Source organism: Megalops cyprinoides, chromosome 6, assembly GCF_013368585.1.
Source record: "Megalops cyprinoides isolate fMegCyp1 chromosome 6, fMegCyp1.pri, whole genome shotgun sequence".
Lineage (NCBI taxonomy): Eukaryota > Metazoa > Chordata > Actinopteri > Elopiformes > Megalopidae > Megalops > Megalops cyprinoides.
The window spans coordinates 8,555,646-8,627,734 of NC_050588.1; the positions used below are offsets into that span (position 1 = coordinate 8,555,646).

The 72,089-nt window shown below is 43.4% G+C and overlaps 2 protein-coding genes across 3 annotated transcripts in view; one reads left to right on the top strand and one right to left on the bottom strand.

Annotated features, from left to right (window-relative positions):
* Positions 1-4,876: 4,876 nt before the first annotated feature.
* On the top strand, positions 4,877-52,517 carry LOC118779665 (tyrosine-protein phosphatase non-receptor type 11-like). Of its 2 annotated transcripts, XM_036531845.1 has the most exons (17): positions 4,877-5,025; positions 13,263-13,289; positions 27,488-27,610; positions 40,547-40,741; positions 43,100-43,292; positions 43,906-44,022; positions 44,575-44,688; positions 47,237-47,333; positions 47,798-47,877; positions 48,067-48,222; positions 48,422-48,553; positions 49,016-49,170; positions 49,576-49,643; positions 50,311-50,462; positions 50,866-50,963; positions 51,696-51,814; positions 52,211-52,517. In XM_036531845.1, the coding sequence occupies exons 1-16, from the start codon at positions 5,012-5,014 to the stop codon at positions 51,778-51,780; spliced, it is 1,806 nt and encodes a 601-aa protein (XP_036387738.1). In that variant the 5' UTR covers positions 4,877-5,011; the 3' UTR covers positions 51,781-51,814; positions 52,211-52,517. The 2 variants fall into 2 exon arrangements, with proteins under 2 accessions (XP_036387738.1, XP_036387739.1); XM_036531846.1 differs by lacking the exon at positions 13,263-13,289.
* Positions 52,518-66,586: 14,069 nt separating this feature from the next.
* The window catches only part of LOC118778923 (RING finger protein 223-like), a 6,165-nt gene continuing 662 nt past the window's right edge, over positions 66,587-72,089 (bottom strand). The window contains exon 2 of the mRNA XM_036530723.1: positions 66,587-67,339. Within this exon, the coding sequence (XP_036386616.1) occupies positions 66,587-67,279 (693 nt within the window). The 5' untranslated portion in view covers positions 67,280-67,339. The remainder of the gene's footprint in view (positions 67,340-72,089) is intronic.

Consider the following 72,089-nt stretch of genomic DNA (forward strand, 5'->3'; position numbering starts at 1 on the left):
TGAGAGACACTTTTTGCAGTTTGATTTTTTTCTAGTTCTGTTTTGGTATATGATTTTCAAATTGTTCCAAAAGAAAAAAAGTGACCTGTGATATATGACACCACAAGGAGGCGCTGTAGTATAGGATAAGAAGAAGGGCATGCGATAAATGGAGAAGGGGGCAGAGCGACTGAGCAGAGGACTAGGGGTCCGTTCCCTCAGCTGCAAGCAGAGAATACCCCCGAATACTCAAGGAAATGACTGCATTTTTCTGTATGAAAACGGTGTGGTCGTGCTTAAAAGTAAGGAAGTCAAGTGGAAACGTGTCACAGCTCACACCCACAGACCTTAAGAACAGCAGTAAATCGTTTAAAACTAACGATGATGATGAAAACAGTGGCGCATGTGTTGTGGAGGTCGCCGGGGCAAGGACAGGCAACGATTCACGCAGCTTAAGAGTTCATGTTTCTACTGAAACTTTCCTCACAACAAATCAGTTGTGAGGAAAGGGCTGTGAATCAACCAGTGGGATAAAGCAACCACTCATGAGCTCAACAGGATATTACCAGCCCTGCAAACTGACATCATATCACACTATCAAGCGTGTGTTCTCATTGTAAACTTTCCCCTTGAAGAAGACATGCGAGGGAGCATTTTTGTACAGCTCTGCGAACTGAGGTGCAGATATGAACAGTGTGTTACTGTGGAGGTCTTTTTTTGTGTTATATACACTGGAATTGAACATGTTCTTAAGAATACACTAAACTTTCTTCAATGTTCCTATGTCTGTGTGAGGGGTGATTGGGGGGTTTTAAACAACATATTTATGTATCTATATTTTGAGGGGTCATTGAGAGGGGGGAGGGGTGGGGGAGTTTTGGCTTTTGCCAGACTAAAGTAGATGGGGAGACTCTCATTTTTATATCAGCTATGGGCAGCAGTTATCCCAGCACTGTGCTATATATATTGTATGCTGTTGAAATTAATATTGCAGGCAAACAAAAGCAGCAACTTAATTTAAGGAGGTTTTGTTTATATATATTCCCATTGTTGTTCTTTTTAAATGTATCTTATATAGCTGTGGATACTATGAAATTCCTGTGTGCTCAGAGTATTCTCAGAAAACAATCCCTGGGGTTCAAGAAATTTAGATAATGTCACAGAGGGATGAAAACTGTCTCAGAAATGCCTTAAAATCAACAGACCACCCCACCCGGTGACACAAGTTATGTGTCTGTATATTGCTGTGCTCTTATCAGTATACTAGTCTCATAATAGTAGCTAATAATGATCGATATTTTTTAATGAATGACTATATTTAAGGGACCGAAAGAGAACACCCTTCTTGGTTCCTTATTCATGTCTTGCGGATTTCCAGTCTGGCCTTTGTAAAGCTACTGTTTGAATTATTGACATATACCTGAAGGAATACCTGCACAGAACAAGAGTGGCATGACAATACCATTACTAACTTTATTACTTGTGTCTCGTGTTCCTACCACCACAAAATAAAGTGTAAAACAATCTGTATAAAGACTCCTGTGTTGTTTAATGTCTGTGGTGCTGCTTCTCACAACTTAACCAGCCAGAGCTACCAAAAAGACATACAAGTATACAGTTGATGGTGTTAGCTTTTGTGTCTTCCAGGGCCCCCATTAAATTTGTCATGTGAACACTGCAGAGATACAGCTTGGTGACATGTTAAAATGATTTTTATGTCCTAATATATGATTTTAAATTGTTGCTGCTGTGGCAAAAAAAAAAATTGTATCATGAACCATGAAGTTAAAGCGTTCAAGTGTTCAGTTAAAGTAGTCTGGATGTGGCAGCATGTGTAGCTATTACTATTATAAAAGCCTGGATATGTCTCATACCTAAACAGGGGAGAGGTGCTCTGACATCGAGGCTCTCTGCTGGCCATTCTGCGTTTGACAGACACATGACAAATATGAATGGGAATCTAAGGAAAGCCAATGGTGAGATGTTGTGAGGGCTGACAAATTTCAAGCTTGTTGTGGCCACCTGTTTTGCATGTCCAACTATGTGCAACTGTTTTCTGTTACTTAGTAGTTCTAATGGAACTTAAAAATCACAGAATCATCTCAAGAGCTTATTGCTGCGTGATTCTAAAGTTGAAAGATGAATAATAGTAAGAAGTAAGCTATTGTTTTTTCCCCTATAAAAGTAATGCTTTTGGTGAAAGAGGTGAGACACCATATGCCATTTCTGTCTTTGACACTTATGACACCAATCTAAGTGACAGATGAACAAATTTATTGAGTGGGGGCGAACAATCAAAGGGTCTTTTCGCCTGTGCAAAACAATCCTTATATGTTTGAGAATTCTCCCACTTGCTTTGGGCAAGCCAGGTCAACTCGTCGTGTAGAAGGCGGTTATCACACTTATTGCGTTCATCTTTTTTTTTTTTTTTTTTCAAGATTTGTCTCCCCCCCCCAAAAGAAAATGCCGGGGAACTGCGCTGGAAAGGGGTGAATGTGGCTGAACTATATAACGACCTCTCTGTGCCTACAAATCAAATGCCACCAGTGATCTCACACCGCGTGATGCCTGAAGCTGGGGGCAGAGAAGACCTCACTTCAAAACTCGGCGAGTTTTTTCATTGCCCCGACAGAAAAATCGTCTGGACAGAAAATAGGAACGGCATTATCTAAGCAGCTATATTTAACCCGCCCCTCTCCCGGGTCCCTGGTCCCATCCCTCTCCCCTGCTTTTTTCTCGCCTTGTTCTCTCCCACCACTTTAATAAATGGACTCTTTCTTAATTAAAACAAGGGCTCAGCTGTCCGGCTGACAGAGGCTTTGCGGTTCCTCTCCTTCCAAAGGGGTTTGGTGTTTGGACCTTGGGGCTTGTGAGGCCCTTGGTGATGAGGTCATCGGGCCGTCCTCAGCCACTGCCAGCTCAGGGTCAGAACTGAGCAAGGAGCTCATCATGTAGTTGCCATGGGGGCAGGAGTGCAGTGCTGGCTGCCAGTGGCCACTGCCCCTCCCCTCAATGCAGGGGAGCGTAACTTGTAACAGTGTCACAGCTGGCCAACCACCTTCTTACATTATAATCTGCCTACATTGGCATAAATATTTCATGGGTAGGGCACACTGGTATATCACACCACTTCAAAAAGGATCATGGTGAACAGGTGTCTGTGGGTTTAACAGCACTTTAAATACATACTGTATCAAAGATCATGAGTGTAAGAAATTATGTTGTTTGACTGAGTGGTTGACTAGAACGACACAGTCGTAGCAGTCATACACAGCTTTCATTCGAAATGAGGAGGAGAACTTAAATAATGACAGAGTGGACTCCGGCCACGAGCAGAGGTTAGTTCTATAGCTGAAGATGTCAGCTGTGCCACGCAGGGAAATAATCACACGGCTGAAAACCCATCGTTTCAGTCCTCGGCAGAACCTTGCCCCTCAGCCCCGAGCCCGCAGACAGATTAACCGACGATTACCAGAGGCCAGTGACGTCAATGCCGCTATGAAATTGTAGCGCTGACGTTCTGAGTTGAGCTTTCTGCTCGCATCAGCTGGGCAGATGCCGCTGCACCATGTCTTTTGTTTTGCTCAGTCCTGAGATTAAAGAAAATGTAAAGACCATTTGCAGTATTCGTCGAATAACGATCCAATAGCAAGACCCCTTTCACCACACCTCTGGGGTAAAGAAAAAAAAAAGTTAAATCACTACCGTATAAGACAACCTCAATGAACAATGGTGCATTTAATCCATCAGACGGCTCACTTTGATCAGTCCATATTTGTAATCCCCCCAAAACGGAAATGTACCGGATTGCAAATGCACACGTTCTGCTTTTTATATAAACTAAAAAGACCATTAAGATATCGTCCGTTTGACTCGTCCTGCACACTGTCGCTGGAACATGACTCACAACAGCACACTAAAATGGCAAAGGAAAATTACATTGTGAAGCTCCGGAAACGACAGAGGGACGGTTAAGATGTTATCATTGTAATTGTGGAAAAAAAACTATTAGTGTCTTGAAAACCACGTTTATTAATTAAGCAGTTAATGTCAGACATTGGGGACACAACTGCTCCTTGTTAAAATTGCGGCATTATGTTTTGTGTCCCTGAATCACTCGCAAGCGCTCTTCGGATGATCATAAACATTGTGCTGTTCTCAGTCAAGTCAAATAATTTTTTATTATAATTTCATTGATTCGGACCATGGAGTTAGATGGAGCTAAAAGGTGACACAAGGAAACCTAATACGTTCAGGAAAATGGAATATACCAGTACAGTTATGCTTTGGCCTGTGATACTTTACCCATTCAACTAGCCATTCTTAAATGACAGAGCGTGCTTTCACGCCGTAAATTGTAATGCAGGCTGGGGCGTGCCCATTGCATTAAATATACATTGTGTCACATTGTTAAGAGCTCTTTTAAAACTTGGCACCACACCTGACTTTAACTGCTCTCAAAAAAGTTTAGCTCCAGCGTAACTACTGATGAAAGCCTAAAATAACAGACCCGAAGGAAACAAATTTAGATCTGCAGAACAACAAATGAGTCATGTTATCAGCGTCAGATTTAGCGGTGTTGGTTTAAAATGCGTTGCTTTATTTTCATTTTTATAACGTGACACATTTGGTCATAGTCGCTATTTACGAGTGGTGTTACTGTCAGTGTATATGTATGAAATGACCTCATGCTATTGACTGTGTCCTGCATCGCTAAGAAAGCACAAGAAACAATTATGCAAATATAGGTATGTAAATGCAATATAACAATAGTACACGAGCACGATAAACTCACACCAGCATGTACTCTGACTTGAGGAGGCTCCATTTGTGTCTGTTGTAGAATTGAGTTATGTGCGGTTGATGTAAGAGGCGGGGTCTGCGATTGCGATAGGTTCTTGGAGTTGAACATTATTTAACAGAGAGAGAGAGCGACGGACGAGGTACAGAAACGGGGAAGGACTTGTCTTATTTCCCCTCGTTGTCCCCCAATAACATTTTCTCCGGAACCCGACAGCTTTTGGAGATTGCTATGACGTCTCGCAGGTAAGCCAAAGGTGATAACGAACGTTACGGTGAACTTGAGGGTCTTTTTGGACTCCTATGTGGCGATCTAATGCCGCGTTAACCGCAGATTCCCGGGATTTGTAGAGCATAAGGGTCGAACTTGATTTCATATCCGACTTGCGGCTGCCTGAACACGGGTTCCTTCGCTACTCCAGACGCCTGTTTCCCCTCTGGCCCTAGCGTTAAAAAAGTAATTTCTGTAACAATTGCCATCAGAATAATTCAGCCCTTCGGTATTTCTTTCTGCTCAGATCTTTAAGTTGAAACGTACGGGTATTGCAAAATATCACGGCATGATTTCGTTAGGGACCTGATCATACCAACTAGTCCAATATTACCACTAATCTCTTGGGTATTTACTGTGCCTATCGTTTCAAGAACTTAAGTGAAGCTGTGGCTGCATTTTGCATGCCAAATCAGCTAGTACTTTGTGGTGTCCGTTGACCCTAGCAATTTACAATCATGTTGCATTTGCATGTATTTATGTGAGCTAGCCTACAGTATTGTTTTTTTTTTTAACACAGTGACCGCAAAGTAACTGTCAGGTTGATTTGACACATCATTGTGCAGCAATGCTCATTGATGAAAAGACTTTAAAACACGCGTGCCTGGCCCTAGCTTACACCCTGAATGAAGATAATTCTTTCACTGTTATCTGTAGTGCAAACCTCACCGCTTTAACGTCATGTTACCCCGTTCTGCAGTTAGGTCAGACTTTTACGATTGTATTGAAGATGTGACATTGTAGCGACCGATGACAGAACTTGAACCCAGGTCACCATCGCGTAAGGATACGCACCGTACACATACAAGTAGGCGAACAACTTGGCCGTAACTAAGTGTGAAATTTATGTTGTTGCAGACTTCAGTTTCAGTTAGTTGTGGCTTAGTGCTATATAACGGATGTGCCTCGGATCACCTGTGCAGCGCAGCTGGATTGAGTTATTATTCTACCTGGGTTAGGCACCGTTAGTTGATATGTTATAAATTTTTGATGCCCTACTGGCAAAATGCCTCTTGCTGCAAGTATATGGTCAAAATGTGTTATCGCGAACATGTTTCCGACTTTCAAAAGATAACCTATATCACATTTTATGCATGCATGAAACAGAGCTCACTGTCTCTTGGATGAGTGAAATGGGTTACGTTGGTTTATTAAAAAAATAAAGAAAGAAAGTGATTAAGGGCTTGTGCGGCCAGAGCGATCAGACTAATGAGACTCAAACGCAGATGCGGTATTCTGCTTGCAAGGGTTCAAACAGCACGTCAATTGTTGGGCTTTGTAAGGCTACATTCATTGAGTGGATATGAAACGATTATGTTGGAGATTAGAAAAGTATTAACCTCCAATTGAGACTTGGTGTTCCTTCCTCTCATCTTTGAAGTGTTTTTAAGGTTGGCGTCATTATTTTACCTGATAGCCAGTACTCCCTAAAATGTTAAACTGCCACTGCAGCCTTGTATATACATGATACTCATTTTGTGTCTGTGTGTGTGTATGTATGTGTATGTATGTGTGTGTGCGCGTGTTTGTGTGTGTGTGTGTGTTGGGGGGTATTTTAGTTTTTGTTGGAAACATTTAAGTAGACTTGCTGCATGGCAGTGGTCCACCTCCACTAATCTTGGTCATCAAAATACTTAATGCAGTATTCAACATTCATTGCCCGTTTTATTTAGAGTGACACTGTAATTGAAATTAAGATTAAAAACTACTGGCTACAGAACAGTATATTAAAAACACTGAATTACAGACTCTGGAAGATGCTACAGTAGGTATTGTAACTACATTGCAGTTTGAATTGAACATAACGCTGTATGCGTGAGTTACGGGGAGGGTAAGTTGTAACATTGTACAGTAAAATGCATCCCCTGCAAGGGGATCTTCTGAGCATAATTTTAAATGTAACACGGAGAGGGTGAACCATCTTGGGTTGTGTAAAATATCTTTGTCGGTAGCATTACACAAAGGAATTCACTCACAGTCAACATTTCCCCCCATAATGAAATGGCCCCAGTTGGCCTTTGTTGGGGGGAAAAATATCATTGTTGCTGAATATTAACTGAATGTGAATATTTCTTTTGGATTGTTTAGTGGTCACTTAGCCTTCACAATCATCTTGATCTCACCCCCCTTATGCAGGTGGAAATCCCCCATTGTTTTGCGAAACACATGTGCTGTGCTGACCTTGAGCCTTTACTTAAGTTGTCTTCAGGATAAAAGATGACAGCTGTTGAAGAATTGCTGTCAGCCCATTGTGTTGTATGATTGCAGCTCTAAGTCCTTTTTAAGTTAAAAAAAAAAACTCAAAACCCCATTGGAGGTTTACTCTGTCTTCTTGGAAAGAAAAGTTTCTGCTAATTGTGCAGTCTTATGCTTCCCACACATAATTTCCATCTGTTGTAGGTTCCAGGAGTATATGCTGTAAGTATATAGATACAGAGTTTGGTTAGATAACTTATTTGCTGTGACAACAGTGTGTTTGGGGTTAAATGCAGGAGGTAATGTTCTCTGATGATAATCATTATGGGATTTTCAACATTGCCGTCGATGACAGGGTACCAAAAAAAGAAAGTTGATTATGTTTATTAGTGTATGGTTGCGCAGTATCCATGTGGCTTTAACAAGCTGTCCTTCTCTCTCTCTTTCTCATGTGGATGCACACACTTGCACGCACACGCTAACACACACACACACACACACATACACATGCGCAGAAAATATGGCTGCTATTTCAGGTATGGAACACAGCAACAGAAAAGTGCTGATGATTCTACTGGCCCTCACAGTGATAAATCAAGCGCTGACCTACATGTTTTTAATGGACCTCCTGTCTCCTCGGACTAATTTTACAGGAACCCGAGGCACCGGCTCTCGTTCCTTAGTTACTAATAACAGGGGAAGAGGAGAGACAGAAGTGGAGGGAGGAGGGAGGGAGGTAACCCCTTCAAAAAGTCGATTTTAGTCTCAAAAGTATTCCTTGTGAAGCCTTTTTTTTTTTTTTGTTTAAAAGCAGGGAGCTGTGACTCATTGTTGAAAACACTAGGCTGATAAGCAGGCAGGAAATCAGCGGCCAAGGTGGAGAAATGAGATAGCGTTCCCAAAATTTCCAGGAATTCAGTGGGTCCAAGTTGTAACCCAAAGCCTGGTGGGATGTTGGGGTCTAAAAAACAGGCCCAAAAACTCCATAGCACTCAGCACAAGCGCCTAAAAATGCTTATTCCCAAGTACCCCCTCGCCACATGTGAATACGTTAATATGGTTTGGAGTGTTTGGAAAACCTAGTGGAATGTATTTAGATAATCAATTTACAACGCTACCCAGTCAAATATTTACATTCAGTTCAGGTTCTGTTGGTCTGGGGAAAAATAGGTCCCTTCCTGATTAAAAACAACTTGGGTTTTGTTTGGTTTTATTTATAAACCGAGTGACTGGACTTGCGCTTTCCCAGTGTTGTAGCGTCCTGTGTTTAGTTCAGTGCGCTGCTCTGGCATTTATGAACGCAAAAATGTCGTCAGAATTGCGCCATACTGTATCAGTAACTTGTTAGGGGACCGGAAGGAAGTTTGACTGTCCTCCCACCATGTAAAGAAGCGTGGCCATCGCTCTCTATGGGTCTCCATGTTGTTCCTGTCCCTGCATTTCCTCACTCGGACAGACAGCAAGGACAATGGATCTCTGGGTCATTCCCGCTGAGGGGGCAACTGTGAGTAAGAGGAAGTGATTGTTTTTATTCCCAAGAACACAGATGAAACCATGTCATCAGAGTCGTAAAGGTGTGTCATTTGTATTCAAAATGAATTGGAAAAGTTACATAACTCTGTAACTATTGGAAACAGCAGTTTTTTCCTCTATGGTGCAATGGCACAGTTTGTAAGTCCTGTATATATATAATATTATATTATAGACTAATAATGCCATGTTATCATGCTATACACACACAGAAACACATGTATGTGTGTCTATATACATATTTATGAGTGATCTTCAGTTGTGTGTCCCCTTGGTCTTTCAGATGACTCATCAGCCAGCCAGATATAGTCTAAATATAGTGTAGTCTAAACACGACACAGCCGACATGAGGTGTTGGCACTCCGCAGCCAGAGGCGCGCAGACACATATACCTGCATGACGGCCTGCTTAAATTATACTGGAGGGGTAATTACTCGTCAGCAGAATCCCCTGACCTCTGCATGTCTAGCAGAGTTCTCCTCTTTGGTTACCTAAGGTTAACTGCTCCGCTTTCGGATGAAAGAACAGGACAAGCTGAGGATGAGTAATGTGCTACTTGCATATTGGGTTTGACTGAATGGGAAGCTAACCAATTCTTGCAATGTAGTATATTCTGGGGAAAAATGCAATGACCCATAATAATGATAGAAAGAAGCCAACCGGTTCCTTAAGAATGCCTTGCTGCATTATAGGGTAATGATTGGCTCACTTAACTTGCTATGCATTCAAAAGCTAATAAAGTAGTGTCAGTGGCTATGTGGGACTTAAGCATCAATTCCTAATGCACCATTTGGCCCATTGACATGGAAATTATCGTGGATGTTCCCAGAGTGACCCTCTGTGGACATTGTTTGGAAATATTTGAATACATGACGCGGTAGTTGTATTGGAGTTTGTGCAAACCACATAATCACATTTGCAGCTGCATCAGTTTAGCAGTTTTGGCAAGTGGTATTCTACTCCCACACATTACTACGGCTTTGGCCACATGTTAGTCAGCCTTATTGGATTTTTTAAAGCTCTCTTGTGAAAAAGTGATCAATGTTACAGATGTACGAATAGCATGTCTCATTTATATTGCCCTTTCCAAACAGTTCTGTCAATGACACTGTTGCCTAAGCTTACAGAATTTGTATGATGTGGGGGCCATTTTGGATTTTCTGTTAAACGCATAAATGGTAATAGCACTTGAGATGTAAGGCCAAAGTACATGTTTTTTTTCCACATTTCTAATATCTAAACTGATATCTGCACAAAATGCTGTAGCACAAAGCAATACGACTGCCACAAGTCAGTGAAGTTAGGGAATTTGCCGATATGCATACAGCTGCTACTACGACTAGCATTTGTCAGCCTCAAAGATTAATGAACTCTACGTGACTAACCAGGAGTAGGTAATGATACAGGTTTTTATTTAAAAGACGAGCAAAGACTTCCTTAGCAAGGTCAAACCGATGTGACTGTTTCACTCATGGACACAGGAGCGTGGACCTATTATGTTTAATTTCTTTCCACAATCCAAAGGTCTTTGGTAAACAGGTGAGGCTCATGTGCTGAGGTCCCTTTTTTCCTGCCTTGGCCTGTGCTCTACTTGGACAGCCTTGTGTTGATTCAGATGGAGCAGGCAGAACGCCACATCTGTCTGCTCATCTTGGTTCTCTTAACTGCAGATTTAAAAAAAAGGTTGTTGTTCTGAAAAATAGTGTTGCATATTAGTAGAGACCATAAGACCTTGTAAGCCATTTAAATGTTTTATTTCTTTACAAAATGGACATTGGAAATAAAATGCTGATTGTATACATTTTTGCAGTTACAGATAGTATTGATTTAAATTGGAAGTACACAGCAGATCTTTACATGTATATTGTAATATAGTCAAAAGATCTTTTACTGACTGTTAAAGATATTTTTTTTTAACCATTCCTGGTACTACTGCTAATAGTTCCAAGTAGTTTTTGTTGTTGAACAGATGGCTTCTAATTTGTTCAATATTACAAATGTGTAAAAATCAACTCAAGTCTGGGAAAGTGGATGCAGTTTCAAGGTGCATGTTTGAAGTGGAATTTTGAATGCAATGACTGTAAATAGTTTAGCTTAAAAAAAGATGGGGAGTAACAGTTGCCAGAAAAAAATCAGGCACACAAAAGGTAAGTAAGCTGAGACCATCAACTGAGATGTGATTGAAGACAAATAACCCCATAATATGGCTAGACTGCTAAGAGGTTTTTCAGGAAATGAGCGATAATTGAGCTAATTGGGGATCCTGTTGCTCTAGCATTGATGAAGATCTCATTCCACCTCTGGGAGAATGGAGAAATATTTAGCTTTAGCAGTGGAATATCCTAAAAGAAGAGTTAGCAAGTAGACAGTGTTCACAATAGATGGCAGAGGATATAGAAAGGAATGACAATTGATGATGAAGGGAAGCAGAAGAGATAATAGTGTTAAGCAATAATAATTGAGTGAAAATAAATATGTCAACCTGTTTTTTAAGTGTGAACTCTTTAAAGCAGTTCATTTTACTACAGAGCATTGGCGATTTTAGACTCTTTTCAGGTGTGATCAAGCACACCAAAATTTCATCTCAGCATCCCTAAATATTATTATTATTATTATTATTATTATTATTATTATTATTTTCTGAAATCATTTTTAGCCCTCTTACATTAGGTTTTGCAAACTTGTCTGTTAGAGACGGGACAAACAAGTACAGGTTCTAATGGCTTTATTTAAACAAGTTTAATGTCCAGTATTCTTTATAAAGTCATAATGTTACACACTCCGGTATAGTGGGTGGCGGCATGCTCCTTTAACGTTGGTAGTACGTCACGCCAGTGAAAGGAGAAGGAGAGGAAGAAGTAGGTTAGTGATTTTAATGGCGCAGATTGAAAACACAAGTAAGTTGTAATGCTACCAAATAAAATTGCTGAATGTTCTGAGAATGTTGGGTCAAATTGGTCGTTATTACTGTGACTTACAAGGTGTCTGGTTATAGTTCCATGGTGTGAATAGTATCAAAGAACATTAGCTGACGTAGTTTGCTAGAGATTATCGGCTAATGTTTCTGTACCTTTCTGAGTTAGTCTGTTTGCACAGTTGGTAGCTAACTGATGCACTTTATTATTGTAGTTAAAGTAGTCACAATGTTTCTTATTCTGATAGAACTGGGCTTTATGGTATATTTACGGTACATTTATGGACAGTAAATTGAAGCATTGGAACAAACCCTGACTCATTGGAAATGTCAGTTTTTCCATAGATGGATATACAGTTTTTTTTAAAGAAAACAGCCAGGTTCAGGTGAGAGAGTAAGGTCAAAATGACATTACCTCACTGCATTGCCCACAGCAACCATTAGAATAATGTTATAAATTGATATGGATTATACTTTTTATTAGATTACACAATCTCTGTCAGGTCTAAAATGGTCAGCAGAGTGTAGCTGAACAAAGTGACAACTCTTAATTACAGTAACACACACAGTTGTGTGCACATTGGCAAATCAGTTTGAGCTCTATCAAGTTGCATGGACTTCACTTGTAGATAGCATTTTCCAAGTCTCAGCACAGACTCTTCATAACATTCTAAACATGGCTTGAGCTGGATCACTGCCACTCCAAGATTGAAGTGACAGACTATAAATCTATATCTATAAAATGTAATTTTTTCTGACCAAGGTACCTTGGGCCATTTGCCACTCGGATCTTTGAGTTTTCCCTCCATTTTTCTTAGAAAAAGTAATGGTTTCGTTCTTGCCATCATGACATATAGGCCATACTTGTACAGCATTCAGAAGATGTGACTCATGCACTCTTTCTCTTATTGCAGCCGCTGAACATTTTCAAAGTTGTTTTTGGTCTCAGATTGTTATCTCTTACCAGTCTGCTTCTTGCCCAGGTGCACAGATTGGATTTGAAAATGTCTGTATTGTATGATGCTTTTTTCATTGCTTGATGATATGGTGGACTGTCCCCATGTGGTTCAGAGACTGAAACAATGTTTTGTACATTTCTCCTCATATCTGCTTTGATATAACTTGATCTTTTACTTACTTTGGAAAGTTCTGGTCATTATGATTGAGTCTTTGCCTCAGGTTTCATTAACTAAGTGAGGGTCCTCTCTAAAACTTGTGATGTAAAACTCATGTTACTTACTAGTAATTCATTAAAAGTATTATTGTTGCAAATTAAAATATCACATATAGAAAAATATTAATGCATTAACTGTTATCCAGTGAAATGAGTGATTTAATTTTGGAGTGCAGGCATTCATGTGTAATGGGAAACTTGTTTCTTGAAAATTTATAACCATTGTTTTACTGAACAAAATCCAGTCACATTAAGATGACTCTTCTCAAATTGTTGACAGTTAGAGGTAGACTACAGTAGTGTAACTCTAACAAATGAACATCGGTGTAACAACTGTAAGATTAGTATGTTTCTAAATGTTGTGTCTTCATTTTTTTTCTATCCAACCACATTTTCAGAAACTCTCAGGTGCTTGTGCAAGTCAGGTAAGACAAATTAATACACCATGAATCATACCTCTCACTCCCCATCGTTAGTATGTTCTGAGATCAGAGATGACATCAGCGCATTGAGAGCGAAGGTCAATCCCTTCTCAGAACAAAATGGCCAGACTCAACATCCCATGTAGTGCCAACGTAACTGATTGCTTGGTGGCGTATATTCCTAGTCTCTGTAGTGGAAGTACCATAAACTGAATTCCTCATTAAGCCCAATGCATCCCAGCACAGTTCCTAGGATGCACTGGCTGTGTCTATGATTTCACTTGCCAGGATAACATTGTTTCCCCTTTCATTTTTCATGATGCATTTTCCATTGTTATCTGTGTTATTTTTCTGTGGATCATCAAATAGCCAGGTCCCAGCATACAGGCATCTTAATGGAAAAAAGGAGACCGTTTCATTTATTTTTATTAAACGAGTGAATGGTAATTTGCTAAATGACTTGCATTGACAGAATGGAAGATTATCATCCAAAGAAAGGGACACTCATAAGAATAATTTCTGTTCTTATAGCTTTCATTTCTGTTGAAGACTTGCATTACAAAAGGAAAAGAATCCATCCTCTACATCACATGCCTCCATAACTCACTTTTTTGGACATTGACAAAGAGTGACAAACAGCAGTACTTATGTACCAGCTTGTTGTCTTTTGTTTAAACCCTCCCAAGATACGCCCCAGCTGTAGACTGCAACACTTGTCCTTGAATTTGTATGAGCTCAGTTTCAAATTAGTTTGGTTGTCAAGCTGTTCATAAATGTTTCTTTGAGCAAACCTAGCAGTGCACAATATGCATTGCCACCCCAGTTAGACTTTTTCGATGTTGTTAGCTATATGGCAGCCGCCCACTAGCCAACTAAACACCTGCAAGAAAGAGTTACTGCGTGCACACTTCATACCTGTACAAAACCAGTGAACTAAACGGTATCAATGACGGTGGTGTTATTACATATATTGCAGCATTAAAAATAAAAAAAACTAATTACACAAAAACTAAAAAAATAAGCTTGGATTTAGTAATTGTAATAAGTGTAAATGAAAGTGCTGTTTACTTAAACATCTGTTCTCGTGATTTTTGAGGGCAGTGACAGCTTGTGTTGCCATAACGATTTGAGGTGAGAAATCCACAAAAGCCGGCTTGATGTTCAAAGGTTAAGTGCCGTTAATTGATGTCCCGTGACTGCTTTACAAGCTTGCTGAAATGCACACACTGGTTGTATAATCGGGGCAGCATCAATTGTGTTGGTAATTGTGGTCAGCAATTATAGTTACTTATTTTAGTATACATCAGATTGCAAGGTGATCACCGGGTTTTAGGGCTAATTTCATGATGATCACTCCATCTATATGTACGTTTTCATCAATGGGATTTTTTTATTACCGAGTTACCGATGAAAGGCATACCTGCTAATGGGCTATGTAGCCTGCATACTGTATGTTCTGTGGGTTTTAGAGACAATTGTTACCTCTCACTCAGTTTTTCTGAGGCTAAACCTCTAAAATGAAACCTTGCCAAATTACTGCCATGACTTGCTGGCTAGCATATGCTGTTTATAAATTGGGATTAGTTTTTTTGAAATCCAAATGTCTGGCACTTTATGAACTTGTGATAAAGTCAGCTCATATTACAGAAAACAATGCAATACACGGCTACCTCAACCTCTGGCATATTTTTACAGATGTATTAGTTATATTCAATTAGAGGGACAGCGCGAAATAGGAGTTTGACAGGTACTTGATTTGAAATGTCATTAGCAGTTACCATCACATTAGCCTTTTCTCACAGATGCCAAAGTTTCTGAAAATTTGGACGCAGACATTTTTGCTCATGCTATTCGTGTACAAAGCAGATGTAACTGCGTTCATCTTTTGGAAAGACTGTTTGCCTTGTACATCATGTTCTCCTTACAAAAAAAAATATTAAATTAATTTATAAACCTTCCAGTTCCCTAAAGTATGAACTGATGGCCTTTAAAGAGGAACCTAGTTTGCTCTGTATCTTCTAAACACGGCCAATTGGCATTGTTCACTGTATGAAGTATAGTTATCATAATCACACTTTTACAGTTATCACAGTCACACCTCCTTCCCTGAGAATCTTCCTTTACACACACCACACTTCCTTAAATGATTTCTGAAGTGATTATCTTTGATGCAAATTTAGAACTGTTCTCAAAAGTAAAATGCACAGTGGAGCCCAGTTGTGATGGTATGGTATTTCAGTTTGTCTGAGATGCTGCAAAAGAAGTGATTGGTTTTTTTGTTCAGATTAGCCCTAGATTCAGTTTGTGTGCTGTCCTTATTTTTGAATAACAACTCTAAACGTGTTTTTTTCAGGATTCTAAGGCATTTGCCTGTCACTTTAACCAAAGGAAAGTGTTGTGTAATCAGTTAAAAGGTACAGTATGTATAAATTTCATAAACAAAGACAGTGCTATAAGGTTAAATCCAAGCCTTTAATTTTTGTCTGGGGTTGAAAAGAAACCCCTCTGATTGGGTTTCACAGATGGTTTTTGCAAGTGTCAATGACAAAATATCAAAGACATTTGGTCTTACCAATTTCAGTGAAGATCATACAGACAGCTCATTTTGTCTGAGGTGGGAACCTCTTAGTTGCTGGGATGTTTAAATGTGCTTTGCATAAGCAGTACTTCTGCAGTAATACAGAATTGTTACCTGTGGTGTGGGATTTTTGATTCAGCACACGGTCAACTTCCCGTTCCAGAGTTGTTACATTTTCGTTTAGAAATGGAAGGGGGCTTGTGAGATGTACTTTATGATAGACACAGTAGCCACTTCACCACAGATTGAGAATGGTAAAAGGGTCATCGTTGGCTAGGCCTCTGGTCAGTAGTCTTTGTTTTTGCATGGATATGCTAAGCAAAGATTGGTTGGCATAAAATTTGGATGCCTAAAACATTAACAGTTGGACATTACTGTAAAATGTTGCCTCATTCTTGTCAGATGTTCAGAAACATAATCCATTTAACTTATCAATCACAACTGTAAGTTATGATGAGTATGGTTTAATAAGGTTTGTTCATATCTGCTATACCTTAAGTTACAATTATGTATAGCTATGCATTAACCTCCATCAAAATAAATGTATTAGTCTGTCAGTATGGTTGTCTTTCGATGGTTATTCTGAGACCGCTGCTCTTAGATTGGTTAGCTTTCAGCGAATTTGTATTTAAGTTGTATAAAATAAGTGTTCATTGTTTAATGTACTGTGAACCATACACTCACCGTGACCCCTGCTCTAATCTGTGTAAGTATAGGAGTCCACTTTGAGGACCATGTAGTATATTGACTAGCCTTTTATCATTTGAAAGCTTACAGCCCAAGTTCTACAGTTGCATAAATTACTTTTGGTTATTTTGACCAGCCAAGAATAAAGTATCACAAACTTGTGTCTTTGGTGCTCTGTTGCTAAGATAAATATATAACATGTGTAGCTGTGGACAAGTGAATGCTGTTACCAATGTTGATTTCGAAGTCAAAATGCACATTCAAAAATTAGGATCTAGCTTATGGAAAACCATGGATCCTTACCATGTAAACAAGGTCACATAAACCCCATTTTGAGAAGTATTTTTCAAAACATCCACATTTAAATAATCATTTTTCATGCAAATGCACGTCATAAATACAGTGTTAGGCCACAGGCAAGCCGTCTGTGTTCTGTGACAAGGGTGTTTCAACAGGCAAAAGGGGCTCTTATCCAATAACTGATGAGCTCTGCTATTCATTGAATCCCCCCAGTGTCCTTCTGGCAATATCCAGCTGCAAAAAATGTTCCAGTCAAGTTGTTACAGGCATCCCAGGGACAGTGTAACACAATGCCTTTCTTTATGAGCAGTGGTTTGTGCACAATAAATGGAATAGTTTGGGTGGAATTATATACACACACACACACATAGGCGCTGATTATTATCTACTGCATAATGCACAGTAGGCCAAAATAGGCCTGTATTAGGCCAAAGTTTGACTGATCCCGATTATTTAGCCACCAGTGAATTCTTTCATTTGATACCAGAATCATTTGCATTTGCAGTCCATTCTTTTGCAGTGACTGGATGGTACTTGGAGGAAGGGCAATTGGTGAAATTATTGAAAAAGCAATATGTTAATAAAAATGTAAAAACAATGGTATCAGCCTGGGAAAACCCATTTGGGTCCATGTACAGCCATGTATGCCCTCCAAATTAAAAGCGGCCTCATGGTGGAAGCACAGAGTGTGCATGTTTTTTTTTTTTTTATTGGACTTTGTTCTCTTCTCCGCCAGCTCGTTGAGCTCTGTGTCTCTCGGCCGCAAACTCAGTTACCCAGTAACAAAAACAAAGTGGTTACTAAGAAACCCCCTGTTCTGTGTTGCCAGGTCAGCGGCAGTCACCTTAAATACGTAGCCCAGGGCACCAGGAGATAAATCATTTGACAGGCAGTGTTAAGCTGCATCTGTGAGATACCAGCTTTTACCCACCGCAAAGGGAAGTGTAGCCCACAAAGGAGCTTATAAGTCACTGGATGGGGTGACACACAAGCCAAATGGTGGAAACTTTGTGATGTATCGAATGTTAATATTTAGGCCTGTTTCCATTTATGAATCTTTTTTTTTTTTATTTAGCACTTCTGCTTCCATTTAGGTGTGTGTAAGACAGAAAAAGTAAATGGCAAAATGAGTCATTCGCAGTTCTGAGAATCTTATCATATTAGTGAATGGACGGAACTTGGCATTTGAATGGGAAGGGGGAGGTCTTGACATTCAACACCTGACCCCCCCCCCCCCCACCACCACCACCACCACCCCCATCCAGGAAGGTAATAACTTCTATGGATGGCAGATCTACGTGCAGCTATGTAATGCCAAGGTCCACGCTGTGCAATTGAGTGAAAATTGAATGAAATGCTGAAGTTTGTCATTTCTGGGAACCTTTCTGCTCAAGGTGAATGACTTCACAATGCCGCTGTCATGTTTAAATTTCCCTTTTTCACTGGAAGCCCATTAAATTTACAGTAATATTAACCTGACATCCATTGACATCCAGTTTCTCTAGTGTCTGTGTTTGTATGCTGTCTTTCTGCAAAAATGTCTGAAGAAAGGACTTCTGCTGCTGGCTGTGACCTGGTGTAATTAACCCCTGCTGCATTAATCAGTCGACTGTAGGGAGATTTTAATAAGCTGTCCAGCTGAAAGCACAGAGCATGGAATTTGATTACTCAAAATGGAAAATAAGAAACACCTTAGTATTATCCTTAGATTAGGTAAATAGATTAAAAAAAAAACATCTCTGTTACTTTTTGACAGACAGGTTCTTAATCAGACTGGTGATGAGAGTTGTTGCTGAATTTACATGAGAAACGCATAGAATAGGGAAGCTTTTTGTCCCTGTTCCTGTAATTACCCATCAAGCTTTGAAGTCATCTACACATCCCTGGGATTTTGGGTGACTTTAATAGAACATAGATATTTAGTAAAGTCAAGTATTTATAAGCCATTTATAAATAGGTATTTATGAACCCTTTATAAATAGGTATTGATAAAGAGTTTCCCTCTCAGTCAACCCATGTGAGTCTGCATTGCTGGAACCCAACCCACAGAATACCCAAAGCCATCACTCTCCAAGCTGGTTGGTTATTTCCACCTTTCTCTTTAACAGTGAGCGAAACCGTGAGGAAGGACAGAGACAGTGAAGACAGCTAGTTGTGATCCTATCAGTTTCAAGAGGGTGGGTGGTCTGTGTCAGGATTTAGAACTGAGGGGTCTGGGGGGAGGGGGGGTGAGGCTGAGATCGTTCTCCTTATCCTAAAAATATCGGTAGCATCTCCAAAATCCACACGCAGTGGCTTGTCCGTGACCGTTATAGACCTGGCAGGGCTTCAGAGCCGAGGAGCTGGTACTAAGTTTATCGTCCCTTTGTCACTGGTCCCAGGTCTTTAAATAGCTGCTGCCATTGAACCCGGGGCATTACGTAAGAGGGCAGAGATGGCATACCATGTGAGTGTGCTAGGCCCTCTGTGTTTTGCCTGGCACAGTGCTAGTGGGTTTACCTGGTGACCATACCCATTGTGCCAGTGGCCAGGCCAAGGCCAGCACCTAGTTGGCTACTGGGGGAGCGTGAGTCTACCACAAAAACAATTTTCCTGTAATATGTATTAGTTAGTCTATTATTCATTGTAATAACATTGACCTGTTTTGGATGGGTTGCCTCTGTCTTCACTTTAAAATTTTGTTTCGTATGTACAGAGGCATCTTCTCTTGTTAAGAATTTCACACTTTACAGACAAATTGACAATTGAAAATTGACAAATTTTCCCCTTTGTCTAATAGAGAAAAATCATTAAGTAAGAAAACACGGGGGGGGGGAGTAAATGAAGAGTTTTTGCTGTGTGTTCTCCAGCAGGCATAGGTACTGTAGAGAAAAAAAGAGGACAATTGCCAAAAATTAAACAAAAGTAGCACTCAGGAGTTGTTTTCTGTCAGGCTGAGTGTTATTTGCTTTGCCATGCTTATGATTTTACCCTTTTAACTCATGTACTCAGCTTATGCAGCTTAATTTCACTAGAGCACTTGAAGGAGAGCCACTCACACCACGGGCATTCTTACATGACAGGATATTCAGCTCCTGTGTCCCTTCCACCCTCTGCCTAGGAGGTCGCAGTTGGTAACAGGAGGTTCCAGTGCTGTCTGGGCTCCTATGCTGAATACGGATGTTCGATGCATGTCCCTACTTGTCCCGCTATGAGAATGATCCAGCAAATCAGAACGCTTGTAGCCCCAGTAATGGCAGAGGCAGAATGTTCAATGTGGACTGCGCCAAGATGATTGTCTGGTCCGTATAGAGAAAATCTGCGCTTGCACAGGGAAAGGACAACAATGCAGAAGTTTGGAGGGCTTAATTTCTCAAAACAAATGAGCAGTATAAACAGAAGCATTATAAAAGGAAAATACTATGTTGTTAAAAAAAGTCTTCTAATTTATTAATGTTGATAAATGTGTTGTAGCGATGCTCGATCCCCTGATTAATTATCTGTAATTGTCCATTAAAATCTTCGGCTGAGCTAAACTGCGAGTTTAATTACCTTTGAGGCAATTTGGAACCGAGAGTCCGTGCCTGAGTCCAGACGCCAGGCGAGGTCAGCTCATCTTTTTTTCCAGGTTTAATGGAGCCACAGGCCTTTTTCAGAATATGTGCATTTTCATTTTTCTGCCTGGAAGGGCAAGGTAAACTTTGACACGTGCTGGTTGATGATTACACCGCACGGGCCAAAGCGCCTCAAGCTGTTCCCGGAATCAGCATGCATTCGCCGCATCGTGCTAAACTGCAGATTCGTATATGCGACCCGCGTGCGCAAAAATAGACTAAGTGGTCTGAAAAAAAAAATGTCCTCATTTTAATGAAAATGCATCGTTCCAGAGCTGGGGGCCGTGAGGTCAAAGAAAGTTATTCTGCATTGGCGTCTCCGTGGTGAGTCGGAGCATGTCTGGGACATTGGTAGGGCGTGCTTGTGAACATGTGAGTCACATGGGTACACGCCAAGTCACCCCCTAGGTTACAGATGGGGGGGGTCTTCTCATAAGGCAGCATGAACGGCTAAGGCGTCGGGTTCTCATCCAAGACGGCGTAAAGGAACGAATGACACCGGCCGCCGACTGGTGTATTTTCGGCCAACGCCCCGCGCCGTTTCCTGCGTAGCGAAAACAAAAACAAGCCACACTCGGTTCGAAATCCTCATTTTTTTATTCCGAGCGACACTGAAAGGCAAAAGGTGGTGACACATGACGCGTTTCCATCCCTTAAAAAGTTACCGGCAAGAGAGAATTATTCCCAGAAACGGTGATTCAGTCTTTCTTGTCTACCTACGGACACCTATGAGTCACTGCGACTTGCGTTTTTGAAATTGTTGGTGTCTTCTACTTTTTTGTCCCCTGAAGTTTAGGGGATTTTTATTTTTATTGTACCAAGCTCTTCACTGGACTTCAATGTCCAGCATGATTATGTAGGGACAAATAAGCATAGTTACACATGTGTATATATGTGTGTTATGTGTATAAGAACAAAATTATAGACACTCTTAAAAGGAAATCCTGTTAGATTCTATGAACTTCTCGATAGACAGGACCTGGGGCCCCGACTTCCTGTTTAGGCAGCCCTGGAGAGGGGTTTTTTCTCTGAAACCCCAGACAGCTGTCACTCCTCCTTTGAAGAACAGGAAGACGGAGAGCAGAGAGGCAGGGCGGCAGACGGGCGGTGGCTCGCTGTCACACGTTCGCCTCGAGACGGCCCAGTCGCTCGGGGGGCTGATTGCACTCGCTGGCACTACGATCAGGGCAGCTCACACTCATCCAAATCCCAGATTAACCACCCTTCCCTTCCACCCCCCACCCCACCCTTGCCCAGGCTCTTCCTAACTCTGTGGATTACTCAGATCGTTAGATGCCTGGAGTCCCGCTTCCAAAAGAATGGTGAGGTATGAAGAGTTTTTTTTTTTTTTCCAGAAATTTTACATATATGAAGAAAAAGCTTTTGTGGGTGTAACTGATAACTAAAACAACTGTGATAGAGACAAACTATGCCAAGAGCTGTCCTTGCTGTCAGGATTTTGCAGATCGCCACCCCTCCAGTATAACAGTGCTTGTATCATTGGATGACTTGGTGATGGTTGTGAGGGATTAATGCAGCTGGTGTTTGTAAAAGAGGGAGTGGCCTCTCTGCGGGCCCTGCATCTTTACCCCCTCCAGAAACTTGCCCGGGCAGCAGAGCACCGCACAGAAAGCTGTAAAGCTGCACTTCACAACTTTGTCCATGTTTTGTTCTGGTACAGGACTGGACAGTTAAAGAAACCAAGCATACTGCGTCATGTTAGATCTGTGTCACACATGTATGTAGGTATGTTTGTAATTATATATCTTCTATCAGATATAAACAGTAATCATATCATCTATCGAGAGAATATTGTAAATAAAGTTTTTAAAAATAAAATGAAGTATTTAAAAACAAACATTGTACTCCAGGTTCGCTGCAATTCTTAGACAAAAAAGAACAGAGGTGAACAGCACATGAAAGGAACAGTAGCAAAATGGTATTTTGTGTTTCTTCTTGATTACTAGATAAATACAGTTAGGTTTGTTTTCATCCCTCGACATTATAATACTGCTGAACCCTTGAGTGGAAACTCTGCAACTATTTCTGAGCAGACAGTTTCAAAGGTGCGACTCGTTCTGCTACAGTGATGGGCGGAAAAACAAGTTCCACTCTCACCATTGTTGGAGACTTCACAGTGACGGCTGTCGGGGGATCGGTGTCTCATGGTTTTATTTTTTTTAAATGCATGCTTTTCCACCACAGTTCTACATCGTTGATGAGTACAAATATCAAGCGAATACATAATCCGGGCATGAGGGTGGAACAAATGAAGCCTATGGTTTACACAACCCGTAAAACAGTAACATGAATAGCTCCTTTTCATGAATGGTGTGCTTCACCTCACTTAATGCGTTACTCTCGGTTTACCTCTTCGTTCGCGTTCTCGTCTAAACTGGGGGAAAATGAATGAAAAATGACTCCAGTCGATAGGGTCACCGGACGAAAAGGAGAGACCCCTCCTTAAAATCACACAGGAAGGCGACGGTCGGCCGCAGCTATTTTGATTTTCATGTTTCGCGGAGTTAACGCCGAGTGGTCTGCGACTTTTAAAAGGACGCGCCTGAGGACGACCGTCAGGGGGTTTAGCAGAGCAAGACCAGCGTCGGCCCGGTGAACTGCGTGCGTTAAAGAAACATACCACCCTCCGTCTCATCTTGGGTGGGAGCAGGGGTTAGAACATGCAAATGTGAGTGATTTGACGGTCATGGTTCAATGAAGACTACTAAAATTTTCCTTGTACCTATATTTAACATGTACCTTCACGTTAAAAAGGATCATGAGTTCAGATTGGTGGCAATTAAAAAAAACGTACATTTTATTTTATTTTTTGAGTAGTATTATTATTACTTTATATCTGCCGATGAAGTGGGCGCTCAGATGAGTCTTTCAAGTTCGCCTGGTAAAGAGAGATGCAGACGATATTGAAGGATGGGACACTTTCACTCTGAGTCAAGAGACCACTTAAATACAATCTGAGATCTAACCTGCTAACATTATGCCGCTACCAATACGAAGTAAAGATGGTCGACAGCGGGGGATGGGTTAGTGAAAGTAAAAAAAGCAGTAGCTCTTCATTCAACCATTGTAGATGAGTCATATTTTTTTAAAAAAGAGCTACCCTCAGGTTTTAGCCACCAGTTTTTATTAATGAAAACTGCCGAGATTGATCGTGTCCGGTTTTGCGCATGTATATTATAACACATTAGCGTTGGTATTTAATTCTGCTCAACTAACATATGGAAATGTTTTCTAAAGCTATATTTTATATGCCATTCTATTTAACAAATGTAATGTATTGCATGTATGTATTGTAATGTATTTGATGCAATGTATTTAACAAGTAGTATCGCAAGTACAGTTCACTCAGACTAGACTTTAGCATTAATTGCTAGCATACTGCTAGTCAGTTCTTTGAATATATGAATATTCACAGATCACTTAACCACACATTTTTTCATGAGTTATATTCGCCCCGTCAACTTTGTTTCCGTCGCCAGCGTCTGCGATATCGCCTCTTTGATCAGTGAGGCTTTCACCACCTCGCATGTTTCGCAGCCCAATCCCAGCAACTGTAATCGGCTTCCATTCACTGCGTTTGAAACAATACCCACTAATCTCTAAATTCGGATGAGGAAAACTAGTGCACGTGATGGGGGGTCAGGGGTTTTCGTCTGGGCCAGGGGTTGTGCCCAGATGCAGCTCAAAGAGGCCCGCGAGGAGCGCCCATCTGTTCCTAGGTAACGTACTCACACGAGGCAGATTTATGAATGGCAGTCTTCGAGATGGAAGGGTTGCGATCCTCAGCATGGATGATGTTTTTTTCGTTTGTTTTGGGTGTTTGTGGATCTTAACCGTCTGATCACAGGCAGCATGCTTGGTTTATTTTCATGGCACCTCGACGTATCTGCATCCAGACGACTAGAAGAGCCAGCACTGTCAGTTGCACGAACGGCCACTTTCTCGCCTTCATTTAAAGTGGCGTTACCAGCGTTACGCAAAATACCAGTGTCACAAAGAGCTCCTTCAGACCTCCCACCTTTAGAGACAGGACACGATGACTTTAGATGATAGATGATGAAAAAAAGTTGTGGTGTGTGAATGCTTACCTCAGTGGAAAAAACAACTGCTGGCCATGCAGAAGAAGATAAAATCAGCACATGGCACAAAAGAAGCTGAAGCCACAAGCCTCAGATTGACATCTAACACCAGAACCGACGGCACAGGCATTCTTGCCTACACCCGCTGCGCTTTTTTATGCTTCCTTCAAGTCATTATGATTTGATCTCATTAAAAAAATGTTGACATACCTGCTACAGCAAGTATTATAAGTAAGATCCAACCCTGAGGAAAATTAGGATTTTCTGCTATATTTGCATGGGATTGTTTTACATTTTCATTTGTGCCTATGAAATAGGCCTGTGCGGATTCGTTCATCTTGTCGCCGTTCCCCAGACGTTGTTGTTGCTTTTATTCATCAGAATATGAACCGGGCAGTATTATAAAGCATTGTGAGCATTTTATTTTCACTTGGCCCTTCATCAGAGAGCATGCATCCGTTTGTTTAGTTGCATTGTTAGGGTGCCAGTGCACTGGGTAAACTTCTCTATTTCACTACACGTTGTTAAAGCAATTGAGTCTTTACAGGCTTTTAATGTCCACGTGACTCGGCTCCCGCCCTTTAGGTGATTCGTTAGTGTCAGTGTGTATGAGTCACGTGTAGTCATACCTGTATACATATATGTTTAATGTGTTTATGTGTGTCTACTGTATATACCGGGTATGACCTAGTTTCAGGCTTGTACCATTAATCAACTCTTGCAGACCGCGAAACGAAATTTATATGATGTCAGTGCTCATCATTGTGTTATAGAGCATTTCAGGCAAAAAACCATACAGCGTTCTAAATAAAGCGAAAGTTACCTCGTTAAAGTTTTAAAAATACATTTTTAAATTTAAAAGCCGAAAATTTGTATTGACGTGTTGCATGTCAAAAATGATGTGGCCTTTTCAAACTAGCTGCAGTAGCAGTTTAGGTTTGCAGGCAGCTCGTTTGGTCGCAAGTCTCTGCGGAAACTTTGGCATGTGTCTTGCTGATGGAGGCTGAGCGAAGCACCGGCGTAGTATGCCTTTCACTTTCCAGTAAAACTTCACACTCATTCAGCTATGTCACGTTAACCACCCGTCTTTTTTTCGAGTATCCTTCAATTGAGACTTGATCTGGGAATTGGCCATTCGTCTTTCCCGACGCCGAGCTAGTTGACAGACGTTTTGTTACCGTGAAGATGATCAAATGAGGTTGCTTTTGTTGATAAAAAATAGTCATGCGTTCAGAAAAGGGACAGAGGTCTCCCTGTCCGTTAGAACTTCTAGAGATGATTTTACAGTAAGCGCCATAAATCCTCTGCGCTGTAGAGATCCACTGGAAAATGTTCACATCGTGCAGTCCCTGGCTGATCTATTTTTATACAGGCGATTTCTCTAGGGGGATGGAAAATAAATAAATCTATTAGAATTTATGATGCACCCACTCAGCACTTGATATAGAAAAAACTCTGGATTTATATTACACTAAATTCACCCCTTGGTTACAGTATACTGCAGTCGGAATAGGAGTCAGTCTAGTAATATATTTTTATTTTGCAGAAGCTCATATACAGAGCGGTCAGCAAAACCGTTATGTCAAGATACTTAAAATGTATTGAAATAGCTAGAACAAGGGGATAGATACAAAATAATAAGTAGCATTTCAATGATAAATCATCAAGCAAAATCCTATACGGAGATGTGTATGCAAGCAATCCAAGTGCTTAAAAGGATAACAAAACCGTTTCATCTTTAAATCTTATTTTATAGAAATACCTTACTTTTTTCACTTTGGATTGAACAGTATCATTAGGTGTAATTGCTAGTGAAATTTAAGTATAACACTCAACTAGTCAAAGAAAAATACTGAAGGAACCGAAGGGATCACCCCCATCGGTTGTCTGAGACTAAGGGGGCAGGTGCGGGCGAGATTCGCGCGCCCCGACTGGAGTGTGCAGTTTATTTAAGCGGCAGATTAAGGCTCGAGAGAATTGATAAAACACAAATCCCCCGGCGAAGACCTGTTTTGGAGAATCATGGTCAGGTCACTGGGTTAAGCAGGATTTTCTGATCATCTATACATCGTGTGTTGGATCAAGGGGCTTTCATTGCCAGATAGCATTAAGGGCTGTATTATTATTATTATTATTATTATTATTATTTTACAAGGCATAACATCTCCCGATTTAAAAATGTATAAAATCACGAATGTTTTGTCTGAAGGTGGTGGTGAAGACGAGTTAGCATGTACGACCACTATTTCCGGTTCATTGTAATATTACGAGAAAAACATTATTTCAGGCTGGTTAATAGTGGCCTAGATGTGCCCTCTGTACTGGTTCTGACTGAGGAACAGCTGTGCGTGTTCACGCATACCGATGTTTGTCTTACATCTGTAAAAATACACACACTGGCACCTCCAACATTCCAAACGCATTGAAATGGCTCTTTATCAAATAAGCAGGTTTACCTTTGATATAGCATATAGCTACTACCGTTCTACCGTTCGTCATGTGCTCAGACGATGTCTTCAGAATGGAAAACGTAAATCTCAAACAGTAGTACCTCAATAACTGATTACATGTTTCGTAATCCCGACTTCAAATGGAGTTTGGGGTTCCAAAACTATCCTCCGCGTGTATGAGCTAAATTGTGTTGAGGTGTAAATAAGACTGTGTAGGGACAAGAGTGCATTTGGTCTACGATATGCTGTTTTTATTCCTACCTGATTTGTTGTTTACACTTCATTTTTTCAGGTCTGCTGTAACATTTTCCCGCTCTGCAAAACAGAATTCACTAAGGAATCATTTGAATTCCTGCAGATGAAATACAAACGGGCTTTCTCTCGACACCTCTGGACTGAGACCTTCAGAATTAAATCTTGAACCGGCCTGTGCTCCACCGCCTAATAGCAGCTCTGTGCTTAAAGTGTGCATGTTTTCGTTCTCTTCGTCCAGGTGGTTTCACCCCAACATCAGTGGGATCGATGCGGAGCAGCTGCTCCTGACACGCGGCGTCCACGGCAATTTCCTGGCCAGGCCGAGCAAGAGCAACCCAGGGGACTTCACGCTCTCTGTCAGGTACCGCGCTCTCCGGCGCTGTCGCTGGGGTTTTTTAATTAATCTCACAGTGCTGGGCCGGAATGCAACGGGAGCAGATGCATCGACCGACCACTCTTTCACGCAGAATAAATTCTCCGGCCAAATAAGTTTTGGGCGTCTTCATTTGTGTTCCTTTCAGTGGCATCTGCTTTGTGATAACACATTCATTAAATGTTAATAAAATAAAATAATTTTTTGCATTTCCTCACGACGTCAACATTTTACTATTGCTTTTCCCTGTCGTAGCCTGTGTAAGTGGTAATTTTTTTCCACAGGCACTGGAATGCATGTTCAAAATAAATAATTTAAGACGATTGATTCCGATAGTTACTTTGCCACTCAGTGAATATTAAGGTATTTACCTAGAGGGATATCAAGTGACATAATATTTTTTTGTGCAACAGAAAATACGGCAGAGCAATGTCTGAAATGTGTTGCATTATGACTACGCCGAGAACTTTTAAGTCGCAGAACTATTTTTGCTCAACACCTGTGGTCCGTTGGAATAGCTTATTATTTTAGTTAAATCACCTGCACCTTGTTGAAGTGTGTTAAGATGAACACGCCTGTCTAGCAATGAAGTTGCATTTTTCTCTTATCAGATCAATCGTGTGTGTGGTTTTGAGCGTGTGTGGGTTTATGCCTTTATGCATTTTATTTTTGTGCTCGTGCTTTTGTGAGATTCATGAGAGCCACGTAGGCGTGTTCTCGCTTCCGCAAAGTTTCCATTCTTTGGAAAGAAACCAAAACAAAAGAGAAAGAAATAACGATGCTTATTTATTACTCGTTATTGACCAAAGTCCTCGTTGTTTCTGTATTCTGTTCAATGCTATTCTTTCTGCTGTTCAGTGTCACTCTTGATTGGTGGCTTGATACAGAAACTTAGCTCTGCTGATATCAATGTTTAACGTGTAGCCTACCCTTCATAAAAAGAAGACTGCAAAAGTGCATGTTGATGATTTTGATTATGCTGAACGATGTAGTTTTTTTGAGTCATTGTATTTTTTATAGTATGTCAATATAATAATATTAATATAAGTACCGATGTCCACTAAATTATGTGCATATAGAGCAGCCAAAAATGGAATCATGTTGTAATTCGTCATGCATAACGGACTGTAAACACAGCTGCTTTTTATTACCTAATTATGCTGTAATAATCCTGATAGCGAGGCACATTATAGTTCATGTGTGTCTAAGGTAAATGGCATCCATTTTAAGGCATAAAAATCAATAAAGTATCAGTGTTCAGGCCCAGCACTATGAGGGTCTTTAGGGTTGCACCCCCAGATGGACCTCAGTCTCCTTGTATCCCGATTTCTACATAGTATTTATTACCTTTTTTAAGATATGACTTTTTGTGCCCCCCCCCCCCCCCATGGGTTGCATCCCTCTGTATTTTCTCCTGGCACCGGGCCTGTCAGTGTTGCCTCAGATTAAGTACATTTCAGTCCGACACTGCTGGAGCACCGCTCCTGCAACCTTCCATGATGCATGTCTCTTTAAACCGACATGCTTCGACTGGGTTGGCAAACTCAGTCCCTGGGTGGCAGTTAGGTGCTGCCTTTTGGTCCAACCAGTTCCCATGGTTTAACTGGTGCAGTGAGGTTTTTCTGCCCCAGTAGTTTGGGACAGAGGTCACGTGACCACCCCCCACATATTTTTTTTTTTTGTTTAGGAATAGGGCATCTTGAAATGCTGTGGATGCATTTGGATGATGCTGGGCGCTGTGCCTGACTGTGGAACGAAGAAGAAATGATTCAATTTTAGGTTAGGGCTGTTTCAATTGTCAAGGGCGCCTGAGGTAGGTGCTGTGCCAGCTGCTATTCCAGTTACACACACGTTACACTTTAATACTTATTCCCACTTTCAGTAAGATACTTCTGGAGTGTATGGCAGGGCGGTCCTCAGTGGTGATTTGTCATGCATAGAAAGGCAAAAACCGTCAAACTGAATAGATGGTTTGCCTAATTAAGTATCGAGAGCAGAGCTTGGAGGCAAAACGTGGCCATCCTGGAATCCCGTTTGACAGCCTCTTCTAGATTGTTCATTCGAAAGGCACGCTTGGTCAATCCAAATGCTCACTCTACTAAAATAACCGTTGCACGCACATAAAAGAAACGCGCAGGAAGTGCAGAAAAAGAAACCCAGAAATAGCCGACCTGAGATGCAGCGGAAAAAGCATATGCGCCGCCGCTGAGATTCTCCATGTGAGTTTTCAAAAAGGGGAAGATCGGGCTGATCTGGGTTCAGCTTTTCTGCGTGTGTCACTCAAGCAGATGATGCCTGGCCCCCTTGCTGTTGTGTCTGAGGCGTGCCCTGCACAGCAGCCCGACAGCTTCACCATGGCAGGAGTCAGGCGTGCTGAGTCAGTGCTGCGGCTGACATCTGTGCCGTGGTAATCCATCTATACGTCTGTTTCCTCAGAGGAGAACGCAGTCGAAGCTGGCTTTTCTGGGGCTTCGAAGAGGGCAGCTTGGAAGGCCATAGGCTCTGTTGGAGTCAGAAATGGGCTTGCTGACTGTGGCCAAAAGAACCAGCTCGTGCTCCCCCTGGGGTTTTGTTTCGCTGTAGAGTTGAGATCACCCCCCCATCTCTCTCTCTCGCTCTCTCGCTCTCTCCTCATTCACTATGCATGCAAAGACTACAAGAGGGTAGTTTTAGCCATGGGGCATTCTTACAAGTCAAAGAAGAAGCTCCCACTTAGCTTCAAGTAGCATGTAGTATTTTGTCCTCATAGTACAACAGATGAGACTTGTGTGTGTACCCCTTCTATTAAAACGTCCAGTACGAATTTATACCAAGTCATAAAAGTCTCACTGTATGCATTGAGAAAACTGAAAACTGGTATACACTGGGAAAATTAAAAAACCAAAACAGCATCATATTATCCTGTGTCTTTCTCTTTCTAATCTATATATGTATATGTACATACATATACAGTATATGTACACACAGACACACGTAAGATGTTCTATTCATTGATAATAGGATAATAACTGATAATTTTCATCTGGAGTAGGTTTACCCTGGCAACTTTGAAGCTTCTGCAAGCAAATATTTGAACAAGGAACGAACCTAAGCCTACACAGCAATTACAGTGTATGCTTGGGCTAATATGACAAATACAGAGAGGAAGCATCTTATCACAAACGACGGTTGTAAATAACATTAACAGCTCAGTTATTATTACTATCATCATCATCATCATTATCATCATCAAATGTGATTCCTTTGAAAGAAGGAGTGTTGGTGAGAGGGCAGGTGGTGTTGATTTTTGAATGCAGATCAAAATATGACAAAATATGATTGGCAGTAAAGGGGACACAGCAGGTGTAAGGAAGCGAAGGGGATTATGGGTCTCTAACAATACTGGAAGTTTGATGAAGGAGGTTAAACATATGTGAAAATGTGCACAGCCATTGTATGGAACACTGTAATCTTTGGTTGGTTCCAACAACTGACTAATTTACTTAGGGGGAATCGTAAAGCTCGTTTTGTTCCGTTCCGTTCCGCTCAGGGAAGAGAGCAGGCCGGCCCTGTGATGTGAGCGGTGTATCGGGAGCCTTAGTCAGTAGAAATCTCACATGTCGTGTGTCAGCTCTGGATGCATATTCTTGGAATGTGGAGCGTGTTCCGCGTACGGCCAGGGGAGGGGTCCGCTATGTGGGTGGGCTGAGGTGTGGTGGGTCCGGGGGGGGTGGTGGTGAGGGAGGGGGGGCGGGCGGTGTGGAATTAAAGCGAGGCGAGTGTGGGGTGTCTGAGAATGACCGGAATGACAAAGTCAGATTTAGTAGCTTATCGTCCCCTGCCCTTGCACCGGGCCAGTCAGGACAGATACCGTCTCTAGGCAACAGTGAAACCACACACCCACTGCCCTCCACTCCCCTCCCCCATACAGTCAAGGTAGCACCAGCACACACGTCTTGTTGTGCCAGAGCAGAACCATCAGTTCTTCTGACTTCTCGTAGATACATGCACATACAAGGTGTCACTGTTTTGCATTTAACCATTTAATTGTATCAGAGTTATCAAAGTTAAAGCCAAGATACAGAGAACTTTCAATCATTAACCAAACTTAACCAAAGAGTGACCACTCCATGAGAAGCATGTGCTAAGGTTTATGCTTGCTTGAAGGATACTTACATGTGATATCTTACCTATCACATGCGTTCAAATCTGGTTTGAAATTCCTAAATTTTTGGGTAGTTCCCATACCAAGTGTGCCAGTATTTTAGTGAAGAGGGTCTGCAGACAGGTAGATCTGTCCAAAAAGTTGGTCTTGCCCAAAGGGATCTTGGCCTCTTGCCCATGGATGAGATGCCCATAACTATAACCCCACTACTAAGTTTTTCTAGCAGGAGTTTTCTGAAAATTCCTATGAATGATGAACTGACTATGACAATCGAAAACCACACATGGAGTTGCATGTTAGGTCTGAATTAAAGATTATGTTGATTTAAACTTATTAAAGAGCAGGAAAGATATATATATACATCAAGATATACTGTAAATAGATCATATCGATGGTCACTTGCGTTCTCATCTTCAGATGAATAGCATTGTAGTGAGTATAAATAGGTCAGTTTCCCTTTCTGTTGCTGGATGATTTGAGAGGCTTTTTATAGGGTCAGCAGGTATACCCTGCCACCCGTCTCGTGTCCAAATTCTGCCCCCCTCCCAGTGGCCGGCTCTGCAGCTGGGAATGCGGGGCAGACAAGGATACGCCTCCGTGCTTTCCATGAAGAGGGGCCCCCGGGCCGAGGAAATTACGCCCCAGATACCGCAGCGATGACAGCAACGGGATATCTGTATTTTTAAAAGCCGGTGTAGCTTTTCAGGGGGAGTGCTTCCAAGAACACGGGGCCTGGGGGCTGCACCGCACCAGAGCCCCACTACCCTGCCTATCCCCCTCCCCCCCCGAAGACAGGTCCACATTAAATCACCTCGACGGCCCCCCGGGGCGCGCCACGCCTGCGAATCTCGGCGAGCTCACCCACTGCCGTCCCTCCCAGCCCATCTGTTTCTCTCCCCCCCCCCCCTTTATTCATTCCTGGGCATGTCACCAGCGCACTGCCTCAGCACGGACAAGGCTGATCCAACCATCCTCACTCCGCATTTTGCAAGGAGATTTGTTTTTCAGGAGCCGCTCGGCGTACCTCGGACCAAAACTGTCACACCGTGGCCCGGCCTTGCGTAGCGCTCGGTCACTGCTTCATAGCTCTGGGTTCAGAGGAAGGGACACTGCTACAGCTTGGCTGCAGTAGGTTCAGAGAGAGAGAAAAGGGACGTCCACGTGATCTTTGTTCAAAAATTTCGATCAACTGCTGGCTATTTTGACGTCCAGCGTGTTTAAACCCTGATTACATGCTTTGTGAGGCTGACACTGAACCCCAGTGGCGATTATCCCAGGAATTGGTGCGGAGGGTGGAGTGTGGCGGGGAGGGGAGGGCAGGGGAGGGGAGAGGGGGGCATGATGCTGGGAGAATGCCTGGCCCGCGATCGGCTGACCTGGCAGCGGGCCCCGCTGGCTCGCGCGCAGCTCCCTCCAGGCCAGCTGAGCGCCCGTCACCATCGCCTCCCCGGCACAGAATGTCCCGGGACACGGCATGCTGAGGCAGAGCGTTCACGCCCCTGTGGAGCACGCGGGGGTCGAGCGCCGCCGCACGTGCGGAGACGGACCGCCGTTTAACCCATATAAAGCTCCCTGCTTTTGAAGCTGGCCTGGCTCGCCCCGTTGCGTTTCCACATAAGGGCTGACGTGTGCACAGGAATGCTTTGGCCTTTTTAAGCTGAGCTGGGCTTGGCCCGGTTAACGCCTGGATTCGGGACCTCCTAAACAAACAAGAAGGTCGATCATTGAGGTGTTTAGGGGACCGGAAGTAAAAAGCAGCATGTCAGTATAATAATGGGGAGACTGTGCCTGAGGAGGTGCCCTCTTCTGCTGAAGACAGTACCTGACACACCGTGATCACTCAACGTCCTGCTGCAGTGTTTGCACAGAACCATTGTGGAAACCCTGGTTTCTTTGTTAATAAGACAATCTGATCATCTGCTACTAAGACCGTAACATTCCTTCCACCCAGTCTGTCTTTTTGTCTGCACTCTTAACTAATTGTCTGTCAACTGTCAACTGTCAAATATTAACTAACTGTCCATTAATCTCCTGGTTAGACACAGGGTTAATGAAAAACAAAAAAGGAAATATATTTTATATGTATCAAAATAAGTTCCTACGAGACTACAATTTGATAAGTGGGCAACAGTTATGGGGGGAAAAAACTATAAAATGAGGGTAATCATGCTTAAATCTAGCAATCCTTTATCCAATCAGTGCTGTCAAATCTGCTAGACAAGAATCCAACAGGATCAGCATTGGGCATGCCCAATTTTTGGGCAGGGACCAGTTGGAATTTGCTGTCATTTTAATTTTTTACAGATATTTTAATAATTACATTAATGGATGACTTGCATCAGGATGCAACAACAGGCACTGCAGATTAAAATTAGTTTCGCAGCTGATTCAGAAAGGGGCAGTAAAGGGCCTGTCCACAGCCCTTGCTTGACTAACAAATAAATACAAAGTTGTTTTATTCTGCCATTGGTATGCATGCAGGCGAGCATAAGCAGCCCCTTTTAAAAATTTCTTTCTTATGATTTAAACTGGAGCAGCATACAGCAGTAGGAGGTACAGGGGGCAAGCGATCATTTGGGAGGGGTGTCAAATATTCACACATGGCATCTTATTTTTCTAAAATGTATACTCCAGCTGTTTGAGTGGACAGCAGGTACAGAAACAGACAGATGGTCCCCCTCCTTGTACCCTGTTGTTGAGCTGGAGGGGCACAGTGTGGACTCCTCGCCTGCAGCACCACTGGCAGCAGCAGGCTCTAATAGCTTTCAGCCGGCGGCAGAACGGGGCACTAGAGTGGCAGCAGGGCTGTGGTGTAGGGGGCGGGTGGGGGGGGGGGGGGGGGGGGGGGGTGTAATTTTGGCTATAAAGGGAGGGGGACCACACAGAGCTCAGACTCGCCTTCTTGTGGCTTTGCGGCGAGGTCTCGCCGCGTGCCATGTAATTCGATCCAGACCTCAGCCCCGCGTGCTCCACCGGACCACAGGTATGCAGGCTGACGGCCACAGAGCCCCCACTCCCCCCCCCGCCCCGACCGCTGAGTCGCCGGAGAGCTGTAGTGCAGGCTGGGAAGGGAAGCCCCGGAGTTTCATAAGAGGGCCTCACCTCTTGTAAAAAGGACTGTAAATGTCGTACTGCCGATCCGGAATGGTTGCTGTGGTCCTCGTTAATTCACACCTATCGCAAGCGTCAGATAGATTGACTTTAACTGATCTAAAGTGTTTCCTTTTTAACCTTTTTTTTTTCGAGGCCAGAAGCTATGACACAGTTGGAATTTTCTCATGTTGTGGTGTTTTCTCTGCTCTCATGCGGTTAATTCCACATGATGCTAAAACGTCCCTTTGAAGTACCCCTGTGCTTACAACACCGGAAACCATAGGTGATTACTGCAGCATGTTTTAATAACACATATTTCAACGCCATTTTTTTCTCTTGTTTCAGAATTTTTGTTTTAAGAGTATATTTTTTGAAAAGCAGAGATCCTAGTTTTTCTAGCAACGCACGTTGCATGCATTACAATGTGAAAATAAAAATGTTTACTGTGCTACATAGGTGGTTAGGTGTACCAGACCATGCACCTGGTTTCCGCCACTGGACCACCAGGAGCGTCCCTGTCGCCCACCCCCAGTCCTTGTCCCACCTGCTTTTGTGCTTCAGTCCTCTGTTCTTTCTGAGCATTCGCTGCGGAGCGCCCTTGGACCACCGCGGTGGACACTCGTTAGCCAACAGAAACCCAGCTTCTGAAGCCTGCAGGAGCGGTTCACATTCTCCAGCCGTGCACAGCAGATGAACAGCTGCCCACGCTACACGACCAGCAGAGACCAAGCGAGTGCACGTGAGCTCCCCCGCTCCTTCGCGTCCGGCGGTTTTCTCTGTGTAATTCTTCCAAGAGAGTGCGAGGGGAAAGCTGAAAGGGGCCGTTAGGGAGGCCGCAGCTGTCTCCCCTCGCAGCTCGCGGCTTGACGCTCCGCTGCAACGGCCGCAGAGGGACTGTATTGTCATTACCTCAGCATTACGTTATCCACCCCTCACGACCCCACCTCGCCCCTCTCTGCCGAAGGACGGGGGGCCGAGTCGCTAAACGCTTTTTTTTTTTTTGTTGTTGTTTCATTTTTTTAACACCCAAACCCCTGGGAAGATGGGCTAGACTGTGTGGCCTGTGCTTCTCAGCTTCGAAAAATGGGAGGCGCATGACGTACAGACCGGCCAAGGGTGGGACATCGGCAGCGAGCGGCCGATAATGCTGTGTTTTCTCTGCGCGTCCGGGGGACTGCTCTCTGCTCCTGAAGCGTTAGATCCGGCGTGGGAGAGGACGAGGGAGCTGGGGAACCTGGCTGCATTTCAGCAGCGGAAGAGGCAGAGATTTGTTTGTGTTTTTTGTAGTCAGACCTCCATGGTTGTCCTTATTTCGGAGCGGAGCGGTCCAGATGGTGACTTGGGTCCATCACCTGTAACTGTTTCCTTCCTTGCATAAAGTGTCTGGATCCAATATGCGGTTCCTGTGTAGAATTATTGCTGTGGGCTAGTGCTACACATTATCATTGCTTTTGTTTTACAGCATAAAATTCACATTAGAGGGGATTAGCAAGTTGAGCTTTAAATGGGACGTTCATTTTTATAACTGGTTTGTACATTACCAGCTGGACACAATACCTCAAATGTTGGTTAATTGGATGATTTGATATCCTCTTAATGGTACTGAAGGCTTGGGGGAGAAGCAAATTTTTGGGGAAGAGTCAAAGATTCCAAGATGTAACTGATTGAAATTCATTTGAATGAATGTTATGGTGTGGAATGAGAACATGCCTTCATGAGAAACTCCTCCCAGAAACTATGATTTCACAAATTATGTCTGCTTTTACGGTGGGACACTAAGACTTATGACTAGGGATGTCCTCAGTAGGACTGGAGCTTGTCAGGACCTCACCATGACCCTCACCAAGTGGATTTAACTGGAGACTGTGCGACAGCTTAATCTCATTAACGGCAGACATAGCAAAACAAAACATTATGGCAATTTGTTTCAATGAAGCAGAGGGGCTGCATGCTACTGCCTAATTAGATAAGGTGGAAACTGTGGCCAGCGTTTTAGAACATTGCTCTGTACACTATTCTGATATTCCTTTGTCACTGACAGAACCATAGGGCCAAGCCATGCCAGAACAGGCCAAGAGCCAGATGATGGGGGCAAAATACAGTTGTATTTTGCGTTAATCCTTGGCATATTGGTGCAATTTGAAAGTATACAACTATTCTATTTGTAGCTACTGTAATTAAGTGTAAAGTTAGCTATGGATAGCTTCAGCTGTTTGCACCTTATATCTCTAAAGAGGACAAAAAGTAATTATTGACGTGTTTCAGACATGTTAATAGCTACACTACTGTACTGTTAATTTGACGAATAACTTGTGATTCGTTTTCCCCTGTAGAAGCTAACTGACAGTACACAGTTTGCTAACTCTGCCCGTGGCCTTTGCGTGATCAGTGATGAGATGCTTGGAAATCCAGCCACCTGAGCGTATTGAGTCAGCCTGGTTCCAGCTGTACAGCGGAAATATAGTAGCAACCTTGTGCTCTGAAGAATCTTACGGAGAGTTGTAGCCTGTGAGCTGTGGACAGCATGCAGTTTTGACTTCATGGTCCTGTGCATTTGCACATCTATGGGCCTTAATGATTTCTATATGGGAAAAAAATGAAGAAGCCACTAAGTATTTGAGATATAACTCAGAGGAAAAATGAATTTTTATTTTGACATACCGAGCGCATGCTAAACCTGCCCTGCAGAAGGCCGTAAAGTAGCAGGATTTCAGATGATGTACCTTGAGTTCTCATTCACACAAGCAATTCTAAAAAAATCCAGTCAAATGATGTTTTTTCTGATCTGATTTTTTTTTTCTGAATTTTGTTTGTGTGAATCATGTTTAGGAGGCAGGGGCAGTGTTGGTTGTATGGGGGAGCACGCACTTGGATGCATCTTTTCCGAGCAGCAAAGCCTATTTTCCGTTCACTCCCTTTTTTTTTCCGTTCGTCTTGTGAGACGGCAAAGCTGCTGTATTTACATCCTCATGCTGCTGATGCAGTCACCGTTTTCGCGAAGGCGTGATGTAGCTTGTATTTGAAGTAGAGAACTAAAGCTACGTTGTTTAAGATGAACATACAGACCTTTACAAATTCAAAATGAGCCCACCCAATAAGCTTTATTACCGTTCCTCGCTGCCCTAAGTTGCACAATGGACTGCAGATGTCTGCCTCTTCTGTGAACAAGCACAGGGCGGGAAACGTTTTGAGCCAGAAGCAGGGGAGAGGTGTTACAAGAGCGAGCAGGGATAGGGGAGGGGTGACTGTGTGGTCTGCTTTCCAATTCATGAGGGACATTGCTTTGGCAGTAGGACAGGAGGCGATGAACTTGCACTGTTCCGGATGGCGGACCTTTCGGAGCACAGAGAGTTCCGGCGACGGCGGTCACCACAGCTGTGGCTCCCAGACCTCCCTCAAGCTCGTGCAAAACGTGCAAGAAGGTGCTGGCGATGAAACCGAGTAAAAATGCAAGCCACAGGCAATGGCAGTCGTGGTCTCTCAGGTTCTGCACCTGACCAAGGGGTCAGACCTGCTGAGATGGGAAGACCACCAATGAGTGGGCAGGACTGAGGAGTGGTTCAGTAGAGTTCTGGGATTTAGGGGCGTGTGGGGGGTCTCAAATGTTAAACAGTGTATGAAGTGTTTTTTTTTTTTTATAACATCGTTTCAGTGGTGCAGCTTGCTCTAATGTTTAATTCTTTTGGTCCTGTTATGTGTATGTAGTTAGTTATAGAATGTACATATATTATTTAAATGTTCAACATAACAACCCCGACGCTCAGCCCCCTCCCTCTACCCCCACCCCTCCTCCATTCACCACCCTGGGGTGACAGTGGGCCAAATCCACAGCAGAACCTAGAGAGATGGATAGATTTTCATTGGATTCAAAACTGAAAATTGCTGCCATTTAATGTTTTGAAGTTGAATTGCAGCACCAGAGGCACATTTGGGCTTGTTCTTGAGTGACACAATGCCACAATCTGCACTGCATTTTAGCCTTTTAGGAGCCACAGAGGGCCAGTGACGGCAGGCCCTTGCCAACAAGGCTCCCATTTGAACGATTTCCAACAGCCGTCGCCACGACAACCGCTAGGGCCCTCGGGAGAGCGGAAGGACCGAAAGGAGAGAGGGAAACGGCCATTACGAGACCCGGGCCCCGCCGGGTGCCTCGTTCTCCCACTGCGCCCGTGAAATCTCATTACGGCCTCTGCAAACGACATCACCGACTCACAGAGGGGGTGCGAGGCATCCTCCCTCAACCACACAGAAACGCCCGTAATGAAATTACAGAATTAGGGGCGAATGCAGTGTTACAAGAGAGAGAAGGAGTGGGAGAAAGGTCGGGAGGGTTCCGCGCCTTTGTCTGCTGGCTATCAGGTCGTAAGCAGAGGTGTATTTTGCCGCGGGAAAACGCTCACACGCTCGCGCTGTTTCTGAGCGAGCCAGATAGGATCTCTGCACCTCGCGTGGGGCCGCGGTTTGCAGCGCTCTCAGGCCCGTTTGGCTGCGTGGGCGTTCCGACATCTGCCACCGTTGTGCGCGGCTTCAAGCATGGTCGAGATTTCAATAAAAAAAGGTGTGTGTTTTTGCCTTTTTTGTTTTTTTTTCAGCCTGATATCACTGATGACCTTTTCATGTGGGCGCCGGGCCTTGCGGAACCGTCACGCCCCGCCTACTTGCACAGGTGACTCCAGCCTCGCCCTCTCTTGTGGAAAAATAGATCGAGTTGAGTGGGCGGGGCGTCACCTTAGATCAGATCAAAGGCAGCACGGGTTGCAGGTGTCGATGTGTAGAAGGAGGCTGGCGGCTTGTTTTCTTTCCTCGTGCCGTTCTCACTGGCGCCGCCTCTTCCTCCCCCCCTGCCCCGCAAACTGTTCTCTTTCCATCACGGGCGGGGCGACCTGCTGAGAGTGCTGCTCCTGTCTGTTCCAGCAGCGTTGTGGCAACACTGATCTGACAAGGCAGAAAACAGGCAGCTGGGCCCCCCACAGGGGGGCGATCAAAAATATTTGTGTCATTTTTAAATGCTCAGAGGTGGCGATCGTGGCCAAGCTACGGCCCTCTGTGGCACATGCAAGCACTGGGCCACATCTGACAGTGGCAGCATCATGTTATCAAGTTACAGTAAAGAATCACATCTGAAAACCTATTTATTATTAAAAAGACTTGGTGTTATTAAGCGTTCATTCCCTCACCTACAATATTCATTCTAAGAAATGGTTTATAAAAACACAGCTTGGCAAACGGAGCGATAAGCTTGTTTACATTTTTATTTTCTTTATCGTGTTGCACATTGACTTATGCATCCCTGTTGCAACACCTGTTTGGGTAATAATTAGAATGGCATGCTTCACAGAAAGAGGTCTGACTGGACATGAATTAAACAGGAGACTGTGAGGAGAATGACTTGCCTGCAAACACGTCTTGTTTTATAGCATGCTGGCAGTGCATGTGGGACTACCAGCCAAGACTGAATGCTTTCCTGACAAAGCATTTTTGCACAGCTGGAAATGTGGGCCATAGTTCCTCCTATGGGCTGTTGTGTTACAATGGTTCTGATGTCATTTGTAGGAGTGTTGAGCATCCCTGTTTCAAGGTCTCAGTGTTCTCCTGCATGCCTCCCACTGGATTCAGCCCCATTCACTGGCTGGACCCCCCAGCTGCCCAATTCTGAACCTATGTTATTCTCTTTCCCCCCGGGACAGGCGGAACGATGAGGTCACCCACATCAAGATTCAGAACTCGGGGGACTACTATGACCTGTATGGCGGGGAGAAGTTCGCCACGTTGGCAGAGCTGGTTCAGTACTACACTGAGCAGCAGGACCTCCTGCGTGAGAGAAACGGCGACGTCATCGAGCTAAAGTACCCGCTAAACTGCAAGGACCCCACATCTGAGAGGTAGGGCTGGCTACACTGTTTATGAGAAACACTGCCACCTAGTGCCTAGACTGACCCAGTACCCAGTCCCAGATACTATGTAAAGGGATGTCAGCTGCTGACTTCTACACCCAGAATCCAGCAACCTCTCGCCCTGGTCAGATTTACATTCGGTGTAACAGTCAGTCTGCGCTTAGTAAGCATGTCAGTCAGTGGAAACTGGCTTGTGAAGTGTCAAGTATTGGATATCAGCCCCAAGGCACTTCAGAATTTCCAACTCAGTTATTTTGTACTCTTCAAGGGTTTTTTGAATGGTTTGGAAATATTTGCGTGTGTCATCTGTAGGGGTGTAGGCAGAGCTCTGCCGAAGCAAATGCGTGAGAGTGGGAAAGCAATCAACGTCAGCTTCACAGACTCTGCTAATATGACGTTTTGAATTTCAGCGATGGTAGGAATTAGCGGTGGCTCCAGTAAAGGTCGCTTCTGTCAGCTCCAAACACACCTGCCTCTGTAGCCATAAGCTTCACTTACTGCATTGTTTCTAATCTTCTGACAGGTAGCTAAGCATAGCCACGCAAACGACCTGCAAACGATGGAGGCAGCTTTATGGTCATGAGTGAGTTTCGCATCAGAGTTCAGGGAGTGTTTGAAATGCTCCGTTTTGTTGTATAACTGAACTGAGAGTGGTGGTGGAGGTGCATCCGACTGCGACACAACCCTATGTGGGATTTTGCTGCAGCTTTGCCATGACCGACCTATGCTAATAAAGAGCGGTATCGGCTGTGTTTCAGAGCCTCAAAAGCTCCTCGCGATCAGGGGGAGTTTTATCAGGTTGGGAAACAACTAACGAATCCTCCTTAAGCCCTATAGTATGATTCCGTATCGCTTGCCCGCCAGCTAAAAAGCACAGATAAATCTTGCCCTGGTGAAATTAGGGACATCATATTTCAACACCCCTGGATGAGGTTATTTTCCCCGCCTCGCATTTTTTAGACGTCGACCGAAGGCAATCGCAAAGAAAGCAATTTAAAATGAGAACGCATCCGTGTGCAATTATTAAAGTTGCCGTTTAAGACGTTCCTTAAATTTTCTCACACGTCGCTCCTGTTTCAGGTTTTTTTTTTTATTTTCATGCAGCGCAGGGCTCCAGTAAATTCAAAGCCGGTGCCGTGATCGTGTAACTAACAGATATCGCTTCTGCGGGAAAAGACTGGTTCATATGCACCCCATGATTGTCAACAGCTCATCCCTAAACGGGGCACTTGAAGCTTCATTACTTCATTATTCCCCCGTTAGGCTACTTTTAAATCTTGTATGACAGTGCGTGACATTCCTCGTGCGACTCTAGGCGCCCAGCCATCAATGGGACCATGACTGACTAAGAGGGCGTGCTTAAACTGGATTGAGAGCCGAGAGTGCCTCTTGTAGTCCATAATCAGAGTGCTCCCATGCCCCTGATGTAAAAATAAATAAATAAATAAAAATATTTGCCAGGCTGCGTGAAAGCTGTTTTTACTTTAGATGACGTGCGTTGCCTGGACACGTCATGTACAAGAGGACTGTCATTGTGAAAGAATATTATACGATTTTATTGATAATTTTATGATAATGAATGTCAAAAACATTAAATGAAACAATCGAAGAAATCCAACCTCTAGCAACCTCTGGGTTACAAAGTATGCTCCTTAATATTACACCGTACTGCTTGTTTGAAATGTATGTCAAAATACTGTATGCATTATAAACATAAAAGACATTAACATTTTCACACATAATTGTACTTCAGGAAATACTCACTTGGCGTTTCTAATAAGGGCTATATTATATATATTATAATTATATTATATGTATTATAAGACATTTTCACAGTATAATGATTTTTTTTTTAATTTTGTGATTTTATGTCATTACAGCTTAATTCCAGGGTCCACTTATATCGTTCTATATTTCAAACCTAGATTCTAATGTGCACGTTGAGGTTTTTAATGGAATTAGCAAATGTATTATTCTATCTGTACCACCACCTGCAGGTACATTTTAGTCATTGCAGTCAGCATGGCTTGAACTGACTGGAGTGAGAAAAGATATTTCATACTATGTATCATCTCAATCTAAAACACAGGTAATTGTGCCTGCAATTGTGTCATTAACTGAACTGAATACCAGCAATGCAATGTAGGTCAATTTCCTGAGGCAGAACCAAGGCAGGCTCTTTTTCTGTTTGGTAGTGCCTGTTAAATTGGTGTAATGAGTCAACAAGCTCAGATTTGTAGTAGATAAAATGTAACTGAAAGCTCATTCCAGTGCTGCTGACTCCTAGTGCAGAGATGAGAGTAGCATCACCCACAGTGACACCACCTCCATGTGCTTTCCTCCCAGGTGGTACCACGGGCACCTGTCCGGGCGGGATGCGGAGAAGATGCTGACAGACAAGGGAAAGTCGGGAAGCTTCCTGGTGCGGGAGAGCCAGAGCAAGCCGGGCGATTTCGTCCTGTCCGTCCTCACCAACGAGGAGAAGCACGAGAACGTGGACCGCAAGACCAAGGTCACCCATGTCATGATCCGCAATCAGGTAGGACTCTGACTATGGGGGACTTTGGAGGGCAGGGGCCAGGGTGGAGTATGCCTGCAAAAAAGGGGATGTAGTCAGGCTACTCAAGAACAACAGTGCTTTGAATGTATTTTACATGCAAAGGAATTGCAGTGGTCAAACTGGACCATGTGGTGTCTTTGGTTGTATTATTACTGGATGGGAGTGGTGGGTCAGGGCAAAAGGGAGGGTTTGTAATTGGGAAAGTGTCCAAGCAACAGTCCGTGCTGAAGTCAGTCATTACCATGCTAATTATGTTTTACATGATGAAGAAATTCAAGAAATAATGGTGTGTTTGCTGCACTCATAAAAATTGTTGGCGTTTATGTAATGAATCCACTTGACAAGGATTCCATTTTCTTTGTCTAGAAAAGAACCTGAAGCCTTTTGCATTCCATCCTTTGCCGAGGAGACCATGTCCCATGGCTATCCCATAATGCATTGTGTTTGCTTTGTTTTACATATGAGGGGTGAAGACTGTTGCTTTCGTCACTCAGGGCTACCAGGCCATTTTTATCAATTCTCACCATGTCTTAGAATATGTAATGAGTCAACAAGTTCAAATTTGTAGTAGATAAAGTATAATGTGTAACAGGAGGGGAAGTATGACGTGGGTGGCGGCGAGAAATTTGACACCCTGGCAGACCTGGTGGAGCACTACAAGAAAAACCCAATGGTGGAGAAGAGCGGGATAGTGGTGCACCTCAAACAGGTGGGACCTGGGTGTGCCTCTGTAGCTCTGACCACAAACACGATTACCTCACCTCACCTGTCATCTTAGCCACCAGAAAACCTGTTCATTGGAAAAGTGATCATTTTGTCAATTCTATTGTTTTGTCAATAGACACACGCACACACACCAACAAACCCATTTATCTAGCTGGATATATACTGAGGAAATTCTGGTTAAGTATGTTGCCCAAGGCTACAATTCTAGTCCTCCAGCAGGGACTCCGTCCCTAAAGCTTTGGGTTACAAGCCCTGTTCCACATGTGTTCATTTAAATCATGTGATGTTTCTGGCCCTGAGGATTTTAGCCTGTAGCAGACACTTCATGTCTAATTCAAAGCCCTCATAAAAATTTAATTACTTGAAAATGGGTGTCCATACAAACTTTATTGCATGTTTGCAAAATTCCAATTCCATGGTGGTTGCGGACAACTTGTTCCAAAAGCTTATTGCCATATTTATAACTCGAATTCTGTGCTCTGTTAATCTTAAACCTCCCGCCTTAATCTTTTTATTTCCCTCTTCTGAACACCAGCCCTTCAACGCCACCAGGATAAATGCCGCCAACATTGAAAACAGGGTGCGGGAGCTGAACAAAGTGGCCGACAGCTCGGAGAAGTCCAAGCAGGGATTCTGGGAAGAGTTCGAGGTGTGTCCGCCTTGAAGAAACTGCAGGAAAGACACTCTGTCCTAGGAGGAAGAGTTATAGATTGAAGGGCAATGCAGGTCTAAGTACACAGTGTACTGAGTCTGTGTACCTCAGTCACCTCACTGATGTTGATAAAGAACAAGTAGAGCCAGCCACATTAGTTACAATCGTTAGGTGAGACAGGGACATGTTTGTTTCTTTGCTTTAAGCCATAGAAAATATCACTGTCTGCACTGGGCTACCTGAAACTGTGTGCTCATTCAGTTATCAGAGCACACACTGATCTTATGTTGTCTGGATGGGCTAGTCATGGGTTCAGATAATTACATTTGAAACGGTCATAAAATATGTGCATCAGCAGATATACAGTGTGCCTGCAGTGAACAGACAGATGGTGTCTCTCCTGCCGGAGCTGACCACAAACTGTTTCCATAGATCGCCCTCTAGAGGACAGCGGCTGACCTGTGATCCTCAGTTTCTGTCTCGCAGACCCATTTATTAGTGTTGGCTTTAATTGCTTTTCAGAAGAGCCATAATTACTCAGGCTTGATTGAGTTGTTCATTGAATATCGACCTGTGTTTGGCTTGTCTTCAAGTCATCTGTTATAGTCAATCTTGAGAGTACCTCCTTTTGTCCTTGGTGAGAGATGTAATTAAGCAATTAAACAAAAGAGAAGGTGATCCCCCAGATTAATTTTTAAAGTAGTCACCCACAAACAATTTTTTTTAACACAATTCTTTTTGCATATAAAATAAGTTAATAGGTCAGGTGATCAATTGCTCCAGCCCTGAGAACAATTAATGTCTAGGACAATTTGTATTCAATTAACCGCTCAGTCAATCTGAATTAATGAGTACGTTCTTGGACAGAACTAAAAATAACCAGCATACACACATCAGCCTCTGGACCAGAACTGGGAATCCCGGCCAGGTTTTGAGCCGTCAAACCGCTAAAAGCAAACATACTGCTCTGCCTGATCAGCATGACCTCACTGCTCGGCTGCATTTGTATTTACTGTATGATGTGAATCAGACTTTAGCTGCATGTTTGGTTTCATGTTTCTGTTCAGAAACAATAACTTTTAATAATAATAATAATAACTTTTAAATAATAATAATTTTTTTAATAAAATAAAAAAATTTAGCAGTGCATAGCCCTGTTATTCCACCCTTAGCACACCTGTTCCCTCTTGGCTCTGATGAACGAGTGAGACCTAGACTGGCACAGAAAGCCTCACCTGTGGCCCCACCAAATCTTCAGAAACGGACTTTGGAAAAGATAGGGCATGACACTAGCCCTAGTTTAAGTAGTGGACAGGCGTGTGCCTGGATTCACATTAATCTGACCATTTCGGTGAATCATCATGACATGGCCACTAGGGGGGCACTGTGTAGGATCTGCAACTGTAGGCTCAGAAAGAAGCGGTCACAGTCATTTCTGTCATGTAATAAGCGGTTTCATACAAGCGTAGGCGGTCTAAATAACTCAGGTGCGCACTGGTCTTTAGCTGTTTTCCCTTGTATGGAACCCCATTCTACTTATTTTTGAATGGAGGAAAACGTGGGGCACAATGTGGGAGTTAGCTGCACGATCGGTCGCAAGGCGCTCTGCCTAACAAGCTGGTGTGAATCACCTCGGATCGGAGCGCTACTATGTGATTCAAGTGACGTGAATGGAATGAGTGAAAGTAACCTTCTCCTGCTCTGTATCTGCCCGGTTTTGTCATATTGAAACATCAGTTACAGCCCTGTGGGCATATTTAGTCAGAAATACGCACTGGTATCTGCACTTCTGACAGTGCTGTAGAGCTGCCATGACTCACCTGTGTTAAGAAATGGAGGTTATTTCAATGCAACGTTATTCCCCCTCAATGCCTTTGGAGAGACAGACAATGTTGCCATCCTACAGGGGTCGGTGTCAGGTCAGCTGAACAAGACACATACACATACACACACCGGCACACCTGTGAGAATAATAACGGCTCTAGCCACAAGAGTTGAGGTGGTTTTTTTTTTCCTGTTTGATAGCTTTTGTTAGGTTTTTCTTTGCTTTAGTCAAAGGTTGAACGCAAACTACAGCTGGAATAGAGATGCACCTCAGAGCACCTTTCCCAGTGTGGTTTTATTCTCTCTCTCTCTCTCTCTCTCTCTCTCTCTCTCTCTCTCACACACACACACACACACACACACACACACACACACACACACTGCTAAGACAAATTTTGCAACACAAAAAGTATATTATAAACACACCAACTTAAATGTGCACAAATTGTTTTTACAATGAGATTAAATAAAATAAAACAGTTGGTCAGTTATGTTACTTGCAGTCCCTCAAATTATGACAGGCTCCCTCACTCTCCCTCTCTCCCTCTTTCTGTCTCTCACTCACTCATTCACTACCTGTCTGACAAATTTTAGTTAACATTTTTACATTTGCACCACTAAGGCATCTTTAACAAGGTTTCCAAAATGTGAAACGGCAAAACTCAAAACAAACTGACATGTTTAGCTCTCTCCCTCTCTGCCTCCCCCTCCTCCTCCCCAGATGCTACAGCAGCAGGAGTGTAAGCTGCTCTACCCCAGGAAGGAGGGACAGAAGGCAGAGAACAAGAGCAAGAACCGATACAAGAACATCCTTCCCTGTGAGTAGCGCCGCTACCGTTTGGTCTCCCCCATTGATGTGGTCGTAGCTGCGATGAGGGACGCTTTCGTTGTCGTCAATGAAATTGCTGTTGTCATGATCGTCGATGTTGGTATTGTTCCATTTTGTCACAGTAGTGGGATGATAATGTTGATGACGATGACATCTTTGTCATTTAGCACAGATTGTGTGAGATAACGATGCAGACAAACAAATGAAAGGTAGGACACAAACAGATGGAACTGCGTCAAGAACATTATACAGCGGTTAATCAAGTATGTGCATATAATATGCAGAGGATTTAAAAGTTCAAATTAGGACATGAGCGGTTTATGCAGGGTGAAGAAATTAACAAGCGAAGCATAATGTCTTTGAGTAAATCCCATTGATGGGCCTTGGCAGGAGGGTGGAACCGCATGCAATACCTTGTCCAGCGTGACTAACGCCTATTTCTCCATGTCCCAGTTGACACCACCCGAGTGGAGCTCAGAGAGGTTGACCCAGATGTGCCCGGCTCTGACTACATCAATGCCAACTACATCCGGGTGGGTGCCCTCCCAAACACAACCCACCTAATCCCCCCCCCCCCTCCCCCCAGCCACCACTAGAGCATCTGATCTCAAGTTCCGAGTGAGGAGGAGGAGGTGTCGCCATCGTTTGACCCACCTTTGTCCCCATCCCCGCTGGTTCCCTTTCTGAAATGCGCCCTTGCCTTCTCCCTCCTCCCCCCGCAGAGCAGGCATGAGGAAGGCCGCCTGGCGGAGGACTGCAAGGTCTTCATCGCCACCCAGGGCTGCCTGCAGAACACTGTCAACGACTTCTGGAAGATGGTGTACCAGGAGAACACGCACGTCATCGTCATGACAACCAAGGAGATGGAGAGGGGCCGGGTAGGGCTTCCGTTGCCCTCGGTTGCTGCACTCGTCTGAAAAACAGTCGCTCAGTTTGAGTTAATTGGAGATTGTTTACTTTACTTTAACATTAGTATGAACAACTAAAAGACGTGTGCACAGATACTGCTGTTTGTGTGCAGTTGTTAATCGTGCGTAACTGTTCCACATTTAACCTCAAGCCTTTCCCCCCCCCCAGAACAAGTGTGTGCGCTACTGGCCGGACGTCGACTGTACCAAGGAGTTTGGGAATGTGAGTGTGAGGAACCTGGCAGAGCGGCCGGCGCAGGACTACGTCCTGAGAGAGCTGGAAATCACGCGCTTGGACAGGGTGAGGGCCCCCCACTCCGCGAAAGTGACCTCTGTTTGGTTCGCAGGGGCGTTTGGCTCTGTTTCTGTTTCTGTTCATTGTGCTGCGACTCCCGGCGTTCTGGGTCTGTTTAGTACACTTCACTGAAGTCGGGGGGGAATGCTTGCTTTGTGTTTTTGTCAGCATTGAGTATACTCACTCTTTGCTAGCACACCTGGCTCTATTTCTATTTGTTCACAACACATATGGTTGTTCACAACAGCTGGGATTTCTGGCTCCGTTTCTGGTTGTGTTTAGTACACTTTTACTGCACTGGGGCTCCTTACTCTGTTTATGGCTATCCAGTATACTCTGGATTGCCTGGCTGTGTTCTTACAGGGCAGATCAGAATATATTCCTGTGTTCCGCAGCCAGGCAAACATCGGGGGCCCAGTTAGTGTGTTAGTCCCACAGTGAAGAGTTCTCATCTGGTTCTGATTCTAGAACGAACCGCCAAGGTCCATCTGGCACTACCAGTACCTGAGCTGGCCGGACCACGGGGTCCCTAACGAGCCCGGAGGGGTTCTGAGCTTCCTGGACCAAGTGAACCGAGCCCAGAACGCTATTCCAGAGACCGGGCCCATAGTGGTACACTGCAGGTAAGAACCGGGAACATCTCTCCACTTGGTTTCATCCTTCCAGTAAGTTATATGGGCCTTATATTCCTCACTTGTGTTGTGGTGGGATAAGGTGGAAATGACTTTTCTTCAGCTGCCTGTTGGCAGAGGTTGTCTGTGACAGCAGTACTCTGCATATGCCCTCTCACTTGAAGGACAGAGCATAACTGGTCTCAGTGCAGCAGTTTAAGGCACTATCTCAGTTCTGCTCCACTACCACAGTCCTCATAGTGATCTCTTAGAAAAGGACACATCAGAACTAATCTCGGATCAGTAGCTGAAGGTGTTACCCCAGCTCTGCTCCTCCTACCACCGCCCCAGTAATGCTCTCCAGGAAATGGAGGTTGAAACCTCACGCCACTCCAAATCCTCCTCTCTCTTTTCCAGTGCAGGCATTGGGAGGACAGGCACCATCATCGTGATTGACATCCTGATCGACATCATCAACAGGCAAGGTGAGAGCATGGAGAGGTTCCACCCCCATTCTACATTTTATCCTTGCATGGAGATCTAGTGGCCTGGAGACCAGGCAAAGACACTGTATCGCTAGCAGCCAAGACATTGTGCTCTGAAGATTTCAGCAATACAGGGTAACCTGTGTTTAAAATTCCATCAGCAACATTCTTCAGCATCAGCTGTTTGAATGGGGAGCTGAACCAGTGATATTCTGTTTAATGAACAGATATTTAGCTCTGTGTTCATTCTGCCCTCCACACTTCCATGCTTATGGCATCTTGGGTTTTATTGTGGTTGTTTTCGCATAGCCGTATTTACTGTTGATGTTGCATCTATATGTTCAGTCTTGGACCATACTGCTTTATGAATAGTCAGGACACAGCAGAACTGAACACTATGACCTTTAGCAATGCCAGGGACATTATTTTAAACTTCAAACACATGGAGCTGAAAGTCTGTTTAGCAAACAGAGTATATTTGGCAGATCAGGAAGGAAAGTAGCCATCCATCAGGGTCTCTCCCCATAGAAGTGTGAAGGAGGGGTGTTGGAAAAATTGTGGGCGGAAAGACCGGCAAATCGAGAATGGGCAAGCAACATCTAGACATTCCCCAGTACCCCCACCACCCCCCCATCTCATCCCTTCACGTACCTCCCATGTCTCCCAGGGCTGGACTGCGACATCGACATCCCCAAGACCATCCAGATGGTGCGGCGGCAGCGGTCGGGCATGGTGCAGACCGAGGCCCAGTACAAGTTCATCTACATGGCGGTGCAGCAGTACATTGACACGGCGCAGAAGAGGCTGGAGGAGGAGCAGGTACAGGCACCGCAAATGCCAGAGAGAACCTGAAGTTTCCACTTAGACAGAGTGTCTCGTTTCGGAGACGATCAATCACAGAGCGAGAGGGCGGTTATGCTCCGCTGGTGTTTTGTCATTACGGGGGTGTTGTCGTACACGGCTCCAGTTCATTAAAACAGTCTTCCTGCTGTTTTAAATCTTCTTCAAATAAAAGAGGAAAAAAGAGGCTTATGTTTCTGAAAAATGAGAGCTGTGTGAGAACTGTTTTTTTTTTCCTCTGAAGTTAAGAAAATCCATCAGAAAATGTCAAGCCATCTTATTTTGAGATGAGTAATCTCTGAGTGATGAAACAGGAAATACAGTGAGCGCTGAGCGAGGGTTTGCTGGGAGAGATAGGAACCCTGTGGTGTGTCTCTTGCAGAGGAATAAAATGAAGGAGAGAGAGTACTCCAACATCAAGTACCCGCAGATGCCTAACGCCAAAGTGAAGTCCAACATGGCCACCTCGCGATCCTCTATGTGAGTAACAACACACACAAACACTCATACACATGCAGACACACAGATACACAAGCACATGCACATGCAGATAAACAAACACATTCTCTCTCACACACACAAGCACGCACGCACGCACACACGTACACACACACAAACTCGCATTCTCACTAACACCTACACACAAACACAAACATACGTATACACACCTGTGCGCACATCACTCCTCTGTCTACCCCTCTGTCACACACCCACACACACACATACACACAAATAAACTCATGTACACCCTCATCTCTTCCTCTCTCTTTCTCCCTCTCTATCTCACACACACATACACACAAACAAAAATGCAAATGCGCTCATACCCACGCACACTCCCTCTCTTTTTCTCATGCACACAAACAAACAAGCTTGCTCTTTGATGGGTAAACTTCAAGTCTCCACTGAGTCCAATTTATAGACAGTCCTTCCTGGATCTAATATAAAGCCTTTGGAAGAAGATGGAATAATATAGTTCTTCCTTTAATGTTTGCAGAAATTGCACTCTGCGGACTGCACCATTGAATTATTAAAAACAGCTACAAAAAGCGTTTCAGAATCTCTTTATGCTCGTGTCATAACGAGGTGATGGAACAGGAAACGGGGGATGCTCTGGAATTCTGGGAGACATGACTTGAATCGCTGACATCCTAGGGCCATTTCAGTCATTTGGCTTTGTAAATCGGTCGGCTTTCCTCTCTCGCCAAACAGGGTGAATGACGACTCCGCCGGCGTCTACGAGAACCTGAATATCAAAAACCCGAAGGCCCCGGGGAGCGGCAACACGAGGAGATGAGGCGCATGGGCGAGCCGCTCCTCTCTGCCTCTCGGTGAGTGTCCCGCATGCCGTGCTTCCCGACGCCGCCGTGCCCAGCGTTTCCTGGCAGCGGTGGCGTTGCCGTGGGCCGCAATGGAGCGGTGGAGAGAGAGGTCTCTGCCTGAAACGTGTCTCTGCGGTGCGAGAGAATATTGTTGTCCATACCTTTAGCATCTCAAGCTCTAGCAGAGTTGCTGATCTGGACAGTGTTTCACTCTGTCCTAAGGCAGTCCTCTCTGCCTATTGTATGTTACCTGATATGCATATAATATGCTGTACAGTAAAACATGCTATAGTGATCATCCTTTTTTCTGTGTTTGTAAAATCTGTGACTGATTATCCTGTGTGTGTGTGTGTGTGTTTGTCTCTGTGTGTGTGTGTGTGTGTGTGTGTGTACATACACTCTCAGTGGAGGCATGGTTTCTCAGCACACTGGATGGCGTCCCGCTGGATTGATGGGGCTCCTGGACCTCTGGACCTCAGGACCCCTGCAAAGATCAGCCGGAGCTGAGGACAGCAGGGTCCCACTGGCCAATCAGGGAAAGGAAAGGATCTCCCTAACAACATAGCATGGTGACCGCCACCTCTCTTTGTACAGGATATCCCTTTTTCTGTCTGTCTGTCTGTCACTGGCTTGTGTTCACAAATTAAGTGCCTATTCTGCAGAATGTTCAGTTGAGCCTGACCCCGCCCCCACTTGACCCACTGCAACTGCAAACAAGCAAAAAAAAAAAAAAAAAAGCAGTGTATGGAACAAGCTGTCTGTGTTTTACTGGACTGAGATCAGTGATCATGATCTTTAACTTTAATCAAACTACTGGTTTTATGGATTGTTCTGTTCTCTTTTCGTTTTAATAATCGATAAATGTAATGATATATGTGATTATATAAATACAATTTAAGGATATTTACTTATAGCTCGTATATATTGTGTATCTATGGGAAGCAAATGGTGAAGCATGGCTCCTGTGAGTTGGCTTTGCCTGTACTAGACACATCTACTGTAACCAAAGACCTCGGACTCGACAGACCTCCAAAACGTGCTTAGAACGGTTTGGTGGAAGCACAGCGATTTGCACTTTTTTGTTTTGAAAAAAAGAAGAAATGTTAGAAAAAAAATATAATGAAAGTGTAAATGTGTAATTTCCATGCCCGATTAAGCTCTGGTGCCAGTCCTGTTTGGTGTGTGTGTGTGTGTGTGCATGTGTGTGTGTGTGTGTGTGTGTGTGTGTGTGTGTGTGTGTGTGTGTGCGCTTGTGTGTGTGTGTGTGTGTGTGTGTGCGCGTATGTGTGTGAGTGAGCGTGTGCATGTGTGTTGCATCACTGTGGCAGTGCCTGCTGTCCCGCGCTCTCTTGCCCCCAGCCTTCATCGGCTGAGAGTTCCTGTCAGAGTCACTCGAAGGGCTTATCTTCTCACGCTGCTCTGACGCCCTGGGCTTTTGCCAGCTCTCTTCCCAGGGTGCAGAGCTAGCAACAGGAAGCCGCTCTTTGAGAGCATCTCAGAGGTTGCCGAAGCAACCCATTTCTGCTTGAAAGAGCGGAACAAAGCCGTATGGAGGCTCGGGCGAAGAGGCATATTGTTGCATGCGGTATAAGGTCCCGACTTGTTAGGATGGAAAGGCTGGAGTATCTGATTATGCTGTGGCCCCGTTAGTCAGTTCTGTCAGCTATTGCAGTTTTGCCTGTAGAGCATATGGCCCTGAAAAGATGTGCTACTGCTCAGCTACACTGCTGTGGTGTGAGGGTCCCTCCACTTTAGCTAGCAGCTAAAAAACAGGCTCATCCTAACATCCTCTGCTCATTTTAGTCTGTTCATTAAATTTTTCCTGACCTACTTTGCTGCTTCGAAACCTCCCTTGAATCAATTGATCATTTGCTTTATTCATCTTAATCTTCAGCTTGTGAACTTTGTGGTGCTCTTTTATGTTAATGCAGCATATAAATTCAGATTTCTGAACTGTATTTTTAGAAGATCTCTTTTTTGTCAAGATGTTATATATTAAGTGGTACAAAGCCTTTATTCAGGAAAGAAGGACAAAGAAATAAATGCGAGTGAATGGAGCAGACCCGTGACACTATAAATAGAGGATGATGACACAGGCAGTTTGTGTATGGTCAACAACACCCTTTTTGTCTTTGCTTCTTGGTGTTTCTGTCACTATGTTAAAACTCCTCACAAATTGACAGTGAACTCCACGACACCTCTAACCCATTTCCACCACGGTTGTTTCTCATACTAATATACATGCTACCTTCAAGTGCGCCAAAACTGGAAATACTCCTTTGTTCCATATGAGACGGATCCAAGAACAGTATCCAAGAACAGAAATGAATATAAATCCCTGGGGAGTAGTGTTGGGGGACCTCATTTCTGGTGACGGCTCAAGATAACCCCTGCGAAACTCTCTGTGTGACACGGTTTGCCTCGTGGTTGAACGTCTACTTTCGAGTCTGAGAGGTCAAAAGAGGGGACATCAGTATCCTCACCAGACATTCTACTTTCACAGCCCCTACTCTGAAGCCTTAAGACCTGCTTGTAAGGCCAGATGGCCCTTGTGCTCAGATTAAGGCACTAGATTTTTTAAAGCAGTAATTCAAAAGGTTTTTAATCCGGGACTGATGTGGAAGTAAGTAAGCAAGTGACGGTGGTGATATTGGAGGAAGGAAGTTGTGCAAAGCTTTCTGAGATACCAGATATAATACCTACCAACGCTAGTGGCTCAGATTTATGATTAAATCGGTCAAGTGTCAGCTGTATTAGACTCCTGCGGACGCAAGCAATCTGCCATCATAGCCTCATATTTATTTATAGTAACTGAGGGGAAATCAGGAGAGAGGGAGGTTTGGAACGTTATGATTGGATTTTTGTAGCATTCACAGGTTATTTCTGACACAGGGGTCACCGATACCAGTCGTTGAGGGCGGAAAGGTTAGCTGTTTTTGGTTCCGCCTCAGTTCTTAGTGTTTTAAATGAAGTCATTGCATAGGAATTCCCCTCACCTGGCTTTTCCAGGAATCGCATTTAATCGAAAAGTAATTGAAAGCTAAAGCACTCTGGACCTCCAAGAGTGCAGCTGTCCCCCATGGATAGTTGACACTGACAGCATCTTCAGAAGATGCTAAATGCTGACACAGCATCTGTAGGCGCTTGCTGTTCATTTGTGCTGTGAAGTGACGGAGTGCCTTGTCCTGCCTGAGTGGGATGTTAGTCTTTTGTAGTGAAGTCTCTCCACAGTTTCCAGAACTATCTGTGGCACTTCTGCATCTGCCATCTCCGGCCTCTCATTCCAGAGGTAGAAGTAACGGAATGGAAACACCGCACCTGTTAATCGCATGTGACCAAACACGAATGCAGGCACAGCTTGGAGAAAAATTTGAGGTCAGCTTAATTTAGCTGAGTTTGAAGCACTTGCCGTGTTGGGGGTCGAGCAAAGCTGAATTACTTACCTCCCCCTCCAGCATCGAAAGTAAAATGAATGTGTACAATACGTCCTAGAGAGTACATGTTTGAAGTGAATCCACATCAGTCTCTCATTGCATTGTTTGAAATGGAGTGTTTGCTGCTGATGCTGCATTTGCATGCTATGCAGTTGATAGCATTTATACACATGTATACACCTGATTTACAAAAGGTTTTTTTTTTCCTTTAAAAAGCCAGTGTCAGCCTTCATTGAACTTTATTATTACCACATGAAACATTTTAAATACAGTGATGATTATTTCTTTTTTTTGTCTGGGTTAATTGATCTGATGAATTGTGTGAAGTAGCTGGAAATGGAAAGTGAATGTGCCTGTTGCCTTGCTTCAACAAGTATCTGCAGCAGGTGATTTTCCTGGGAGGCAGTACTCTCCCTTTGCGCAGCAAGTTCCGCAAGCTCGCTGTCCTTCGGCCTTATAGTGCCCCCTACTGTGCGCTGAAACAATGTGAAACCAGCCGCTCTGAGGCAGTCGGCGCAGCAAAGCTGTGTGTGTGAGAGCTGCAGATTGGTTTGGAAGTCTTTTGTGAGGGGAGACTGCAGTTGCGCCACCTGGCCCATTACCACCATCACCATTGCGGTGTTATGCCCCGTGATGTCACAACATGGATAGAGCTGAAGTATGTCGGAACAGAGGGCAGATACAGGGCTATGTATGGTGTTATTGTCCTCAGAGGGACATACATGGACACAGAGAACACCCTAGCCAGACGCAGGTCACAAAGCTCAGAAGGGGTGCAGTGGTATTGCACTTCGGCTAGTGGTTTGAAGTCACTGCAGCTGTGAGCGTTGTCAGCGGTGTCAGAATATTGAATGTAAGGAGTCATTTAGCAGGTCTTTGTGATTTTAAGGGCTAGCGCCTGTTGAGATTAATCAGGAGGAGGCAATGGCAGTCTTCAAGCAGCCTGTGCTGGTTTTGCATCTACGTTTTAAATTGAAATGCATTGATAAAGGCTCTGTGACTTCCATTGTTAGTTGCAGGACCTTTGATGAATTGGGCAAATGTGAATTTTTTTTTTCATTCAACTTTTTTGAGATCTGTATGTGTTTTAGAGAAAAAAATGAGGACCCACAGAAATGGTGGTTATGTCTTCTCATGTGTAAAAAAGAAAAATAAGGAAATGTCATTCTTTATGAAAGGTAATTCATCTTGAAATTAAAATCTTGAACATATTTTTCATGATATGTTATTAAATTATGTTTACAGTGCTGATGGTGTGTGGGTAATCTGTGCTGACATATAACAGCCCATGGTAAGCACTGTGAAACCATTTGATGTGGAGGCAGTGCCTATTTAAAAAGCCATCTTCCTCCAGCCCTGTATAAAACAGATTCACAGTAATGTTTTATTTGTCTATTTTTTTTTACTTGCTTGAAGGCTTTTTTTTTTTTTTATCATGACATACTTTGGCCTCTGGGTGAACAGAGAGGTCTGGTTATGATAGTGTCGAAATACATTATGACGTCAATACTTGAAATTTTGTTTGTGTTGAACTGTTGAACCATAGCTGCAATGCGGTTATCTAAAGCTACCAGAATGTCCGTATCTGCTGAGAAGAGAGTAATTTGATTAGTTTGCTAGCTACATGCCTGTCAGTGTTGTAAATTAACATTTGTAGGATTTCTTTTCCTCTTGAGGTGTTTCTGTAGCATTTTTAATTGTACTTTGTTTGGTAAATTATCAGTTTTGTATTCTGAAGGAATGCTCTGGCCACACATTTTTGTATTTTTATTATTGTCATCAATCATTAATTATGTGTGTGTGAGACTATCATTGGAAACGGTAACCAAAACGGGCGTTTCTGAAGCTATAATTTTTTTTTCAGTTGTTTCCATTTACCATTGTCTCTTTGAATTTACTTGAATATGAATTATGTGATGGTGTTTTTTAATCCTTGTTCTCCTCTGTTGGTTGCAATATGCCTGTGTTTGCATTGTGGTGTGCTGACTGTGTCTTCGTCTTGGACGAGGATGACTTCCCTCTTGCACTGGCTAAGCCTAACGCCTTCTGTCCCAGCCAATACAGCTGAAGCAATGTCTCAGAAATGACAATGAATAAATATATGAGGAAAAAACACAAGTCTGTTTCACTGTTTTTTTTTCCTTTCATTTTCTGAAGACTGCAGATCCCTTAGTTGTATGTTGAAATTATAATGTAAAAAAATCTACATCTCTGGCATTCCACTCCATTTTCAGCCCAATTAGGGCAATTTTGGCAGATTTCTTACCAAGTGGGCATGAGTAACACGGGGTTTCCATCTCATATGGACTCTAGAAAAATCTGTGGGATCAAAAATGTAATTCAGTCATATTACTGAATTACAGTTTACTTGCTATCAAGAAAATCTTCATTTCACTCTTGCCTAGCATGCTAAATACCAGGTTTATAAAAACAGATAAACATTTGCTTTAGTTTATTCTAATTTTAGGCCTAAATCTATTAATAAAAGGGACTGTGACCGATCTTTGCATTGTCAATTGTGCCAATGAAAATAAGTAATTAACCAAGCCTATTCTTTATTACATTAAAACTATTAGGCTCCTTTTTTATGCTATTACCCCCTCTCTGAGAGGGAACTGGGTTCAGTACACTAAAAGGGTGTGTACCTCTGTACCCGTTTGTCTGACATGGTTATGCAGATAACCTCTTATCAACGGGGTTCCATTCCATTGCTTCAGACACCTCACCGGCCTGCTGATAGTCGACAATAAAGATTGTGACATCTTGAGGTGCAATCTCAACCAGCCATATTAATGCCATATTGTGAAAGCCCACCCAAACCAGAAATTTCACTCTGTCCGGGTTAGGGGAGGAAAATGTGTGACTGATGAAATTCACGTGAACAAAGATGGCTGCCTGACAGCTGTAGGTTCTGAGATGTGAACTCTATCTGCATGCACTCTGGCTCTGTTTAATGTTTAACTTTGGGTCAGCTGGGTTTTGTTGTGTGTATGTATGTGTGTGTGTGTGTGTGTGTGTGTGTGTGTGTGTGTGTGTGTGTGTGTGTGTGTGTGTGTGTGTGTGTGTGTGTGTTGGGGGGGGGGGGCTAGATTTGGAGGGAAAATGCCTCTATAATAAAGGGCTGTGGGCACGGACTTGGTGCATGTTTGGCCCATGTTAGAGTGGGTCAAACAGTCTCAAGTTAATGTTACACGTAGTGCCTCCCACTCTTAAATGTTAAGAATGCTGAAGTGGTGTCTGGGAATAGTGTCACTTTGGGTGGGGTTCTGCTTGTCCTACAGTAGAGGACAGTTATGCCTTGTGTGGCTGGAGGGTGAGATCAAGAATGCTCCAGACCTAAGAATGCATACTGAGCTGAGCCACCAGAAAAGAAATGGGTCCAGTCCTGTAAGTATAGCACCACGGAAGTCATAATACAGTACACTACCTACAGTTGAACAACGCTTTGGATTTGTTCTGGAATTTGTGAAAAACACACCTGAACTGCAATTAGAGGGTGAGGCACAATGCGTCAGTGAGGCATTACATGAGCATGCTCACGCCATGTTGTCCCATGAGGAAATGGCAGTGCTGGCATGAACCCATGTAAAGAGTGCAATTACAGGGAAATAGAAAGCCTTTTTAGTGTACACCCCCAAAGACAATGCTAAATAGTGAGCATTTCCAGCCTGACTGATACACGTACATGGCTAAGTAAGACAAGAACGGTATATAACTTCAAGATGATTTCCTTTACCATACTACATTCTCATTGCTACTAATCTCAAAGAAAATTGTCAGCTGAGCTGTGGTTTAACTAACTAGGTTGTGTGATGGAAACAAGCCATTATTCTACCTGTCAGCCTATATCCACCAGGCCTCAGGATCAGAGGAGACCCATCACCGACTTAAATGATTTCTAGATAATGAAGCAGCTCTGGAGGACCTTCCCAAAGAGTGTCTAAGGCTCACAGGTGTAAATCAGCTGAAGGAGGCACCTTTCTGGAAAAAAAGCTTCCCTCAAATGGCTCTGAACAGCGCTCAAAAAGAACTCACAAATAAGAGATTCTGACCATTAAAATAATGACTTCCCATCTCCACCACTCATTCTTCTGTCATACGGGTTGATGTACAGTATCAAACATCTACAAGTCCTTCATGCTTGCACAAAGTCTTGAAGCATAATATCTGCAGGAGAACAGCTTTAATCCTGAAGTCCACACCACCACATGTAAGAAAATCATCATGGCAGATATGCCCAAAACGCTTTTCTCTGAATTACAAAGGGAGAACAGGCATTATTATTTTATAACTATAGTTGGAACTTGGAATCAGAACCCTGGTATTTCAGTTGAGCCAAAAATACTGTATACATATATAGAATGTGTATGATGATGCATATGTACATTATGTTCAAGAGACACGCTTTGTCTTTTTAAATTTTGAATGCCCAATGCATTTCCCCCATTTTCTCCCAGTTTTGTGATGACCAGTCGTGTCATAGAAGCTTCCCTGTAGCTGCAACCCACAGTGACTATCTGGGAGGGTGAGGCAAACACATCTTCCCCTGAAAGGCATGATGCCAGCCACCACTTAGCTACGCGCCATTTCCTCATGCCAAGCTTGCAGAGACATGAGTGGGAGGAGGACAATTCAAACACGGCTTTATGCAAGCACATTTCTGGGATCAAACTTAGGCCTACGGACTCAGCCTTGCCCCTGAGCATCAAGCAGTTTTACTAACTGAGCCACGCCAAGAGACACACCAGCAATACCAATACACACTTTCAAGATATGGATCTTAACACTAATATCAAAATAACAAAAAAGCACTACCGCCAAAATATTTTTGAAAATTTAAATATCAGCCTGTTAAAATTTGTTTTGTGTTTTCTCTGCCCTTGAGAGATTAGTTTACAATACTGAAAAGTGTGAATAAAGGAAATTTCTTTATTTTACTTTTCTTTTGCATAACTGTAGGAAAGTACCAAAAGTACTTAAATGGTTGTAAAAAAATGTGCTATAATTATATCACGTCAGGCCCTGTGGATTTAAATATGTCTCTGATCATTTCACACCTTGATTGTGGAAGTACAATACTAATATACATACTTGCAGAGACCTCAACTGACTATTATCTTAGACTAAAATTGCCTTGACACTCGTATTCGGTATTGGAGCCACACCACCTGTCATAAGGCCATTAAGGCTTAAGTGACTCTGAGAAGCTTTATCCAAAGAATAAAAACCCCCATAGTGAGACTGGCAAGAACAGTGGTGACATGGGCTGTGCTTTTGAGCTGTGGACTGGGCACCAAGGATACAGTCAATTAGCAATGAATCATGGGAATACACACTTTACGCAGCAAGTTATGGAAATATATACACTTATATATACTTGTATATATATACACTCAGTATATTTACACATTTCACCATCAAGCACAAAATGGTTCAATTGTAGAGCAGTGTGTAAATGTTTCATTGGGTAATAAAATGAAACAAACTGAAGCCAATTGAACCAAATCACCTTAACAGGTGGTATCAGTCTGTTTGACAAAAGGAGGATATGGAGAGGAACTGGTATCAGTAACCATGCAGGAAATGAACAGCTGAGATGAGATTTTCTCAGTATGGCTGTGCGTCACTAGCTTTACAGAGTGCTGTAGATAGCTGGCTAACCAACCAGCTGCTTTTTGTTGTTCAGGTTACCTTCAATGCACTGTATACTCAGCAGAAAGCCATCTATAGTGATGGATGAATTTGTGTGTTTGTTAGTAGAATGGTGCACCCGTTAAATGGTGCTGCATGGAGTACCACCTCAAACACATCCCTGTCAGACACGTTGTCCTTTCCTCACAAATTCTAACTATTTGATTGTCTACTAAGACAATGATGGCAACAGGTGCAATTTGAATATAAGAACCAAGTCAAGAGAAAATTTGGTAGTTAAATCCGCCAATGAAAAGTTGTTTCCAAGTGCATTTGATTCTACAACCCCTCCTCTGGTAGCACATACCAAGCAAGAATATTCTTGGCATAATTACTGCCTAATTAACACAAATGATTTTTTTTTCAGGACTTAAATGGATTCATGACCTCAGTGACAACATTGTAGCTATGGCTATGAACATAATGTGAAAAAGGGTATGTTTTAGAATAGTGCCATGCCTATTTTGTGGGTCCTTATTAATGTCCTCTTTGGATAACAATAAACAAAGCCGTGGCCAGATATTTTCAGAATGGAACAGAAGCACTTAAGAGAACAGAAACAAAAACCACAAATGAAGGAAATTTCCAAGGAGCAGAACCAAAAAATTAATGTTCTGGAACAAAAATGTCATTTTAAACATGCTTGCTGGTTGTTGTTATTAGCTCCAAAGAACTTCCACAATTACAGAGTGAACAAAAAAATAGTTGGTCTCTTGCATGCAGCCAGTATCAACGGGAAACTTCCTGTAATTTTATCAGATGGACACCTGCTCAGTTGTTACACTTGCAAAGCTATAGCCTCTCTGCACAGAGTCCATATGGTTTCCTAGCAAGTTGCCATGAGCAACACACTCTTGAACAAGCTGAGGAAAATTGCTTATGCCAAAGTGTATTTTTGATACTATTACTTTATGTTCACTGTATGAAAAAAACTGTCTACGTTAAAATGTGGATGAAGGGCCTACAATTGGATTCACAGTGTTTATTTAGAGTTTATTCTATTATTAACAGGTGGAAGTCATTTTCATTGTGCGCAGTCTGGAAGCTAAAGCTCTAAAACCAAACTAATGCATTTTCTTCAGCAAGAGAATTTAAACAGATCTTGTTCAATTAGGTTAGCAGTCGCCGATAGCTAGCTAGCTTCTGTGACTTCTTTGAGAGTTTAAAATGCTTTCAAATGCTAAGATGCCAGGAGCTGAGTTTAAAAGTAGGTTTCAGGAAAGGATAAGAAGAGGCACAGAAACATGGAGTAGCTGGCGAGCTTGTTGGGTTGTGAAAAGAAGCACTTTCACCTGCAGCAGATAGTGGAGATGGAGCAGGAGAGCTGTGAGGTAGACCCTCCTTTAAAATGAGCCCTTAGACAATGAAGCTAACACTGTGCTTTCACCAAGTAAAAGTGAGTGACCAAGCTAAATATTCTCTGGTACATGGACCAGAGCAGGACAAGACAGCTAACTAGCTAGCCACCTTTTCCTCTGAAGGCACATGGTGGGAGTTGATTTAGTCAGATAATGGTTCAGCAAAAGGATGCAAATGAGGAGAATATTGATACATCATGGCTGATCCGTTTAGAAAAAAGATCACTACATATGTAAAATAATTGGTCTACTGCAACCTTTTTCATGTATACTCAGTGATGCATGAACATGGGAAATCATACAAGCTGCTCAAATGCTGTTCATTGTGCTATTAATTTAATTAATGTTAAACTCAATATAAACTATAAAACTCACACAGTTATACTATATTTACAATTATGCATCATATAATTTTGTACTGAGTGGCTGTTTAAGAGATTGTAGGGCACAGCTATAATTATGCATCAGTGTTTCAGGGTCAGTCTGCATTGAGCTTACTCTGAAAGCTAGGGGCAAACAGACAAAAAAGTGAAATCTGATATCACCCAAAGGTAGCACTGTTGATTTGTATGGGAATTAGCATAACAATTAGCTTCCAGTACATTGCTCTCTACCTGCTAAAGACACACATACACACACATGTTTTCCTAGCGGTACTGAAGATCAAGGTTGTAGTTCTTCACTGCATAGTCCCTTCAGCAAGGCTAGCTGGGACCCAAGCAGTGGTTTGCATTTTCCATACAATTCTGGTATTCATACATCCCAAATTCATTACATCCAGATGGATGCTGCAGTGAATTAGACCATCTACAGCAGTAATAATGTACCTTGTCATAAGATGTGTTTGGTCCTGTTCTTGAGCCCCAACCTTTGACTTTCAAAATTAGTAGAACAGTAGCCAGGGCCTGCTGGTGGCTAACAAGACACGTCTTTAAAAAATGACACAACTATTAAACCATTCAAATGAAGCAATTTGTCACATCTTAATTATATGCATACACCTGTGGCTTTATACTAATTTTCAGACTTCTGAAATTCAGTTGAACTTCCCTGTCTCAATAACAGATGTTGCTTAGGCAAACATTCAGATTTCATTAAACACCACTATGATCAGTGTGGTGGTGATTTCATTAATGGTAAATCATAGAAAATATGTACTGGTTCAGTTCAGTAGGTTCTGGGTGAGAAAATGTGGCAATCCTCACAGATCCTCAGACTGAGTACTGTACGATTGTTTCTTTTCACAATGGTATCTGTGTTATTTATTGACATCTACCGTACTTTTCTCTTACATTCTAGGGATCACAGTCTTGTTATTTGGAATGACTGCGGTTTGAACTTCTTTGAAACCACAGAAAATTTCCTGACCAGTTTTTGCTTTAGTTCTTTTCTTCTTTGTCTGGTCTTTCTGCTGCCTTTCAGTCAGACTGTTTGATGTTGAAATGCCAAACCTTTGGTCATGTATGAACAGTATACCTTTGAATGTCAGTGGAAGCTTGCTTTGGTTCCATTATTTACTTGGCTTTAAAGGCCTCCAGACATACAGCTGATCAGAGGACAAATCCCTCCTTGTTTTGTCTGACTGTGTGCGTTTGGTCTGGGGGAGAGCTCACGAACGTGGCATGTAGATATGCAGGAACCTCATGTGACGGACCTGAGACGGAAGCTGGGAATTAATTGGTTCATTCTTACGACACACTTCACCAGGACTAATGCCCACTGTCCAGATAAAGGCTGATACTTTGCCATAACCTGCCCTTGTCTCTGCTGCTCTGTGGGGTGTGGACCAAAACTTTTGCCCCAAAATCACAGCATGTCATTTCCCTCCTCTAGCCGAATGAAAACATTTCCCCTTACTTTCTCCTAAGAACTTCTTCTTCTGTGACTTCAGCTCTTCATTAGGGGGGTAATGATTGAACAGCCCTTTGTCTTATTGCTCCCAAAACATAGGTCTTGTTTTGGAAAAAAAAATATATATAGCATGCGATGAAAGAATGGAAAATTACTTTAAAAACAATAGACTCAATGTATGGTTCACAAGCCAGCTAGCTGAGACGTAAGCAAGACTTCTTACAACAACAGTGTCTAAAATTAGCAGCACAAAATCAAGGTCAGGCTTTCATTGTCTGTTTTTGTGGTAACAATGATCTGAGATGCATGAACTTTAGACTTTTCAGGCAATCAGCCCAACCCCTCAGAATGCTGTCAGTGTTATCATATCTGTATCCACAGGACTGTCTGAGGTTGAAAAAAAATGTCTCAACACAGTCCTACACTAAGTAAATATTTCAAGAAGATTATTTCACTTAAATTCTTCTCACACAATGCAGTCAAAAACTTGTGTAAGCAAGTGCTTAGTTCAGATTCAATGCCCCCAGTTAAAATGGGATCACCTTTTTCTCTCTGTCATTCTCTGCACCTGAAAGGGGATGGAGAACTGTCGTGGCTACTTAATGGGATTAGTGTTTTAATAGATTGAACAACAGGGTGTGAATCCTGGATAACCAAGAGAATACATGTCAGTTGTCCTGAACAATACTTAGGTGAACATTATACTTCTGCATATAATAATAATTGTGATTAATATGTTTGCTGTAATTATTATAATAATCATTTTATTTTAAATAAGAAAAATTATGTGGATTTAGGCAGAGAAAGAGACACAATTACAAAAATAAGTACAAATATCATAGGTATTTTTTGAATTTATTTTTGTTACTGTATACAAAATATTTTACAAAATACAATATCAGTGAACTTTACAGTGTATGAAATGCACAAAAGTCTTGACATCAGACTGGCTCCTGAGAGGACTTTTCCAGTAAACACCAACAGCCAGTAGAAAAGGATGGCACACGATGCTGATTCATAAGGTGCTGCGAGAGTTTGATGTAGTCTCATTTTAGGGTGGCAGAATCATCTGCCAGATTCAGACAGAACTGTTGAGTGAAGGAAAAATGCTATTCACCTTTGCCATAACAGGGTGGTGGACTCTGGTGGGGCTTTATTATTGAATAGCGCTTTCCCTGGGACGTGCTTGGCACTTTTGATTGAATCCAAGAATAGGCCTGCATGTTGTAGAATCTGAGGCCAGAGATGTCAGTTCCTGATGTGACTGTGAACATACAGCTAAGAACAGTATTGTGTACTGTTGTACTGTTGTACTGTCATGACAGGTAACTGCCCTGTCTGACAAAACCTGAAGGACTACTCCTTTGATGTTTGAAGTTTGTTCTTTGGGTTTTTGAACACACAACTCAATAGAATAATACTTGATTGAAAAAGGAAACACACAAACAAATAAATCATTCCTGTATTATCTTTTGGTCTCGTTCTGGGTGTGGTTAAAACCCACATCTGTTCCATTCATAATGAACATTTTTTAAGATGGTTGTAAGACTGCATCTGGGTGATTCAGCTCCGGTCGCACAAGGCCTGCAATCCATTCTCTTTTTCAACTCTCTTTGAACCACCAAATTCTCTAGGATCTGAAGTTAAAGGGAGTTGAGGAAGACAGTGCTTGACTGAATCAGGTAGTTAAATGCTTTGGCTAGGACAAAATCCTGCTGATGTTTCAGTCCTCAGGGACCAAGACTGAGTAGGCTGTATTACACTTTGAGTGTCCTACTGTTCCTGGTATTGTCAAAGTTTCAGCGGTTCTGTTTGCATACTTCATCCACATTGTCTTTATTTATATACAAACAAGAGACAGTTGCACAGAGAAAGTATTAATTGAAATTTAAGTGCAATGTAACCTCCCAATTTCAACATATCAGCCAGAACATATCAGTTATTAAATCCCTTCTGGGTCCAAACATCCCATTTGTGCTGTTGTTTTGGGGTTTTTTGTCTTTGTCATTCCACACATGTGTGAAATGAGTTATGTTTTAGTGTTGTGAATGCCCTGTCAAGTCTATAAAGGGTCATATCTCCACTTTTTCTTGAAAATGCTTTCTGGCTGTTGTCTCATGGGAGCAACTACCACACAAGTAAAGTGTTTTCAGTGGTGCAGGATCACCGCGTGTCTGAATCAGTCCCTGTAGCCAGCAGGGTGGGACCGCAGAGCATCTCCCTTTCACAGTCCTGTCTTCCTCTGGCTCCTCTCATGGCTTTTAGTCAGAGATGAGGGTGTGCAGAGGAACACAGTGTCCTCAGCATGTCCCTTAGGTGCTGCTTGCAATGAGCTGCATTGTTCTGTGTTTTGCGCTGAAAGCTTTCTGTGACCTTTACACTCCTTCCAGCGCCAAGGCATCTGCTCACCCGCCGGCCCTTACCTCCACTCTCCCGCCCGTGGCCGCTCACTGAGGGGGCCAGAACCGGGGTCGCGCCGTGAGGGGCGGGGCCAGGGAGCTGAGCGGCGGCATGGGGGGCGGCGACGGCCTGCTCCGGAAGCAGCGGAGCGTGCCGGTGGTGAAGATGCACTGCAGGGGCCAGAGGATGATGCAGGCCAGCAGGACGGCGAGCACGGCGAAGAGCAGCATCCGCTTCCAGTCAGTCAGCAGGCCTAGGCGGCCCAGCAGCCCGCCGCGGCGGGCCCGTGTCCGCGCCGGCAGGGCCCCACCCTCTTTGCTGGAGCCGATGTCGATGCAGATGCAGGTGACGTTGCTGGTGGCGGCGTCCGCCGGCGGGCCAGAGTAGCACAGCTTCTTGCCCTCCAGCCACACCCGCTCCTCCCGCTGCTGGTGGGCGGGCAGCTGGCCCAGGACCTCGCGGCTGGTGGTGAGGGCGGGCGTGCCATTCTCCGGGATGGAGGTGGGATGCCGGCAGAGCGGGCAGGGGATGTGGCCGTTCTCCTCCTGCTCAGAGAGGGCCATGACGCGAGACAGGCACTCCAGGCAGAAGGTGTGCGTGCAGTCCAGCAGCTTGGGCTGCTTGAAGACGTTGTCGTAGGTGTTGAAGCAGATGGAGCACTCGGGCCGGTCCCCGCCCACCTCCGGCTCGTTGGCGATGGGCGCCACCTGTGTGTGCCACACCTGCGTGGTCTGCATCATCTCCGAGGGGGGGGACAGGGGCTCTCCTGTGCTGTCCTCTTCTTCTTTATGTCGGAAGCCCTGAAATGCAGCAGCATTGTAATTGCACTGAGGTTTCTCCATGAATTTTAGAATAACAAACTTAAACAAATATTAACATCTTTTATTACTGACAGGACACTTCCAAACTCGTAATTTTGACTGAGGAACAGAAATAAGGAGCCCCTTCTTTATTGCATTATTAAAAGTTTAGAAAAAAGTGGTATGGGTCCCTTCCACTGGCCCCTCCAGAAGTCAGAAAACCTCAATGCATTCTGGGTCTGTGCTGATATCTGCTTGCGTAGTTCCCAAACAGCTGATATCAAGGGCGGGGAAGCAGTGAGCTCTGCTATTAAATATTGCGTAACATGTAGTGTACTGTAACATACCATCATCACAAATCTGTTCAGACACTTTAATTCAACGTGTGAGTCAGCTGGAATGAAACTTTTTTATGAGCTCTTTAAAGGAAGAATCAAATATCCAGATCCTTAATGTACACAGACAGGCCTATACCTCAAACAGTCACTACTGGGAACATGGTGTTGCAAGGACTCGATTAGAGATAGGCAAACAGTGTATGCAGTACCAGACGGAGCTGGTGCAGGGGTTTGACAACCAATGAGGTTGTAAGTGCTGCTTTTATTGGAAATGCTCCCTCACAGGTGTATTTGATTTCATACTTATGAAGTCACACGACCTTTACATCACAGCGAACGCGCGCCTGTGTTTTCCATCTTTCACTCCTCACCACTTTATCGCAGTGTTTGTAAAAGCAGTGACCTCTGAAGAAGTACAGAGTCCCCTCTGTTTCAGCCACAGGGCACTGATTTCTTTGTGTCAGATCTAAACCTTCCACAGCTTGTGATCGGGCAATGGAATAAGGGAATGTAAGAAGGATTTCCCTGTCTGCAACTGATCGAACAGTGTTACATGTTACAGCATTTAAGTAATTATCTCTCAACAAGTACGGGTGCTTCTGGGAAATGAAGCACATCCTCTGTGCCCTTCCTCCACTCCCCATCCCCACCACACATGCATGCCTGAAGTCGTGTGATATGCACACTGTATCTTGCATGCTGTTGGTTGTTCCTTTTGAGTCCCAGGCCATTTTTCTAGCCAGCTTCTAACCTTGTAGTGACTGTCTGTGGCATTAATTGCCATTGTGAGTGAAAAGGTACTGTGGCTGGACCTGGCCGGGTGTCGTATTTCAGGCCCGACCGGAGGACACTGGCTGCTTTGTTTTGCCTCCCCTTGTGGGCACCGTGCCCTTCAGAGAAAAGAGAGGTAGGGACTGAGGGTGCCACGCTGCTATTGCAGCCCAATCACAGCTGATACCACGGAGATCGTGCTTATGGCTGTGGTTACAGCTGCAGCCATGAATGTGAGTGCAAGAACAGAATTACAGTTAGAATTGTGGTTATTTTTTCTTATTTGACTTTAGCCATTTGCCTTTGTGGAGTCTTCACTATGCTATACTACACTTTACTATAGCCAATCACTATAGCCATTTTACCTTGTGCCTTTGTGAAGGAATACCAGCAGGCAGCAGCCTGGTTGCTTGGAGTGAGTCCTTTGTGTTGTTCAGAAATACATAACACGCTTAGACAAAAAGCATGGTTCTTTTTGTGATTTAGTGTTATTTTGCAGATGAAGATCAAAATTTGACTTACTATTTAACATAATCTCAAGAAGACCACCGGGTAAAATAATGGTCAGAATAATATCTGTATAAGCTGCTGATGTTCTCATTATGATAGTGATAGGTAGGGGTAGAAGAGAGATGCATTAGCAGTGCTGAATGTTTTCATAGAAGCACTGGGTCGCTGGTGTACAGGAAACCCACTTTAAATGACTAGTTGGCTGTTTGTTACCAAGCAAGGTCTTGGTTCACACTGATATGAAACAATTCGCATAAACACATGCTAGACTTAATTAGCTTGTAGGTACATAATCAAACATTGGTGAACATGAGCAAATGAATATGCAAGTAGGGAAACAGCATGATGGAGTCAGTGGGGATTCTGCAGAGGTGATGAGGAACAGGTCTTATATCAATCATTCAAATGTAATCCCACTTCATTTCTCGCAATCATTTCTCTATTGCTCTTTACAAAGCGCTCAACTGACAGTGGTAATCCCGTCGTGAGGGGTTCCATATTTAAATAAAAACTGACAGGATGAATTTGAATATGGTAATGTGAAGTGTTCCTGCTGTGGCGGAATGCCAGGGACTGAGTGATTTCACGTCTGTGTCACGCCTGCCACACAGCTATCTCCATGCGAGCTAGGCTGGCCATTGCTGGCTGTAACCAACGCTCACACCGCTGTGCCGTCTTACTTATCACCTTCTTGCATGGGGTTCCCACTGGGTTCATCTGCTGGGTCCCAAGCACTGACTGCACTAAGGTGATTTACATCAGAAAACCCCCCCGGTGTCTCCGCCTGGCCTCCTACAAGCCCACCTTTAAAACAGGTTGAGTTTGTGTGGAACGACTTTTGCTTCTTTAATACAGCTTTGTCCGGGCACAGTATCATACTAGGCCCAGGTTAAGTGACTCCTGCTTGAAGCAAGTATCGAGTGCTGTTGCTATCGCAGCCTGAATGTTTTTAACCTGTGCTAAGTGTGTGGAGAATGCAGCGGCCCCCTATAAGGTCGGAGGCACATTCCACCCTTCATCACTGCCCACCGTTGAGGCGCATGAGTCTTGTGATAAGCCGCCGCACCAATCAGCATTTTCCGGAGCGAACGACACAATGTCGCTTGCACAGGAAACCATGTATCTTATCACTGTAAACACGTGTGTGTGTACCCAAGGTTACGATGGCGTCCAAGCTGAATGCTGCGGCCGTGTGCGCGGCCCCCGCCGCCCTGCTGCTGCACAAAGCACCTGCTTGTTATTGCTCCTCCGCTTCACCCGTAGCGCATTCCTAGAGTGCCAGCGGGCGCCCCGGACGCCGGAGGCACCACCGTGGGGAGCAAAAGACTGGGAAGGAGAACGTCGTGTCAGGGACCTTGCTACGGTGCGGCACAGTGGTGGAGGAATTAAGCTCGGAGATTGCAGGTTCACTGCCCAGGTTGGCCACTGCAACCTTGAGCAAGGCGATCAACCTGAATGACTTGAAAGGACATCTGCCAAACAAATGAATAATACTAATGTTTCATACTAATACTGCCACTAGTGCTGATGCCATCACCACTACTTCTACGACTCCTGTAACACTGACGAACGTTGAGTATGGGTGGCCAACTAAAAGCATGGCAGTATTTAAACTGAGCTTAAAGTACTCCAAAAATGGTGTCAAAACGGTCAAGACAATAAAATAGACAATAGCACCTAGCCCTACAGTTGCTTGCCCCACCATCGATCTGAATGACTTGGCTGCTTAGTGAGTTTCCCATGCCCTGATAACATGGACAGTGCTCTGCGATTCTGTGGCATTAAGCTGAGTGATGCTGTAGTCATGAAGTAACAGAAATATTGTGAGAATGTCGCATACTTAAAAGACCTGGCATCTGAAGATGAACTGCAGCAGGAACTATTGGATGGAGCCTAAGATTTTCAATGAGTGAAGACGGCCAGTGGAATTTGTTTCCTTTCACCTTCTGTGTGAGCATGGGGGACAAGCTACAAACCTATAAAGGCGGAGTGGCAAACAGGTAGCGGCAAGAACCATACAAGACCAGAGGTGCTATATCTCTCGGGTATACCACTCAGTGGAGCAGTCACCAGAATCGAGGTTTGACCAAAATGAGGGGTTATCTTCATGGAGGCACCTAAACACTCCTAAACATGACATAAGGGGACAAAAAAACATAAGAGAAACGAGCAAACTTTGTTCTCTATCTAGCTCGTTCACGTACCACCAAAACACTCTAGACAATAGGCCTCTGAAAGCTGCTGACTCAAGGTCAGCCTGAGGAATGCCACTGGCAGCGTACTTCATCCAGACACCGCTCCCGCACATGTCTGCGGTGTTTGCCGGTGTATGTCGTTTCCTGGTCACCTCCCAGTGACTCACCCACTGTTGTCCCTCTGCTGCTACCTGCAACCGTCAACTTGAGCTTCAGCAGTAAGTCAGTCTGCAGCATTACACTTATGATGACTGGCAGATCTACCTTTACATTACATGCATGCATGTAATGTAATACCTTCCACCAGAAATGCAAGAAAAAAAGAGTTAAATTTCCATGCTAAGTAAATCCACAGTGGTAGAGCAAACTCTGTTTTATGAAGTGGCTAGTCAAGGTATTGGATAAGCCCTTTTATTCTAATATTTTGAAACGCCCACTCTTTGGTAGGGTCACTGTAACTGCCAAATACATCTGCCTGCTCGGGAGTCTCCATCACTTTGGACAAAAGCAAACTCTTTTTCCAACAGTCCTCACTTTTCTGAGCCTCCAGCAAAGCCTATTGGCTGGAGGAATTCAGTGTCAGGACAGGTGTGAAAGGTAAATGATTACCCTCTCCCTATTGATTGTTTTGTGACGATTCCATCAGAGAGAACGCAGACAGCTGACCTCATTATCAAGAGCAGATCTTTGGCAGGGGAATTAACCTATTTTTCCAACTTTGTTTTCTTCCGCGAGCTGCTCTGAAGTTTGAACCTATCACGGATCACAATCTAACCTGGCCCTATATTGATATCTGTTGCATCTTGCAGAAGTAGTTTTTGTGTCAGCAGCCTTGTGTTCCATAAACGTGAACTCAGAAATTAGTTTGAATCAGACTGAATATGACAACATTTTCTGATATATACTGTAACTGATTTGCATTTTTTACATAAAATA

Coding starts and splice junctions, on each gene's coding strand:
- LOC118779665 (XM_036531845.1), top strand. Junction 44,023..44,574: donor TAGTGGTGCACCTCAAACAG/GTGGGACCTGGG, acceptor TCTGAACACCAG/CCCTTCAACGCCACCAGGAT. Junction 44,689..47,236: donor GATTCTGGGAAGAGTTCGAG/GTGTGTCCGCCT, acceptor CCTCCTCCCCAG/ATGCTACAGCAGCAGGAGTG.